Source organism: Mus musculus, chromosome 10 (assembly GCF_000001635.26).
Source record: "Mus musculus strain C57BL/6J chromosome 10, GRCm38.p6 C57BL/6J".
NCBI lineage: Eukaryota > Metazoa > Chordata > Mammalia > Rodentia > Muridae > Mus > Mus musculus.
This window is the reverse complement of record NC_000076.6, coordinates 67,680,576-67,752,664: the sequence shown is the minus strand read 5'-3', so window position 1 is coordinate 67,752,664 and position 72,089 is coordinate 67,680,576. Positions and strand designations below refer to the sequence as shown.

At 44.8% G+C, this 72,089-nt stretch overlaps 3 long non-coding RNA genes across 4 annotated transcripts in view; 1 reads left to right on the top strand and 2 right to left on the bottom strand.

Annotated features, from left to right (window-relative positions):
• The window catches only part of Gm40681, a 29,222-nt gene extending 25,709 nt beyond the window's left edge, over positions 1 to 3,513 (top strand). Inside the window, exons 2-3 of the long non-coding RNA XR_871797.3 lie at positions 2,535 to 2,651; positions 3,427 to 3,513. This is a non-coding gene — a long non-coding RNA (predicted gene, 40681). The remainder of the gene's footprint in view (positions 1 to 2,534; positions 2,652 to 3,426) is intronic.
• A 38,545-nt stretch (positions 3,514 to 42,058) lies between these two features.
• Gm40680 lies at positions 42,059 to 47,435 on the bottom strand. Its single transcript, XR_871796.2, has 3 exons — positions 47,095 to 47,435; positions 45,964 to 46,110; positions 42,059 to 42,467 (listed from the first exon to the last, which is right to left on the bottom strand). It is a non-coding gene; the product is annotated as a predicted gene, 40680 (long non-coding RNA).
• Positions 47,436 to 47,509: 74 nt separating this feature from the next.
• Positions 47,510 to 58,772, bottom strand: Gm32438. 2 transcript variants are annotated; one of them, XR_380529.4, is made up of 5 exons: positions 58,709 to 58,772; positions 54,560 to 55,101; positions 53,877 to 54,339; positions 52,695 to 52,826; positions 47,510 to 50,262 (listed from the first exon to the last, which is right to left on the bottom strand). It is a non-coding gene; the product is annotated as a predicted gene, 32438 (long non-coding RNA). The 2 variants fall into 2 exon arrangements; XR_003948898.1 differs by having other exon boundaries at positions 54,560 to 55,096; positions 58,709 to 58,770.
• Positions 58,773 to 72,089: the final 13,317 nt, after the last annotated feature.

The following is a 72,089-nucleotide window of genomic DNA, read 5'->3' as shown; positions in this document are numbered from 1 at the left end:
GCAAAACGAAGAAATCTCAGTCATAAAAACACCAATGGACAATGACTTCATGGCTTTGCCTCCAGCCTGTTCTGATAAGGTTACAATTGGAGAAGAGTGAACCTTGCCCTGAAAGGTGCCTGAAAAGGGTATATGAATGACCCCAAACTCTCTGCCTCTTAGTACCCTTCCTCCATGTCTTGGATCTTTTACTTACACCACAAGCATCACAAGTAGACTCTAGCTGGTTTTCAATCAAGCTATGCTTTAAATCTCACTCCACCTCCTCCAAAAGACAAGGTACAATTTGAGTGCAGTCTATGCACTGAAGACTTCGGTTCAGAGAATGGCTAATATTAACTGAGGAGTTGACAGTTGGGGCAATTATAAGACATGCCCCGTTGCTCCAACAGTGAGGGCACAGATGATAAGAACACATAAAAGGTAGAAGAAAAAGAACATTCTATTTTAGGAACTTAACTGCTATGGCACAGGAAAGAGTAAGCTCCAAGAGAAGGCTGGGGTGAGAAGAGAAAGACTGAATGAAACAAGGCTTGGGTAGGGGTTGGGGAGATGTCTCAGTTGGCAAAGTGCTTACCTTGCAAGCACGAGGGCCTTAGTTCAGTTCTTAGAACACTCAATTAAATTAAAAAACCAGAATGTAGTCATGCTTGCGTGTAAACTCAGTTTGGGAGAGGTGAAGACAGATAGATCGGGATCATTGGTTGTCCAGAATAATATAATCAATGAGTTACATGCACGCACTCATGCACGCATACATACTTGCACTCAAGCATGCATGCACACACCCATGCAAGCACACACACACTGATGTATGCACTGATGCTCGCATGCACAAGGAGAAGAGAGACTGAGACAGAGACAGAATGAGAGAACTGGGTGAGAAAAGGAGGAGGAGGAGGCAATGGGGACTTTGAGGTTGTAAGCAAGGTGAGGAGCAAGAAGGGCCTGGGTGGCCTGTGCTGTAGTGCTGTGAGGAGACTTCGAGACTGTCTGGGATGAACAGAGCTCTCAACAGTTTTCAGTTAACCACTCGAACGTCCCATCCAAGAACATTCCAGATCTTCTGGTTGCAGTCCGTGCACATCCGTGGCTCCAGGATGTCCTCCAGGAGCCCCCGTCTTTCACCTAGGAACTTGGTAGACTGGAAAATTCTCACGCATTTTCCTCAAGACCTATTATCAGAGCAGGAGTCTAGCATTCCTGCCATCTGTTTTAACAAGCCTTCCAGTGGATTCTGAGGTTTTCCAAGATTTCAAAATCAATAGACGAACACCCGATGATGGCAATTCCCCTACTGTGTCCAAAATTCGAGAGACAATTTTTTTCTCTTTCCAGCTTACATTAGTATTGGAGAAGGAAATATGCTTTTTACAACATGGCTAAGCAATTCTCTGCCTTTTGTTCAGATTTAAAATTATCCTATGGAACTTGTAATGAACTGTAGTCATCCATTTATCAGGAGTTACTTTAAATGTACATTGGGAGTTTCTTTTATAGGAATTTAAGTTATGAATGCAGACCTTAAGGAGACAGTACTATTGACAGTACTATTTAAAAATTAAAACAGCATAAGGACTGGAAACAAGGCTCAATTGTTGAGAGTACTTTATGTTCTTCTAGAAGACTGGTGTTCAATTCCCAGTGCCCATATCACATAGCTCAGAACTGCTGTAACTCCAGCTTCAGAGGGTCTAATGATCTCTTATGGCATGCTCTCTCTCTCCCTCTCCCTCTCCCTCTCCCTCTCCCTCTCTTCCCTCCCCCTCTCCCTCTCCCTCTCCCCTTCCCCCTCCCCTCTCCCTCTCTTTTTCTCTTTCTATCTCAAAGGAAGGATCATTTCTGATGACTCTCAAAGGCTCAATTAAATGATAGCAAAAGATTAACTCATAAGAGCACAAGGAAGGAGAAGAAAGCTAGGACCATTCCAATAACCATCTCTCTCCTAAAATCTATCATCAGTATAGGATAGGAACCTACTAGTCCCTCATATCCCTCCATGACTGACAGTGACAGGCCCAGGTTAATGTAAGCCTAGCCAGGAAGCTGCAGCTGCTGAGAGTTCCTGATTGCAATGGCCATACTGTTCCTGGACTATGGGATTTTGTAGCTCCTCTCCTTATCTTCCGGTACACTCTTTCTGAATTTCTCTCTGAGCCTTAGAGAGAAAGGTATACATCTCCTGTTTAGGGTTGAATATTCAGCTATCACTTACTCTCAGTCCCTTGAGCAGCCATGAATCTTTGCCTCCTCCACACATAGACACGTCTCTAATAAAGGCTCAGCAGAGCATGTGCTTATGGATACAAACATGGGAGACATTTTGATGTTGTATCAGTGTAGTTTAAAAAGACTAGTAAGCTTGTTGCTAGGGCCTAAGACTTCTTCAGTCAAGTATTTTTGACTGAGTCTACACTACCAGGCAGGACCTTCTTCCTCTTGTAGAACAAGCCTTAAACCCAAGCAGAGAACAGTTGGTTGTCGCCATAGCAATTGTATTACTATTATACAAGAGGTCATATCTTGCCTTGCAGGTTAGGATCCTTATTCTTAGGAGCCATAGCTGGGTAGGAGTGTTGAGCTGACGTCCCTTCTCCTCTAAGAAACCTGCTGAACACCTTCCTGTGGCCCTGTGAAAACCAGCCAGTGAGGTAACAGTTTCTAGTTCAATTCCAACCTAATTGTTCTATATCCTGCAACTAAGGTGAAGCACATACATTGTACACACATCTACAGGCATACATAATACACCTACGTACATGTACACACAATCATATTGAAGCAAGGATCAGTCTTATAAAAGTTTGATATTAGATCTGTCGGAATATCTAAAGTAATACTCGTTCTCTGTTTACTCAGCTAATCTCCCTCTCGTAACAAATTTTCATCTGCTACTTCAAGGGAGTTTTAATTTTCTGTCTTATTTATATTTAAATTTCCCGTACTTAATGTTCTTCTGAAAATGATTTATCCTTTAATTGAACATGGCTGGTAGGAGCCAATGCATTGTCCTGACATTATGATATATAGATTCTGCCTATTAGCATTACAGAAATCACTATAAACCTTACTGGCATTTTAATTAAAATAAAGCTTGCTGGTAGTTCAGGAACCATGTGAGAAAGAAGAGAAAGAGAATAAAGTAAAACTACCCATGTAGCGGATCACACATTAACATGTTGATAGACGAATGGTACCACTTTGAACATGGGCTGTGACGTGGGATTTTAGGACACACTGAGAAGATACATCCCCATAGAGAAGCCTGGAATGTGGTCATTTCTCCTTTCTGGAACTCAGGGCTGATGTGTCCCTATAGAACATGCTGCGATGGGCTCCTTTCTCTTGATATTTTCTTCTGTGACAGGGGACCTAAGGACCTAGAGACTGTTTTGTTGATTCTGATTGGCCTTTCTTGTTCTCCAGGTATGGTGGCATTTAGATACTGTCCTTGGGAATTACCCATGTTCCTCGTTTATTTGTACCTGCCTACTAAAACAGAAAAACAAAAGGTACCCTATGGTAATGTATGACCTGCTGTTATCAACAGAAATAAAGTATCCATTTGTCATGATTCCTCCCTCATTTATAAAATCAAGAGGAAGTTGATGATGGCCTATTATGTAAACACTCTGTGCTACAGCTATATTTGTATTAGATACTTTCTGTCCACGTATACTTATGTGACTTGTTAGGAGCTAATGATTTTCCTTAGACAGCCTCAACCTATTTTGATGAAGCAGCCTTGGATTTCTTTGGTTTAGTTTGCGATACTCCACTGAGGACATCCCAGGGCTTACAGGCCCCATGCTTCTTCCCCTTTCTAGCCTCATGTCAGAAGTTCCTCAGGAATCCAGTTCTGAAAATCACTAGAGGGTGTGCATTGTGCGAACCCATGAGAACATACACTGTTCCCCATTCTCTGACTTACTCTCTGGTTCTTTTCTGACCAGATTACACTGAGAGTGAGTCAAGTTATTTTTTTTTCTTTTATCCAAGTCCCTGGAAGTTGGTCCGTAGCCTGGACTCACCTCGTTCCTATATAGACACGGCTAAGAGACTCATTCGAAATCTGACTCATTAGCTCAGGAGACACAGCACCGAATCCATGTTCTTTACATAAAGTGGAAATGATACTTAGCCAGCAGTGCCACAGATGGAGATCCAGCTGCATAGTAATATAATAATAAGCAGATTGCTGATGTCAGCGACTAGGGTGCTGCAGCCTGCTCAAAGCTTTTGCTACTCTAGCATCTTCTTTCATTCAAAACCTGTTGTGCTTATGTGCCCTTTGAATGACAGGTCATCTTCAAATTTCACCAAGTGCTCCCAATCCAAGATGGCTGGGGGTACTTAGGAGCTCGTGCTGAAGCTTTGCCGGGCAAGAAGCAGCTGTCACCTGAAAAAAGAGGAATAGCATGAATCCACAGATTTCCTTAGAACCCATGTCTCCAGACAGTGCCCAGACACTGGAGGAAGTCTGAAGCTTTAGAACTCACCACAGTGTAAGTGAGAGAGGGGAATTCTTCACATGCAGCCGATGAAATAATGGGTAACTGGTCTCTAGCAAATGGCCAGACATTTCCAAGAAAAGACTCAAGCGACAGCTCTCCAGTCATTACATGGAGGTACACGGGTCTCGTCGGGGGGGGGGGGGGGCTCAAGATAAATAGCATGATGACTGCACTTTGTATTTCTCCAAGTGAGCCTGTAGGGGAATCAGCTAAATGACATGAAAATGGTCATCTGTTATGGATGAGAATAATAACCCCATAAAGTCATTTTTATCCCGAGTTCAGATCCGCCTGCTTCTCTCCCCTCTCTTTCCACATGCTGTAATGGGATAAGTGGTGTTTTCAATCAGGGAGGGATGGGGGAAATTAAGAAGCTTCAGGAAAACTGTATCCCGACTTTCCAAGCCCTGTCTAGGCCAGTCTACGGTCTAGGCAGAGGCTGCCTTCCTCCTGCCTGGAGATTTCCATGGCCAGCGGAAGCAAGGCAGGGACAGCTGAAAATAATTGCCCTTGTGACCCTTTCCCAAGGAGATCCTAAGGTTGAAGGCTTGGAGACTCAGCTTGTTGCCATCCTGCCTTCATTTCTCTGGGTAAGAAGTCATGCTGAATGAATTTGTGATTCACTTCATAAACACTTGAGGGAATGGTTTCTTGCCTCCTTGAGCCATGTTTTGAAATCTGGTCTGCACCACCCTTCAAAATATAAAAGAAAAAAAATAAAGGAAAGCTTTAATAAACCAAATGACTGCTTTGCTCAACAAAGGCAAAGAGTGTCTCTATTAGTGTTCATTATGGGAGAGTCTGCCCCAGTAGGGTGTGCATGACGTAGGTATCAGCCCTGACTGACTGGGGGGCGGGTAGTTTACAGAGAGAATGACTACATTTCAAATGGTTTGAAAACATATTTATAAAGTCTAGAAATGTAAGGTGACTTTATTTATTCTGCATCTATGTGGCAAATTTATCAGATCCAACTGCTTTCCTAAGAACACCCCCTACTCACTGAAGAAACCTTCTTCATTTGAAATATGCATTCTTTCTCTTTGGAAATTCATTACATTAAAGTATATGGGAGGGGTAGGGAGAAGACCTAGTTAGCAAAGTGTTTACATTGAAAGTACAGGGACCTGAGTTTGATCCTCAAACCCCACATTAATTAGAAGGAGGAGGAGGAGGAGAGGAAGAGGAAAAGGAAGAGGAAGAAAGAGGAGGGGGAGGAGGAGAAAGAGAAGGAGAAGGAGAAGAGGAGAAGAAGAAGAAGAAGAAGAAGAAGAAGAAGAAGAAGAAGAAGAAGAAGAAGAAGAAGAAGAAGAAGAAGAAGAAGAAGAAGAAGAAGAAGAAGAAGAAGAAGGCGGCAAGTATAGGGGTGCTTGTAATGCTAGCCCAGGGGATGCAAGAGGCAGGCAGGTCCCTGTATCTCACTTGCCAGACAGTCTAACCTAAGTGGTAAGCAGGGGGCCAGTCAGAGATCCCTGGCTTAAAAAAAAGGAACAACAACAAAAGTAAGAGTGTCCTCTGGGGAATGACACCAGACATGTTTCTCTGGTCTCCATAGCCGAGCACACACACACACACACACACACACACACACACATACACATTTGTATGCATACCCAGGTGTGTGCACATACCCACATGCTCACACACATGTAACTCTACACAAACTCTATGCTATACTCACGGTATATGATTTTAGAAGAGAAATAAAAAAAGACAGAGAGCATGTATACTCTGCTTACACTGAAACTGAGCAATTGGCTTGGCCCAATCAGCTCAGTTATGAGACTCACATGGACTTTGGCCAACAAGATCTGGATGCTCTTCAAGTAAAATACCAGATGGCTCAACTAACCAGCTCTATCCACCGATATCCAATTGTTTTGCACAGAGAGACTGAGCCTTGAGCAGAGCCTATAGTGTATCAGCTGTCATATTTCATTGACTCCTAAGTGAAGAATAAATCTCTGAGAACATTCTCATTTCCGTAGATGAACAAGTCTTCTATGCCAAGTCTTCCCAACACTCCGTATAGCATAGCAGATTATTCTATTGACAGAGCACATTGCATGTAAAATATAGGGTTCAAAGCCAGAGTAGCTGGTTTCATGACACCCTTGTCTTAGGGATTTACATACCTGTACACGTCATTGACCCTTGGGTAAGGCAGTTGTTTGAAGGCACAATGAATGACATTGCCAAGTGAACAGTGTCTCAAGGCAGGAGATGGCCCCCAACTTCCTCTTATGATATCCACATCATAGACTCTGTCAGCCTAGAACACAGGAAGAAAATAATTAGAATGTTATGAATTCATTAGGTAGAGGATGAACTTTTAGGGATGCTTACAGGAAGATGGCATTGTGAAAAGGATTTCTTATGGGGGAAATTTTGTTTGCTACAAGGACCCATGGTGAAAGATAGTTAGGTACAATAAGCCTACTACCTATGGCCTGTTAGTCTTTAACAATTATCTTGAGGTATGTGTAATTTAGCAACTAAAGCATCTTCCACATTGCTGTTTATGAAGGACTTAGCTCCAAAAGATGCACAGTCTCTCTTCTAAGACCTTCTGATTGGGGCTTTGCTCTCCTTCATCTTGACTTTGTTGCTAATTCCTCTTTATATATAATTAACTTCTATCCAGGGTGCCTTTCTTCCCGATTATTGCTTTCAATGATTTTTCCCACTCACCTCCCTGGCCACCTAGCTGTTTCCTAGAATATCCCACCATGGTTCTTATTTTGCTTTGGGCATATTGGGAATTGAATTCAGTATCCCATACACATTAAGTAGGCACTCTTCCCCTGAAGAGCCAACCTGTACTTGTTGTACAGCTTAGAGTGGAAGAGATGACAGAAGTATTGGTGACAGCCCGGGACAAATAGTAAATTGCCAGGTCAGTGGCTGCAATCGCCCCTGGAGCAGATACAGCTTGTCTAGAACTCTTCCCAGCCTCCATTCCTGTGTCTGATTACCATGACGTCATGTCTATCTGAAGCCTTTCCACTCCCTTACACTTCACTTACAATGGATATACAGCTCAGACCTGGCCAACTAGGGCATTGCTCTACTCCAGGGCCAGAGTGACTAATTTGAAGTTGGAAGTGTGACCCAGCCAGGCCAATGGAACACCATTCCAGGATTCTAGGAAAACTCTAGAGATGCCATTGCTAATCTAGGAGGTAGCCTTAGCACCTTGTCATGCTGCAAGGATTGTTCCAGAACAGTGGAACCCATCAGAGAAATACAGACCTGGACGATCTAGAGGGAACTGAAGTAAGGGTCATGGATCCACTCTAGATCCAGATATCTCAGATCTAAGCTGCCCAGCTAAGCAATGCTATCCTGGGCTTCGGTCATTTAACTAGTAGAGTCCACACTGCTACAGCTGTAGTTGTGTGTCTCTTAAGTGATGCTCATGTGCCAGGCATCAAGATGAAGGCATCTCACAAAGGCCATCTCCTTTGATCCACACGATCCTGTCTCTGTCCTCATTGTAGAGATGAGAACACAGAAAGAGGCTGCAAAAGCTGGCAGAGGGTGCCTGAACCTCAGAAATGCTACATTCATAATCTTAAATTTAGCAGAACGAACCTGGGTCATCACTCAGGGCTACAGTCCATCACCCTCCGTATCCCTGAGTTCTACAACCTTGAATTTGGTCAACCTCAGATCAAGAACGTATGGAACAAAACTGCATCTTAGAAGACCACTTTTGTTTGTCATTATCCCACGAACCGTAAGCGTAACAACTATCTACATATTATTTAGATATTATCAAGTACTAAAGTAATCTAGAAATGACTTAAGGGACAGGAAAGAATGTGTAGGTTCTGTGTAAATACTTTTCTGGAAAGGCTATGAGTATCTGTGGACTTTCTTATCTACTGGGGGAGATAGAAACAGCCTCCGCAGACATCAAGGGTGGCTCTCTTTAAGTGGGCTGGCATTCGAGTTAAACACTGAGAAGCTGAAGGCTTAGGGGGTCTTGGAGCTTTAGTACTTTATCAAGTTGGTCTTGGCAGTGGTGGTTACAGATAAAAATCTAAAACTCAAAGCTAGACAGAAGTTCACTGTCTATGCATGAAGCCTGTTAGATACTGAGGCTGTCCACAAGGGAACAAGAGTGGCCAACTCCAAAAGCTTCTTTGAAAAGACAGTAAGGATGTCAGACTGTGGATGGCACAGTCTCTCACGGGAAGAAGAAAGAAGGTGCCAGCTGAAAAAGGAGTTGAGACAGGCCCTGGTAGAGTTAAATAGCTATCCAAAACATGAGGCAGAGATTCACCCGGGAGTCCCCACCAGCCAGCTTTTGCGGCTTGCAATTGATTTGTCACGGTCTGGCCTCGGGTGAGGTGAGGTCATTGCGGTAAAGGTAGAAAATGATCCCAGCATGTTCGATGGGCCTGGCCTGTGTCTGCCTGTCCCCAGGTCAGTTTCTTACCCTTCTCCTGCCCTGCTCTCTCACTTGGGGAGGGGGTGGTGTCTCCTGCAGGCTGCCTTTCCAGGGTTCCTATGGGGCAGCATCTGCTTGGGCGCAGCCAATGGAAGGCAGCAGAGAGTGACCGGCTGGTGTGAAGGAGCAAAAGTATTTCTCCTTGGTTTTCCACATCAGAGTCAGCAACTGCTGAGGGTCCTGCCCCATAGACCCAACCAGGGCTCCCCTCTGCCTCCTGACCCCATGCCCTAAGACCTTCCCATGGTTCTAATCTTGGGAGTCTTGGCGTCTCAGACCTCTGCCACCCACACAGCCAATTCTGCTTCAATGTGGTACTGCTTGCTGGCTTCTGGAGCCAAAGGTCTAAAATGCAAGCTGGTCTCCAGGTCAGCAGTCCTTAATCCGAGTTCCCCTGGTTGAAAACAGTCTGGAAACTTTTGCCAGCCTAACCCATACATTTACATCTTGCTCCTCGCCGCCCCACCCCCCACCCCATTCATGACTCAGTGGAACCAAAGATCCATTTTCCTATCCTCATTTCCATAGGCTTAGAGTGACTCATTTGAAGGTTGGCGAAGCTGTGAAGCAGGAGTCATCTCTGAGCACCTTTCTGTCTTCTCAGCAATCATAGTAAATATTGGATTCTGTGTGGGCTAGCTCGAGAAAACATACTTCCCCTTTCTCCGGAAGACAGGCATCTCAACATGGCTTCCTGTCACAGTTGCTTTCTCTCATCTTTAATTTAGGAGGTCAGCCTGATTTACGCTGGAATTGGTGGCTGTGGTTAATGGACTCCGCATACTAATCTACCTTCTTACATCAAACATCAGGGGAGGGCTTTCATCGGAGTAGAGGTAGTTAGCAATGTTTTTATGCCACGGTGACGAAAGACATCTATCACCCTCAGTGTCTGTTTCATTGAAGCCACTAAAATCAACTCCAAAGCCATCTTTGTGCCAGACAGCCAAAGATTCCGTCTTCATCTTAAGCTCGCAAATCTGCAGTTGCTGCAGAACTTCACGTTTCCCACCGAAGTCCTTCTCCCTGGTCTGTTTTAACAACCCCTACCGGAATGGGTTCCTAACGGGCAAGGGAAGCTGTAGTCACAGCAACTGGGAGCTGGCAGAGCCAAAGGAGCTGCCTTGGGAAGAGTTCTGCTGTCTGCGAGTTTTGAGCAGTTGGAGCTGGCCAGAGTGGAAGGCCATGGGAGCATTCACAGGAAGTCGATGTTTCCTGACCATTCACAGGAAGTCGATGTTTCCTGACCAGCTCACCCCGTTCCCGACTCTTCCAGCAATTTCATGTCTACAACTAAAGCGTTTTGCCTTGTAAGTTCCTGCTGGAGGCCTCTTGAGACAGTGGGTGGTTTTTTATTTTGTTGGTTTTGTTGTTGTTTTGATTCTCAACTTCTGCCAAATGTGTGAGGAGCAAGGTCCACAGAGTATAGATGTCCCGATGTTTTAGAGATGTGACTTCCATTGTATTTTTTTTCTTTTCTTATTTTTACCTTCCTTTATTTTATATTCTCTAATTTGGATACAGCCACAGTAACCGGATGGGTCTGAAATCCCAACCATTTAAGACATCTTGGCTCTGACCCCCTATTGGAATGAGACTCTTGTCAAGACACTGAGGGGGTGAACTTGATAAATTCTCCTTTTCCTGTGTCTTAAGTAAATCTGAATGGGAGAAGGGGTGAGCGCTGGCTACTTTCCTTGTTCTTGTAACAAAGTATCCAGCACAAGCGGCTTAAGGGAGGAAGGGTCTGTTTCTGCAGCAGGTAAAAGTGCAGCCCATTAAGGCTGCAGAGGCAAAGCAGCAGGAGTGTGGGCTGGCTGGTCCCTCCCACATACACCCCCCCCCCCCCCCCCCCCGCCACATCCACCGTCAGGAGGGAGGGAGGGATGAACATTTATGCCTATGTTGATGCGTAGCTCAGTTTCACCAGATCAATCCTCAGACACTGCACATTCAGGGTAGGTAGGTGAAGTCTCTCTGAAACTCCTTCCACAAAATGATGACAAAGCAAGAAAGCCCTTGCCAGATGCAGATGCTCTTACCCCTCAAACCTGCTCCCCAGTCTCCAGCCCCAATAAACCTCCATTGTTCCCGACTTACACAACCTCTGTATTCTGATAAAGAGCAGAACATGAACCAGAACCAAGAGAAAGACCAAAGCAAGGGCCCTCTGTCTCTTCCTAACTTCCTAGCTCTGGCCTCTGCTTCCCTTCGGGATAGTCCTAGGCAGAGTCACATGGTCACGTCTTACCAAACAGGTTACTTATTGCTCCAGAAAGCAACATGCCCAAAAGATCTGAAATTATACACAGTTCAGTAGACCCAGGAAGTCTAGGTCTTTGCTGGTTTCACTTGCTACCCCCAGACTTAAGAAAAAGACCTCTTTCTGCTCTCCTGCACCTCCCCATACAAAGTTCAAATGTTTTTAAGAAAGATGGGGTGCAGTCTATTTCAGAAAGCTTTATGTGCAGCTAAATGAGCTGACAAGAAAGAGACTTATGTTACTTGGAGGGTGGGGTGGGGGAGAAGTCTTCCATAAAGACAATGTACTATTATTTTAAAGTTGGCACAAACAAAATTAGTCTCTGGAAATGATACATTTACCCGTGTGAACTAAAGTAACTTATTCCATCTGCCGGGGTAGCCATGGACATTAGTGAGAGCTAATGTGTTCTGGGGTCCCCAACAAATGAGGCTGGCCTCAAATAAACCATAGTTTGGAAAATTGTGGGTCATATGTAGCCTTCGAATGAGTGTGACTTCTCTGTAGTATACAGTTCAGGAGCTGAGGGCTGGACTGCATGTCACTCTTGGAGCACGAATCATCTGGAAAGGTCAGAAGCTCAGGTGGCGGGAATGGGGGTGGGGTGAGGGTGAGGTGGGGGTGGGGTAAAGGTGGTGATGCTGTAGGTTCCAGAATGTGGTCTTCAAGAACCAGATCAGTCCGGGGAGAAAGGAGAGAGGGGCAACTCAAAGCAAAAGGCACTCTTAGGGATGAGGAGGAGTCAGGTTTGCTTTTGTTTCTGTTTCTGTTTTTGATTTTTATAAAAAACTGTATTGGTCCCAAAGGGCAAGCTATGAGTGCTAAGCCCTAAGTTGAGAGAGGCATAAGAGAAAAAATTGGGGATGCTAAAGAGACAGTGAACACATGATGAGGGTGGAGAGGAAAAGAAGGAGAGTGGGTTGGTGCAGTGGGATCGAGGCAGACCACAGATGACTATGGGTACACCGCCTCAGACCCCTAGAATGTCAGCTTTCTGTGACAGTCAAGCGAGCATGTGAGGAATACGGAGAAGAAGCCGATCTCCCACACACACACACACACACACACACACACACACACACACACACACACACACCTCCCACCCCTGCCGCTGGGCATATCCTTAGAGGATCTGAAAATCATTTTTAATTCTTTCTTCCTGGTCTGGGACTTCTCTCAGTATACAATTTCCCACGTGGGACACGCTGCTTTGCCAAGTAAATAGCCTTTTCCTTAAAGCATGTCCAAATTGCACTTGGTTTTTGGGTTTTTTTTCCCAAGCTGTGTTTGTGACTCAGCGAAGAAAACAAACAGACCACCTAAAAGCTGGCATCTTTCAAGTTAGATGCCAAAGCAGGGTGCTGCCAGGTGCAGGGGTCATCACAGGAGATTCACATCAACACCAGAGTTTGTTTGTTTTTATTCGGGTGCTAATGGATCTGTAGTCACATTAAAGGGACAGTGTTGGCATCGAACCATAGCCTCAGCTGTCCAGAGTTACCAACATTATCATGGCCTGTCCACTCCCAAACAGGGTCAGTGAGCTGGACCCTTCCTTCTTACATGTAAGTTAGTGTTTGTCTCTCCATCTTCCACTCACGTTTCTCTTTGACTTCTAGGTGAGTAAATCTAATAATGGGTCTTCTTCAAAATGTTGAAGACGGTAAGATTTTCTGCAGCTTGTTAATCTGGAGAAGGAGGAGGGAGACCAAGTAAGAAGAAGAAATCCCTCTCACCCAGCTGGAGAGGTGTCCAGTGGGAAAACCCTGCAATTTAAGGTTGCAGTCTCCTCTGAGCTCCAGGCAAAATGGGGGGTGTCCTTTACTGTCTCTGACCTTGTCTGGGGAGCCACATCCTCCCCCACACCCTCTGCCTGGAGAAGATCTAGTAGTCCTTGGCAAACTTACAAGTTCAATTCCTCCCACACACCCCCACCCCACCCAAGAACCCACCCAGCAAGTACCTGGGATTCTAGAATGCCTCTCCATGCAAATGAGGTATTTCTGGTATTTTAAACTCCAGCCAATGAAACTTCACCCTAAGGAGAACTCCTTCTCACTCTCTAAGAGTCATGTATACCTCTGGTTCACCCGGATTAAAGGTATGTGCACAAGCTAGAATAGCCTAAGAGAGCTGTTTTGTTTCATTGAAGACAGTAAAGGCCTTCATCTAAAAGAGCTGTAACACTAAAGGTGTATCACAGTGTTCCAGTGGGAGAGACCTTTTTGGATTTGTGTAAAGCCCTGGCTTCTGTTTTCCATGATGGCCAAAAAAGAAAAAGAAGGAAAGAAGAAAGAAAGGAAAGAAGGAGAAAGGAGGAAGAGAGGAAGAAGGGAAGGAAGTAAAGCAGAGAAAAGAAAAGAAGAGGTAATGGAAGGAGAGGAGAGGGGAGGGGAGGGGAGCAGAGGGGAGGAGAGGAGAGGGGAGGGGAGGGGAGGTGGAGGGGAGGAGAGGAGAGGGGAAGGGAGGGGAGGGGAGCAGAAGGGAGGGCAGGGGAGGAGAGGGGAGGGGAAGGGAGGGGAGGGGAGCAGAAGGGAGGGCAGGGGAGGAGAGGGGAGGGGAAGGGAGGGGAGGGGAGCAGAAGGGAGGGCAGGGGAGGAGAGGGGAGGGGAGGGGAGGAGATGCTCCATAAGAGGTCCTGGGTAGAAGAGAGGGGGCAATCATTGAGGAAAAGGATAGGGAAGGTTGTTCAGGCAGGCAGGAGATGGGGAATGGTGTTCATAGTCTATTCCTATCTTGAAGTAGATGAAAATTCAGTTGTGTTCCTTGAATTACAGATTAACAGGAGAGTATGTATTCAAGAATATTATATTCCTGCCTCTATGAGACATCCAAACTTCAAAGGCAGACGAGTCTTGGAAGCCAGTAGATGTGGGGATGAAATGTGGACTTGAATCTAGGGTATGACAAGAAGCTAGACAGAGAGAGGCTCAAATACATATATACAGCAAATTCAGTTCCGCTAGCAGGAGCCATTTCCCAGCAGCCCTTGGGACTGCTTCCCACTGCGAGAAGAAGCCACTTTCCTCCCTTCCCTACCTTGCATCTCATACAGAACTCATCCTCTTCACTTTCCGGATGTCACCCTCATAGTCCCGGGGTGGGGGTCTTATATAACTGTCTGAAGTACCACAGAACATGAAACAATAAACAAGGTATGTAAACGGTGAGGCGTGAGTCATGGCTCCCTTTGTCCTTACCTTCGTCCTTACGTTTTAAAAATTGCATATTTTCCCCGCATGATAGAGATTTAAAGCCAAACAAAAACCCAGAAAAACTCCTCTAAGTGCCCTCTCATAAAGGAACATATTTATTACGTCAGGTTACGCCTAAGCAACTGCTACTGGAATGGCAGTCAACATTTTTTTTTATTTTTTGAGAATCTATTGTGTGCAGGGCACTCACATCCACCTACTTCCATCTCTATTTCAGAGACAATAAAACCAAAAATAGAGAGGTTAGATGATGTATCCATGGTCACCCGGGCACTAATTGTTTTGCTGGAGACTTCAACTGAATTCGCTAAATTTAAAGCCCAAACCTTTATTCATTAAACACAGCATCTCCTCCCTGTTCCAATGAGTCCTGTCCCACTCTCCCCTGAGAACAGAATTTTCAAGAGCTTACTAAGCCACACTTGGAGCTGGCCACCTATGTCACCAGTGGAAACTTTCTGCTAGAAGATTCTGGGTGTTAGCTGGATTCTTTCTTGTTTTCTCTATCCACATCCTAAACTTTGCAGAATAAACCTTCCCATCCTTGGATTAGATCATGCTACCGCCATCTCAATAAGCAGAGAAACGTATTAAAATGCAAACCAGCAACATGGTGGGGGAAGGCCGGAAACAATTATGTGTACTTTTAACTCCTGCAAAAGGAATGAATTACTGACTCAGTCCAAAATATTCCATACGAGATCAATCTGGAGGCAGAGGGAAGCCGGCTAAAGCTTTGATTGAGTTGTAGACAAATACGTGGGCTAAAGTTGATTTGTGAAATAAGCATTTCAGAATTGTGAGAGGGAAGGGTTCTTCCAAACCTTCTAGAACCCAGTGGAATATTTTGAGTGGCATCTTCTCTCCGAAGATAAAAGGGAGTTGAGACAAATACTGTATTTAAATCATATTTGAGATAGGCTGTGGGGACACAACAAAAAGACAAATCATGACACTTAGAGATTAGGATTCATATGATTCCAGTAGATGCTGGCAAATCAGTCAGTAAAAATGTCCATATTCACTTACATAAGAAGAAATAATTCCTGAGAAGAAGAATGTCAAGATACCGTCTTCATTTGATAAAAGGTTTCTCTTACAGACATATTAAAAGTCACATATAGTTTTAAAATTGCATTATGCATGGGGGGGAGGAGGAGGGTTCCCACAGTGGAGAACAAGTTAGCCTTGACTTCACCCTGTAGTCCAGGCTACACCTTGAGCTCTCGCCATCTGTCTGCTTCAGCCTCCTAGATCCTAGAATTACAAACGTGACCACCATGGAGCAGCTCACACCTCAAGCTGCTCTCAGAGGCTCAACTGTTGAAGGCTTCCTTATGCAGCCAACCGGAAGTGGTTTAGGTCGTTAAGAGGTGGGGTCTAAATGCAAGAGGAAGTAGGTCATTAGAGGCGTGTTCTTGAAGCGTGTATTTAGAGCGTGACCTTTCTCTGTTGTTCCCTTCCCAGCCGCCAGGTTTCTCACGGTTATGCTGTACCTCACCTCAGGCTCCAGAACTCAGCTCAGCATCCATAGACTGGAGCCTAACACCGCAGACCAAACTAAAACTCACCATCAGGTTCCTCAGGTAAAAAGCTGACTGGCCCTTTAGGAATGAAAAGAGAACGCGGATTTCGTAGGTCCCGTTCAGTGTTGGCTTGATAGTCTTAACCAACACAGGAAACTTGGAGTGAAACTTGAAAGGAAGGTTATTAAATGTCATAGTTGGTAGCCTCTTCGATTATTTATTTTTTTAAAAAAACTGAAAAAACAAACAAACAAAACAAACAAGCAAGCTCAGAGGTGCAAACTGATAATGCCAGCAACTCAGGAGGAAGAGGGATGGGGTAGAGTGAGGTCCAGGCTGGCCCACGTCTCCTCTAGCCCCACATGTAAGGGATTAAAATTCAGTAGTAGAGTACTTGCTTAATATAGTTCTCAAAATAGCTGAGCATGGCAATTGTAAGCAAACTTGGCATCGGACGTTTAATGACAATGCCACCAGCAACAGCCACTCTATTGCTGCCTTATATATTAACAACCAAGTCAGAGAAATTATACCCTACCCCCTTTGAACACAGGGTTATAACTAGCTTAGTGGCATCCAGACAAGTTAGTTCCTTCAATACATTTTGACAGAGTCATCATGCAAGAACTGCCACAGTCAAGATATGGCATAAGATTCTCCCCACAAAGGGGAGGGAATCTGTTGAATTGAGACTATATCAAGAGGTTAGACATGGCCCCTCGTTTTAGGGATGGGGCCACCCATCTCCAAAATTTTAACCCAGAATTGCTCCTGTCTAAATGAAATATAGGGACAAAGAGTGGAGCAGAAACTGGAGGAAAGGCCATGCAGAGACTGCCCCACCTGGGGATCCATCCCACATGCAGACACCAAATCTAGACACTGTTGCTGATGCCAAAAAGTACTTGCTGACAGGAGCCTGATACAGCTGTATCCTGAGAGGCTCTGCCAGATCCTGACCAATACAGATGCAGATATGTACAGCCAAACATTGGACTGAGTGTGGGGACCCCAGTGGAGAAGTTAGGGCAAGGACTGTAGGAGCTGAAGGGGTTTGCAACCTCATAGGAAGAACAACAATATCAACCAACCAGATCCCCCAAAGCTCCCAGGGACTAGACCACCAACCAAAGAGTACCCATGGCTCCAGCTGGATATGTAGCAGAGGATTCCCTTCTCTGGCATTACTGGGAGGGGAGCTCCTTGGTCCAGTGGAGTCTTGATGACCCAAATAAGGGGAACGCTAAGCTGCTGAGGCAGGAGTGAGTAGGCAGGTGGGGAAGCACCCTCATAAAGGCGGGGGAGAAAGGAGGAAATGGGGGCTTGTGGAGAAGAAACTGGGAAGGGCGATAACATTTGAAATGTAAATAAATAAAACAAACAAACAAAAAAGATTCTTCCTTCTCTGCTTCGTTATCCACTCAGATATGAGCAAGCAGCTGCATGTTCCTGAGGCCACAGCCACTGCCATGCCCCACAAGAAGGGAATGTATCCTTTCAAGCTGTCAGTCAAATTAAGCCGCTCTTCCCTTAAAGCAAAGAACAACGACAAAAGAGAAAGGATGGATGCCTACAACAAAAAAAGTATCTCAGACTGGAGAGATGGCTTAGTGATTAAAAGCGCTTGACCTGGCAGAGGACCTGGGCTCAGTTCCCAGCACTACATGGCAGCTCAGAACAATCTGTAACTCCAGCTCCATAGGTCCAACACCCTCTTCTGACCTTTGCAGGTTCCGGACATTCACATGGTGCGTATACATACATACATGCAGACAAAACACTCATACACTATAAAATAAAGTCTCTCTCTCTCTCTGTGTCCCTCTCTTTCTGTCTCTCTGTGTCTGTCTTTCTCTGTCTCTGTTTCTGTCTCTGTCTTTCTGTCTCGTGTGTATGTGTCTGTATGTCTCTGTTTCTCTCTGTCTCTGATTCTATGTGTATGTGTCCTGTGTTTCTGTCTGTCTCTATATTTCTGTGTCTGTCTATGTGTTTCTCTGTCTCTCTGTGTATGTATTTGTCTGTCTGTCTCTCTGTGTGTATATGTCTCTGTCTGTCTCTCTGTGTCTGTCTCTCTGTTTCTGTGTGTATGTGTCTCTCTCTGTTTCTCTCCATGTCTGTCTCTGTGTGTAAGTGTCTGGTTCTGTTTCTCTGTCACTCTGTTCCTCTCTGTCTCTCCCCCACCTCACTCCACCCATGCCTCAGTCTTATAATTCTGCCCTTTTACCTACTGATCTGAATGTTACTAATGTTAACAGCATATTACAGTGTATAGTCTTTGGCATCTGACTTTTTCTCTAGCATTGGTATATTTAATGCTCACTTACATGGAAGCAGGGAACAATCATTCCTCTACAACTGATCGGTTCATTCCTGTTCCGCTCTATACATGCCCCAGCATTTAACTATTCACCAACTGAAGGACATTTGTCTGATTCAAATTTTAATGGTTATGAGTAAAGCCACACGAATAAGTGTACAGCTTCTGAGGTCATACATATTTTCATTCTCTTGGGTAAGTAAATGTCTATAGGAAGTTGCTAGTTCATACTTGAGCACTTATCTCTCTCAAATTGGTCAGTTTAAGTTAACTGTACCATTTCTACCAGCAACATATGAGAGTTGGAGGGTGTGTCCTTAACACTACACTGTAAGTCTCCATGTGTTCTGGATCTAAGTCCTTTTTCACAAGCATGCTTGGCACATGTGTTTCAGTCTGCTCTCCAGTCTGGTGACAGTGTCATTTACAGCATGGAGTTTATTACCTTTGACAATGTCCAAGCTGTCTGTTGTTTGTTGTTTTTTTCTCTCGTGGATTGAGCTTTTCATGTGTTTTAAAGAATCACTGTCCAGAATGTTACGAATGTGTTCTGAGAACTTCTGTTGGCTAGTTCTTCATCAACTTTACACAAGCCAGAATCTTTGAGGAAGGAGGGGGACCTCACCTGAGAAAATACCTCCATTAGATTGGCCTATAGGTAAGTCTGTGGGGGATTTTTAAATTTTTATTATTAATGGTTGATATGGGAGGAACCAGTCCACTATGGGCCGCTCAAATCCTAGGCAGATGGTCCTGAGTAGTATAAGGAAGAAGGCTGAGAAAACCATGGTGGGCAAGCCAGTAAGCAGCAGTTCTCCATGTCCCCTTCAGTTCCTGCCTGCAGGTTTCTGCCCTATCATCATGATGGGATGTGACTGAGAAATGAAAGCCAAATAAGCCCGGTTCTCCTCAGCTTGGTTTTTGTCAATATTATAATCACAATGATAGAAAGCCACAAAGGCAGAGCTTATTCCTGCTACTGATTACACTCATCCTAAACCCCAGCTTCGTGAGTTTTATTATTCTGTCTCTGCACCTCATGACCTACTGTGTAAACTTCAAACGTTTAGTATAAGGGCAATTATGGTGTGGTCTCGGCAGTGCCATGCCTTTGAGAAGTTATTGTCCTTTTCTCTAGACTTCTACTTGTTGTTTTGGCCTCAACAGCCGGATTTCTGGAGAGCAAGGGTTCAACTTGTAAATCACTGCTGTGCCCAACAGTGTTGGACTAGTGTAGTTACTTGGTTGTTTTCAACATGCAGGGGATCTCATTCACTGACTGAAGGGAACATTTCTGACTCCTTTCCTTCTGCTAACCCAAAGATGAAATGACACCTCCTCCTGAAGAGACTCCTGTCCCATCTCCAATGGAGACTACCACCTGAGGAGCTGGGGAATCTCAGAGCCCCAGTGCTTTCAAATCAACTGATTCTTCACACCAACAATCACATAGGCATACAGAAGAAAATTTACAAAGAATTTAAGGAGTTTGAGACACTGAAAAGAAACAACTCAACCTGGGTGGAGTCTGAACAACAAAACAAAACAGGAGCAAGGGAGAGACTCTGTGTTATTTTTTTAGGGACAAACAGCCAGATTCAGAGGTCAAAAACTTGCCCTAGGAGCAACCCATGAGTCACTGTCATAACTGGGTTAGAACCCAAGACTTCTCATCCCTAGCCCAATGACAAGTCATCAGAGCTGTGGAGGCTTGCCCTCACTGGGTCTGACACATCCTTCCATGATGCCAGTTGTTAAGGCAATGACCTCCATCGGGACCCTGCTGTGGCATCGCTGGGCTGGCGTTATCGAAGAGAAGGTGAGTCAACATCTTCATTTTCACTTGGAGAGAGGAGACAGAAGACAAACACGATGATGTGTATGGAGGGAGGTGGCGTCTATATGAAGGCACAGCGTCCTCCTCTTCAGAATGGCTAACAAAACCCAGGAAGTAGAGAATTTGAAGAGAGCAGCCCCTCAAGCTGGCAAAGAAACCACAAAACAGGAGAACAACAAAACTGGAAGAAAGCTTATAAAAATGATTCTTCCATCTAAAACTGTCTTATCCATAGGAAATTATGGCTTCAAAAAGTCTTTGGAGTAGGGAGTCAATTTTCTTCAGGGACGTGGCCCCTAGAGGTTATCCATGCTCCGGTAGGTGCCCAACACCATATACATGCTACAACAGTAAGTGGACTTTGTAAGCTAAATAAAAACCGTATGAGAACGTAGGAAATTGGAAGGGAATCATAGTCGTGGGGGTGAGGAAGTAATCTGAGGAAAGGGAGTGGGTGTGCACTTGCTCAGAATACGTTATATACACATGTAAAAGGTCAATCAACAAAGGGGGAAAATGAAATCCTTTAGAGTATCATGAGCTACTAATACTGAGATGGGGGCTTCTAAACAGTGTAAAGACATTTAAATATATGTGTATCTTAGAAGGTGAGATTTGAGGTCTTTCCTAGTTGACATTCCCTGGTTCCTAAACCTGGGTTGCCACATGAGAGGAAAATTACTCAACAGTCAGAGCAGTGAAGTGAAGGAACACCTTCAGAAAGGAAAGCAGAGCTGTGTGCTCAGCTCTACCCGGGTTAAGATCACGATGAATCATGTGCTCAACCCGTTGAGCCGTTTAAAAATGTGCAGTCTCAAGTGGTTCGGTCTAATTCTGAGCCAGAGTTCAATGCAAAGTATCGTCTTTCTAGAAGTGATGTGCTTCTAGTTACCCACCCGCCCGCCAGAAATTCCAGTCCCATTCTGTCCCCTTGTCACAGTGTCTCCCCCTCCTCCGCCACAAGGAGTGATTTCCCCCCCCCCCCATCAAGTTCAGGAACGAGATGAGACTTGCTCAGCTCCAGTTTGTTCGGTGTGTTTATATTTTCTTCTTGTGGTGCCAAAGGCAGGGTCTTGTGCATGCTGGGCAAATGTTCCGAAGCCCCTGCTATACTGTGATGCTGTTTATCCCTTACAAACATTTGTTGGAAATGTAGTTCTCATTAGGAGATATTGTGAGGTCGGACTGTAAGGACCTGTTGGGAGGGAGCAGCGGTATCAGAAAAGAAGGCAAAACTGTTAGAACTTAGGGCTTTCCTAGAGGACTCGCATCCGGCAGCTGCAGACCATCTGTAACTCCAGCTCCAGGGTATCTGATGCCCTCTTCTGGCCCTGTACCATCACCCACACACACATGACATAGGCTTAGACGCATACATATGCACAAATAAAAAGGAAAAAAATCTTGGTGGTGTTTGTTTGTTTGTTTGTCTACTTTTTTGTATTCATGAACGGCCACTGACAGAGTAGCAATGGATTCATGAGTGATGTCAAGCTGCAGCTGAATCAGGCTTAAAGAACTGCTTTGGCTGGACCTCTCAAACAATCCCTGGAAGTCTGTGTGCCGCCTGGAAACATTCACAGTAAGGTCATTAGTAGATGTAGCCCCTTGCCCATGGACCAGCCTGGTAAGTCAAATTCAACTCTTTATAAATTATAGTATTGTGTTAGTAGCAATGGAAAATGCACTAGCGAGAACCCCAGCTCTCCTCATCGGTCATGATCATCATGGTTCTTGGGGTTAATTACACAAGTTAGTACAAGGGGTTTCTGAGACCTTTGAAAATGTCCAGCTGAAGGCTGAGGACCTAGCTCAGTTGGTAAAGTGCCTACCACACATACATGAGGTCATCAGTTGGAATCCTCCGAGATTATGCAAAGGTCAGGAGCAGGGGACATGTGTGCATGTAATCAAGGTGCTTGAAGACCCAGTGCTGGGTCCTCATGGCTTGCCAGCTTGACCTAAGCACAGGAGGAGACCCTGAAAATCAGGTGGAAAGTGATTGAGGGAGCCCCCATATGTGGATCTCTGGCCTCTAGATCTGTAGGCACGCATGTGTATACACACCTGTGTGCACTCACCGTGTGCATACACACAAATGCACATGTAGACACATGCATGCATGTGCACACACACACACATACACATATTGAAACAGGGTCTCTCAATGGAACTCAGCTCACTAATATCCTGCTTGCTCTGGGGATCGCTTGTCTTTGCCTTGAGAGGGCAGAGACTACGGGCCTCCATGTCCACTGGGCATTTGTGTGAGTTCTGGGTATTGAGACTCTAAACGCTGGTTTGGCAGATGCTTTAACCCCATATCCCTATAGCTCCATATCCCCATGTGAGCCATATCTCTGTATCCCCATATCCTTGTATCCCCATATGAGCCACATCCCTGTATCCCTGTATCACCATATCCCCATTTCACCATATTCCTATAAGAGCCATAACCCTGTATCCCCATATCCCCATATGAGCCATATCCCTATATCCCTGTATCTCCATATCCCCATATGAGCCATATCCCTAGACCCTGGGCAAGAGGAATGGGGCCTCCAATTTTCAAGTGAGTGATTACCAATTATAATGATGGCTGTAAGAGTGATTACAAGTGGGTATGGAGGAAGTTCATATGCCTTCAAGTTTATCATGATCAGGCTAAAGATATCATATGTTATTTTTTCCTTGAATAAGAACACTGGCATGAGATCTGTCCCCCTGGTACCTTTTAAGATCCGCCCTCTAGTATTGTTAGCCATATCCAATGCAATAGTCTGCTTAGAGCAGTATGGCATGACTACTCACCTAAAAGAGCCTTTATGGTATCTGTCTCTGTGTAAGCAGCCCGCCCTTGGGTCTTTCATTTATACTAAAGTTTAAATGTTCCAAAAATAAGTTAGTGTTTGGAGCAGGCGAGGGAGGACCAGAACTGCAAGGGATCCTTGCAGTCATCCAACTGCATTTGAATCCCTCCCTTTAGGAAATGTCTGTCTTCTCCTGTTCCTTTCAGACCAAGAGGCTAGTCCACAAATAAGTAATGCCTGTCTGAGCCACTGGGTGTCACTGGCTGGCCTGAGATCTCGGCAAGAGGAAGAAAGAAAAGAAAGGAAAGGAGCATGGGAGAGAGTTATGGAGGCAGGGGAACCAGGGACCTAAGAGGAAGAGGGATCCAGAAAGAGTGAGATGATAGAGACTAAGCCACCGGCAATGGCAACGGCTCCCTGTGAACGCTCTGTGCCGACATCTCATTAAAGAGTGGCTCAGATCTGAGCAATCCTCACCCATGTACATATTTCCAACACCCACTGTGGTTCCTGGTAGCCATATAATGCTCTGGGTCTGCTGATCGGAGAGATGAACCATCACCCCTCTCAGAGAGACACAGTCTTCAGGTAGGGATGTGAGTGTGTGTGTGTGTGTGTGTGTGTGTGTGTGTGTGTGTGTGTGCTCTGTTCTATCCTTTCAGGACTATCTGACAGAGAGTTGAGACCTTACCCAGTGGACTTTTCAAGCAGTGGTAAATCTTTGCATTGCAAAGAAGGGAGGCAGAAATATCAAGACCCCAACTGTCTGGGGCTCAGTAGATTCGTTTTATACTAGGGTAGGTAGTAAATATGTTAGTCTCAACAAGCCACTCTGTCTCTTTCATAGTTCCCCACCTCTGCCACTGTCATGTATAAAAGCAACTCATTACATGGTTGTGGACCACAAAAGCTTCACTTTCATAAAACAGGCAGCAGGTTAAGTCTTCCCATGACTTGTTCTGTTGGGTTCTTCCAAGGTGATCTTTCTAATTCCCCAACCCCCAACCTGTCCTAATAACTTCCTACTCCAAACTTAGTTCAGGACTACCTGTTGATTGATTCCTCTGAACCTGGGTTGACTCTAACCCCATAAACTTGTTAGGTAATCTCAAGGGTGGGGCCCATAAATGGCCTCCAGGGTAAATACTGCCATCTGACCATATATTCAAGGGCTGTCTCAGAGAGTGTTCCAAAGAGACTTGACCTCTGAAGGTCTCAGGACACACCGCTGCTGAAGATGGAGAAGCTATCTAATGTGAAGGAGCAGGGCGTGGAGGAGGTAGGAACAAGGTGTGGTGGGGGAGCAAGTAGAGCATGGAGTCTCAGGGATACTCCAGCGGCAGGGAGCCAGTTTCAAACCAGATGAGAACGGTCAGTCCCACCTCAGACCACGAGGGACTGCAGTTCATTTCTGGAACCTTCCGGCCACACCCTATATGTATCCTCTGCCATTCAGAGCCTTCCCTGATCTCTGCTCTCACTCCCAACCCTCACTTCCCTTCCTCTAATCCTAACATGGAAACCGCTAACCCTGATTAAGCTGCTTCCCACAGGGTGTTAGTGTTTCCTCAAGTCCAGGGAGCATTTTAAGACAAACATGCAAGAGCCTGGTGTTAATGCCCCTCTTTCCCTTTCACTCTCTGTCCCCTTAATCACAGTACACATAACCTGTGACAGAGCACTGACTTGAGGTCCCACTTTGTCGGAAACAGAGACAAAGGCATTGCCTGTCCACTCATGAAAACCCAAGACAAGCTATTGTGGTTTGCACAAAAGCACCTTACTATTTTTCTTTGCTTTTTGCAGTGATGGGGGGAGGGGGTCAAACTCAGGGCCTGTGAACATGCAAGGCAGATGCTTTATCATTGAGCTACACCCAAGCTGACATCATAACTAGTGGTCTTGAGTGGCTGGAGGATTGCTCAGTGGTTAAAGCAACACTGCATAAGTTTGTGGTCATGGGTTCAGATCCTCAGCGCCCACATTAAAGGCAGGCATAGTAGTATGCACCCACAACCCTAATGATGCGATATGAGCTCACCAGCCAGCAAATGTAGCCGAAATGGTGAACTCCAAACTCCGTGAGAGACCCTGTGTCCAAAACTGAAATAGAAAGTGATCAAGAAAGACATCCAGTGTTGAACCCTAACCTCTAGAGACATGACTACATGAATGAATGTATCTGCACACACAGACATACACACATCCCCCTACCCTGCAATACAGACACACACAAACACACACACACATACTAATTATATGTGAACCACAGGATCTTAATGACAAAGGTTACCCATAATTCCCTCACCTACTACTTCCTCTTCCTTGGGAAGTGGTGACCTTTCTTAGCCCTCCTCTTATCTCCCTATATGATATGAAGACTTCCAACTCTGCTCAGTCTCCTAGCTAAAGTCAGCCCACACACAGTCCACTACTAGGAAAAATGACTCAAGGCTGAGCTGGGCTAATCAGCCCGAAGTAACTTCCGGGCCAAAGATAGGACATATAGGTACATGCTGGTCCATCAGTGGCCAGGTGAGAAGGGCTTCACCTGTCTAGGCTAATATCATTGATGATATCAAAAGCCCACCAGCTCATGCCAAACTTGGACTTGGAAAGATGCTGGAGGCTACAGAGAGCATGGAACAATGCGCAGACAGAAACTGACTCACACCGACACTTCAGAGCATGAGGTATTCTCTAGGGCAACATCACACTATGAATTCCTAGCAACTGTTCCCAGAAGCTCCTCCTCCCCTATAGGATGAGCTAAAAAAGTGCCTCTGCTTTCTTGTAATCAGGAGCACCTAGCATGCCTGCCTTCTTCTCTCAAGACCCTGCTTAGCTCCCGGTCGGTAATAAATTGTGACAGGCAAAGACAGGTCACTCCAGAAGTAAAGGCTCGGAAGACAGTTCCTCACCTCGGAGGGGTGATACCAAGACACTGGAGCTGACCAGGAAGTGGAGGACTTGGAGACCGTAAGGATAGATTTGGTGACCCTCAGAAGACCCTCTTCATGGAAGCAGCTCCTTGGCCTACGAGCAGGTTCAGCCTTGTGATAGGAATTCAGACCTACGGAAGTGATGGAGATGCAGTCACATCTGGGAAGTCTTCCCTTTTGGAATGTGCATTCCACAGAGGCTGAGCTTGTGGCTTCTCAGCCGTCTCCTCGGTGACTAATGCCCCTGATACACGGAGTCTACTTTCTGAATTGCTTGGGATTGTCTCCATATCAAATGTGCCAACTCACTGGTGTGTTCCTGAAGCTCTGGCTATTTCATAAACAGCTTGAATGCAATTCACCCTAGTGGCCCTTACAGTAGGATGCACTTAGATTCAAAATATTCATGCCAGATTCTCGCTGGATGAAGAAATGTTAACTACTCATTAGGATGAAGACGCACTATGTCTAAAGATGTTTAAATGTAATTTTCAATTTTAAAAAATCATTGGAATACATTTGACAGCATCAAAAATCACTCTAGGATTTTGTCTTTCTATGAAGACATTTTGCAAGGAAAGAAGACATAGGTGTCCTAAAGGGATACTCAAGAGGACCATGCTCTACAAAGCGATTTGCAAAATGACGTTACTGGTAAGCTCTAGTTCACCAGTTATAAGATGAATATGTAAGCAGTAGACTCCTCTATCCCCAGAATTAGGGAGCCTCTCTGTCAGTTGGTTGTATTGTCTATTCTAGTCCAAAGCTTTTTCCTTCATAGTGATGCATATGTTGATAGTATATTTTTAGATTGATGGAATCTTAGATTCAACAATATATAGTAACGAAGAAGCACCATCCCACGGTAGAGACTTGATAATACATTTTCCCACACGTATGTGTATTTGCATTGGTGGAAGTACACACGTGTGCCCGTGTATGCATGGGGCTGTGTGTGGGAGCCCTGAAGTTGCAGTTGGGTGTCTTCCTCCATCACTCTCCACTGTCTTTACTGAGGCAAAGGCTCGCACTGAATCTCAGCTAGTCGGCTTGCCTCAGCAATCCCTTCTCTTTGCTTCCCAAGCAAAGAGAAGGGCAGCCACTGTGCCTACCTGGTTTCTATGTCCATTCTAGGGATGCAATCTCTAGGTCTCATGTGAGTACAGTCAGTATTTTATACAACAAGCCATCTTCCCAACCCAGGTAATATTTCATTTAGTGGATAAACACAAGTAGGTAGTCAACCCCATAGCTTGTTTTGTTAATTTGAAGGCATTATTTATTTGTTTATTTATCCTTTTTTGTTGAGGCAGGGTCTCTCTGCATAGTCATGGGTGGTCTGGAACTCACTCAACACATGGACCAGGCTGGCCCTGAACTGATGGAGCTCCACCTGCCTCTGCCTTCTGAGTGCTGGGATTAAAGGCGTGTTCAACCACACCCAGCTAAAGAAATTTATTTTTAATATGTTATTAAAGATAAAGTTTGCAGGAAATTATACATCCACTCTGTAAGACACAGTTTTTGTTAGCAATTTCTCTAGCCTCTGCTCAACAGTTACCTAGTAACAGCCTGTGTCTCTCGGCCCCAGGCAGGAGCCAGGAGTATAAGACTGCTCAGCTCCTTTCGCTTTCTCCTGACAAGACTTTTCTTTTGCCTATTATTGATGGTCGTGTGGATGGACATCTTCATCAAAAAGTAGTTCACCATGGTAGTACAGGTGTATTGATGACCTCTGATTTACCGTCCACATATGTGCCTGTTCTCCAGTCTTAGGAACCACAGTTTATGTTTAGTTTTGTGTGTATGTGTGTTGTATGCATGTGTATACACTGCTCATGCGTGTTGAGACCAGAGGTCAATATTGAGCATCATCCTAATTTCCTACCATACTTTTTTGAGACAGGGTCTTTCCCTGAAACCTGACTTCACAAATCAGTTAGCTAGCTAGCCATTCAGCCCTGAGAATCTTCCAGTCTCTCCTCTCAGTGTTGGGTTCCAGGGACCTGAAAAGGGACCCCATGCTCATACATGCCCTGGAAACCCAGACTTGGGTCCTCGTGTTCACACAGCGGGTAGTCTGCCCACTGAGTCATCGCCACAGTCCTTATGCCTGCTTTTGAGATTGGCAGGAAAAGCCTTCAAGCTTGCTGTCTTCGGAATGGTGTGAATGCTGCTCACTGCCCCATGAGCTACACTAACTTCCACAATGCTGTTCCCAAAACTGGAGAGGACAAGGCAGGCAGGATGGTGTTCAGACAAGTAGCAGGAGATTCTTATATCAGAGGACTTAAATGTGAGCACCTGAGTATGTTCCCTGACATTGGAATTGCGAATTAAGAAGCTAATTTTGGCTGTAGAAAATAAACATTCTCTGAGAAAATTATTTGCAAAATCACCCTAATAAGAAACCTTAGCTTTTCAAATAAATTATATAGAGATGGCTTTAATTACGGAGACATTGGGAATTCAAAACATGCTGTTATTCATTAATGGCTTTATTCCTGGGGGAGGGGGAGATCCTAAATTGGGTGATATGGAAGTAATTGCATTTTGTTTTCTTTTAAAACTTTTAGCTACTTTGTACAAAACTCTACATGCAAAAGATCCCAGGTCCTTAGTACAGTGTGAGCATCATAGACAAATTGTGCCAAGGCAAAGACATCGACAGGTCAGAATATTGATACTCCTAAGTTTGGGGGTGCTAGGCCAGCAGGTGTATAGGCTTAATCATCAGCTACTCGTAATCTTTGAAATGGGGAAGGGGGAGTCGCTTGTTTTTTCTAACGTCTCCTTGAAACTGTGCCACAGAAGGGAAGGGGGAGATGGCACCGAGCGAACTGTGAGACCAGACTACCCGGTAGGAACAAAGAAAGTGGGCTTTGGGATGAAACTGCTGTGGGTTACAAAAGCAGGCTTCTTGCTGGCTTGGTGAGCTTCAGAAGGACATTAGACATCCGGTGTCACTTTCTCCAGAAGTTGGTGAATAGATCACTCGGGATCAATCTGAAGGGTGTGTGACTAAGCCAGGCAGATGGATGCTCTGAAGAATGTCCTGAAAAGACGCCTGCCACTGATTGGGCTCAGGGTCAGCCTCGGGAGCTTTTCCCCAGTATGCATATGTGGGCTGATGTTCACAAAGCTCACACAAACGCCATGGTAACTAGATTATTATGATGTCCTTGATATTTCTTATATGGGTTCTTATTGTCTTTTTGACGACGAATAGCCACACAGCAAAGGAGTCATTAGGCTTGATGGTTATATTATCTGTCAGAAAAATTCCTGTTGCTAACCACCACTAACAAAAAAATAAATAAATAAATAAACCCATTTCATCAGCTCAACTGTCCTAATTTCTAGTAGTAGGAACCACGTGTCTCCAACCATGCAAGAAACTGTGCTCACCACGTATCAAGCTTCGGGTACTCATTTTGGGGACAAATGAAACAAATGTGAGCAGAAAATGATGCGTCCTTGTTGCCCATCTGAGGACAAGGATGTGGCCTCTTCGTGAGAAAGCAAGAGTAGGGTGGAAGGCTAAATGCTCTCGATTTAAAATGATAATTTGCTTTGCAGAAAGATATCCGAGTTTTGTTCCCCCTTGCTTTTCTGGATGCTCCAAGAGCACCTGGCACACACCGAGGGCTCCAGAAGTGCTTGCTGAATGAATGCACTCATGACTGACTCAGAGCAAGCACCTGGTCCAGAGCTTTTTAAAAACATTGTTGCCAGCTGTGACCCCTTTCTTCAGAGAATGCCTAACCGTGCACTAGTACAAGTGGTGCCTCTCCACTCCAGGTCAAGCCCCATCTCAGAGATGATGATCCGATGATCTGTAAGGTCCAGAGAGGAACAGGATTTGACCAATGATACACAGCATCAGGACTGACCTGTGGGGGTCCTTGTACCAACGGTGTCAATGGCACGTCCCCCGGAATGATTGCATTCCCAGGGGGGGGGTATGGACACCCTCGGGTCACCCTGATGCTTACTTGGTGTTAGAACGGGAAGCTGCATGATCGAATAAAGGGCTTCAAGAGATATCACTAGGTGACTCTCAAACTAGGTGTTTTGGAGGGACTGTCGTAGCTTCCTAGCTATCTGCGCAGGAAACGAGTTCCCAACTCAGATATACAAAAACAAACAAACAAACAAACAAACAAAAAACCAAATAGCAACAAACCAGTGGATATGGCTTCTCTCTGATCTGTTTGTCTCAGAGAAGTGGATGCAATTTGAGGAAGTAACTCTTGAGCCTGGTGACCCCAGAATCCTTCCATATGAGAGGGTTCCACGCGAGAGTGCTGAATCTGAAAGAGAGATCCAACTTGTGCACTTCCAAGACTCTCATACTTGCTTGGTTTCTGCCCTGCTGTTGTTCTTCTATCCCAGCCTTTCCCTGGCTCTCCCACCTGCTCCAGGACAGGTCACCCCTAGCCCCACCTGGAGGATCTCTCAGGTGGACAGACAAGCTTTACCTTTGTGGCGGGTGCTGATAAAATCCCTCTGCAACCCTTACGAGCATCAACGGCATCGCATCTTCTCTTTCCCTTTGTCCTGAGGGAGACAGCCTCTCACAGATGGGAATTAATGTAGAAGCCAGATAAATGTGTGAGTCCCCGACACCAAAAGCAGGTCTCAGTCACTACATAAAATAGCTCTTAGTGAACGCACAATGGTTGGAACATCCTAAGGCAAAAGGACCTGTTCACCAGCTGATACTGTGACCAAATTCCCCAAGTCTGCCTAAAGAGGGAGCTGTTTCCTTGGAGTGTGGGCATGAGGGGGCTGCTAGAACTCTGCTGGCAGGCCTGCTCTTGGGAGACCAAGACTAAGTTTGAAACAAACCTAAGTGGCGCTTTTCTGAGTTCCACGTATAGGAGATGGATGAGCACCAGGAGAGTCAGACTCCTGTTCCGCTCACCTAAGCTCCCAACAAGGTGTGCTTTAGACAGACTGTTAGCACTCAGGCTCAGTGTCTAGACCCATAAAGTGCGAGCCTGGGAGGAGTACCCTCCCCACCCCTCCTCGCTGCTCCAAACTAGGGCTGCTTGTGCTTGTAAGGTTATCAGGGAGTCCTGGAAAAGGTGAAAGATCAGTTCAGAGCCGTTTGCTTCCTGGCAGAAGGTTCCCAAGCTCTCCAAGTCTAGAGCTTTGTTTATGATCTGGGGGGAAAGAAGAGCGCCATGTTTGTAGCATTTTTGTCAAAAAGGAATGAGGGGAAATACATGCAGTGAGTTACAACTGTAAACTCTTATGAACTGGTGGAGTGTACATTCATGCATGCAGTGTGTTTCAGCGAGCATGCATAGACACACACACACAAACACACACACACACACACACACACACACACACAGAGGGAAACAAAAAATATTCTCAGCCGTGTCATCTTCTACCACAGTGAGACGCATTGTCTACTTCTTCTATTGATTCTCCACACATGAGCAAAGCAGCGTCCCAAAAGAAAAGCTGTGTTTGCAGTCCACACAATGTCCAGGTGCACCTCTATGTCGTCAGGAAAGGAAGGGACACAGGCCATGTGGGTATGAGACAGGACAGCTGATAGTCTAGTTTACACATTGGATGGAGTATAAATACACACACACACACCCTCACGTGAAATAACTTTCATTGCACTTCACAACTGGAAATTTGCAACTGCTATTGAAACCATAATGCAACTATCTACATTTTCCAATGGTCTTTGGTGACCCCCGTGAAAGGGTCCATTGACCCCCCCAAAGGGGTCACGACCCACAGGTTGAGAACCAATGCTCTACCAGGTTCAGCCCTTCCTCCAACCTCTGACTGACCGACCATCAGCTCTGTATGCACCACACAGCCATAGAGCATGACTCTAGTGCCACACAGTCTCAGTCTGTGGAGTGAAGGAGAGCCAATCCTGGTTCTCGTGGGAGTCTCAGTACAGGGGAAGACTGAGACAATTGAATCCACAGCTACACTGCAGAGATGTGGCAAGCATACTGGGTTCTGCAGATGCGCAGAAGGGACCTCTAGCCTGGGACATAAGGAATGAATGCCTCACAATTTTCCAGGGTTGGATCTTAACAGAAAATGTAAATTTGCCATTTGAAGTGGAGAGGGAGGATATACAAGGTGAGAGTTTCCCTGCAACTCCACATGAAAGGGTGATGTGACTGAAGTGGAGCTAGGGTCATTTTCTGAAGGTTGGGAATCATGGAGGGGGAGACAAAGAGCTCCTTGCATGGCCTCTTGTTCGTGGACCCTTTGCTTGCACGTGGGCATGAGAGAGTGTAGTGTATGGGGAACTACTGTGGTGCAGGAGTGGCTTTTGAATCAAGAGATGAAACTAGATTGGCATATGGCCATGGATATTTAGAAAAACTGTAACTGAACAGCATACGGGTTGGAGGTGTGGGTGCCCAGCAATAGACAGCAGGCAAAAAGGGCAGGGTCGTGTTAAGCACAGGATTGATACAGGGTCATAAAGATGCATTGGAAGAGGAGAGTTGAAAATGGAGCTTAGTGGTCCAGGTGCTTGCCTGGTGTCTTAGTTAGGGTCCACCACACCTAGTATTCATGAGGCTCCAGCTTAATCTTTATAGCTAACTACTTCACAAAGATTATGACAGTGCTTAGGACGGAGAACTACCAGAGCTTGGTACTTTGATGAACAACAGGGAAAAGTTAAACAAAGAAGTAAACAAATCTGTAGACACTAATGGGCCCATGGGACAGCCCCATAGCTCCAGCATCAAATATTTAATAAATATCATCTGCATATAGGCAGATTCTATGGCCCTCTGTCTTCCAGAGAGAAATTTATTCTCACATAACAGAATAAGAAATTGTTAGCATCCCACCTCCTCCATCTTGGCTTCTGGAGTGTGGTAGTTCTGCTGTGATCTGGGAAAGGAAGAAAGATGACCCTGGGAATGAGAATGTGACAACTGAAGCTTTCAGAAGGAAGGCCACTGATCTGCACAGCAGGGAAGAAGGGAAGGTCTGTTCCTGCTGAGGGGATATAACCCAGCAGTCCTGTAGAAACCATAAAGATGAATTCGCTCTTAACTCAAGATTTCTTCTCTTTTGAGTGTAGACTAAGAAATCAGTGAGATACAAGAAGGAATCCGAATGTTTTTCAAAGATACTCGTTGCAAGGTTGCTTATAACCTTGAAAATCTGAAAATGACTGTATCATACAGGAGTAGTCGATGGTCTTCAATAGACCAAGGGGAGTCTGCTCTGTGGCTGAGGGCCTTCCATAGAGTGAGGACTGAGAGAGAGAGAGAGAGAGAGAGAGAGAGAGAGAGAGAGAGAGAGAGATGTCCTGAGGACCTAGTGAGGCTCTAGACACCACTGCTTTACCAATGGAAATGAAGGGTTCATAGCAGCCATCTACACCAGGAAGATCACCTCCCCTTCGTGTGTATCCCGGGCATTGCTTTCTGAGTATCCCCAGGTGTACGGAGGAAGCATGTATGTGGTGTGCCACCAAGATGTTCTCCATCATTTTATTGTCCTGCATCCCTAAATATCCCCATGTCTGAGAATAGGAAGACATGCAGACTCACTGTGCAAATAGCACTGGGTTGGGCCCTTTATTTATTCTGCCATACTCTGTGCTAAGCCCCAAGGAGAACCTGACAAGGAGCCATAATCCCTGCACACAGTAGACACTGATGCTTGTGTGCCCAATACTACAGTTTCTCCTCTGTGTTGCTAAGCAAACCCTGGCTATCTTTGGCATCTCAGTATAATCCAGCTGAACAGTGTATCTCACCTCCTTTCTGTGTCTAGTGATAGCCAGATAATCCCATTCCCACCACTGAAAAGGAAGACGAGCCATTATTAGAGGGGCAGACTTGGTTACTGACACCTTATTGCATATTGGGTCAACTTTTTGCGTACCTCGAAACTAGATATGATAAAGAGCCAGCCATTTTAGACCACTGGGCGAGAGCCAGAAGGAAAACAGCCACAGGATAAAAATAGCTGGGCAGAAATATACAAGGAAACAGGGCACCTCGTGATATAAATTTGGGTGTGGTATGCTGGTACAAATCCTTAATCCTGTACTCAGGAGGCAGAGGCAGGTGAACCTCCATCAGTTTGAAGCCAGCCTTGTCTACATTGTAAATTTCAGGCCAACCAGTGCTATCAAGTGAATCCTGTCTTTAAAAACAAACAAACAAACAAACAAATACCCCAATTGTCCTAACGTTATCTATCAAAAAATGTATTTTTAAAAATAAATAATCCCCTAGTTTCCCCCACTCTTAATTGGTCATACTTTTCACTACTTGCAGCTGTATCTGTATGCCCTTTTAGCAACTTCTCAAGTCTGTGGCCCAGGAAGACATATTAATATCTAATTCATATCTAATAAGTTATGGGATCCAATGCAATAAGCAACTGTGCAGTCAAAACACAAATGGCATGGGGTGCAGAGGAGTCAGCTGTTTTTTGATGGGAGAAGGTTTTTCTGGGGAAGGTCACCTGTCTGACAAGGCTTTGTGGGAGGTAGGAATGCTTGAGTTGGGTCTAGTCGGAGTCTCTAGCCAACCACTCAGGAACAGCTATGGTATGGAGAGATGATGAAACACACACACACACACATACATACACGGATGGGAAGTGAAGTAGCATGCCAAACAGAAGAGCCTGTGATGATGTCATAGTAGCATGACAAATGGAAGAGGCTATGATGATGTCATAGTGGCATGTCAAGTGGAAGATGCTATGAAGATGTCATTTGACTGGAGGAGAGGATGCCTGTGAGACAAGGTGTAAGATCATATGAGGTGATATAGCCAAGTCATATAGAAGACTCCAGGGTCTTTGGACAACTCACTCGACTGGCTCTTCTTTCCTTAGCTATGAGGAAAAAGGGTTTGCTGAGAGGAGGAGAAGGTGACTGTGTATAAGCGACAGCCCCACAAGGATGCTGTGAGAGACTCTGCTGGAGGCTCCACTCCGGTGTGGGACATGGAAGTTTCCATGGGAAGTACCCATCTCGCCCCGCCCACTTGGTTTCACACTGTATACTGTGCTGAAGACAGTGCTGGCATTTCAGCTTGAACACTAAGCGGTGACTCAGAGCCAACAGAAGTGTGGACCGCTGTTTACTCAAAAGGAAGCCTTTGGTGTGACAAATTAGAGTGGGCTGCTACATTGTGCAGGACTCATGAGCCAAACAGCTTGAAAATAGCACATAGCACTGCGGCAGGTGATTCATTTCTTGTTCTGTCTTCTCAGGCAGGACATCAGATGCCAGTCCAGGCAGACCCAGAGCCTGTTAGGCTCACGCTTAGTGCCTCAATACTGTGGACATACTTTATTTCCTATGACACTACCATTGACTTTGACAGTTCTGTGGGAACGTATGTACTTTCAGTCTAATTAACCTTGTGGCATCAAACGCTCCCCTCTCCCCCAGAGTAAAACTTGTAAAGTTCAAAGGTCACAAGTGAATTTTCAGATCCCCAGAAGGTCCCATAATCAGTTTTTTTAAAGAATATTTTAAAAAGCAAATATATTGAAATCTATCAAGTACAAGGAAGCTTTATACCGCAGAGGATGAAGGTAATGAAGGCCTTGAGCCTAGCTTAACTTCAGAGACAGCCCAAATTCACTCTGTAGGCCAGAGGCGGCAGAGCCGTTCAGTATAAAGATCAGGATTTGAAGTATGTCCCTGGCACAGACAACAGGGTCAGCTCTGACTGGATCCAAATCTTTCCTAGTTAATGCTTCCACACCCACAAATAGAAACCATAGCACCGGTCCCCCACAGAAGCTGTGAAGCTCACAGCATAGGCATGAAACAGTGCTGCTGTGTACTGCACAGTAGGTATCCAACCAATGACGGCTGATTCTAGGATGGCCAAGAATCCAGCGATGCGGTTGGGCAAGGCACTCTGCACAGCTCCACTAGGGACATCTGAAGCTGTACTTTGAGATGCTGGGGACTTTTCCACCTCTGCATTGTTCCGTGGTTCTCAGACCCGTGAGGAACAGCCTTGTCTGCAGAGGAGAAAACTGATGGAATGAAGCTTAGGAACATTTAGATGAAGGTCTGCTTCCACACTCACCGAGGCTGCTTCCTGCCAGGTGTCAAAGGGCTTCCCCTCAGAAGAACCAGAGGTCCGTCTTTCATCTGGAACTGGCTAGGAAAGAGGCTGGCAAGTCACCAAATCCATCATCCTATCTACCAAGAGGTATTTAGCAGTTCCTAGTTGAATGGGTTCTTTCCTCCCTCTTCTTCCTCCCTCCCTTCTTTCTCAACTTTCTTCCCTTCCTCTTTCCCTTCCTGTTTGGGGAAGATGCACAGAACAAGAAAGCCCAAATGAACATATTCAGAAATCCCTATAAGAGGATAGAAAGTTTCCTAACCCGTCCTTCACAATTTCTGACTATTGTGTAACATGAGCTTTGTCTTAACGTCCCTCAAAGGACTATCAGTATATGCCACACTGTTGCTAATGTGTATGTGCAGGGGGACCCTGGAGAAGGCAGTGAAGAAGGTAGGATAACAGATAAACAGGCCCTGACCCAGGCACCTCACACACGCACACCCTCTGGGAACCACTAGTGACTCTTGACCGGCAGTCACAGGAGAGACTCAAGAGCCTGCCTTGTTCTCTATGTTTGTAAGGTTCTTGTCCAGTGGTATTGGACAAACGTGGTGCTGTCCTTGTTTTAAGGCTCTTGGTACTATCTGAAGCCATTAGATCTGGGCTGTTAATGCAGTTACTCTTGGGTTCTCAGTATTGCTCATACAGACTTGTTGAAATCTATAGAAAATGTTGAAATTAACTGGAGTTGAAACAATGGTTCTGTAAATACATCCCAAGACAGCCAGAGCTGTTAATTAACCTAGAAGCATTTGTTCCCTATAAGATGGCATGCTGTGCCTCCTTACTGGCTCTATTGCCTATCACTCTTCAAGAGTTTGTGAGGTTACAGCTTCCTCTTTTAGCAGAAAGTGTCCATTCCTAATTGAGGTCCAATCAGAACTTGGATTCCCCACTGTATAGCAATATAACATAATGTTCCCTTCTCGGTTCACTAAAATGCATGCACAGCCCCACAGGGAGTGCCCAGAAGAGGTGTCTTAACTCCCCCACGCTCACCGAACACAAGGAGCTTGGCAAGAGCATCCTCAAACACTTCTGTGTACACTAGGACAGAGCATTGAATGGTTACTGAATACACTTAGTCAAGTCAGGAGACTGGCTCGCTATACTTGATGATAGGAGAAGTAAATGTTGAATTAATAGTTTAGGCTTATATGGCTTATATGCACCCGCGCACGCACACACACACACACACACACACACACACACACACACTCATAAGTACCAGCAGTTTCCTTCTGTCCCGCCAGTGAGACCTCATATGATGCTACGGACTGGCTTTCTCAAAGCATGAGTCCCTGAATCTGAACCTCTGCCCAGGGCCAGCCACACCCAGCTTCCCTGGGAAGCCTTTTCAGCCTCAAGCTCCAAGTGCTTCACCATGACATAACCTTGCAATGGGGGAAACAAGCAGGCCTCAAGGGAAGTCCCTTGGCTTTCTGCATGAGACTAAATAAAGTCTGTTCTGGAAAAGATGAAGTTATCATGGCTAAAAGACAATGGGTGTCTCCCGGTGGTGAAACGCTTCCCTCTGCCTTCTTTTGGGGAAGTTGTTAAAATGTCCTTCAGTTTCCAAGGAGCCAGGAGCCAGTGGCCCCAGTTGTTGGACCAGATACTGCACTCCCAGGACTATGAGTTGCCGAGGGCAAAGGGTTAGCTTCGCCTTGCAGAGTTTTAGTAATGTGTTGGCAGCCAATGCAGATATTTTACACGCACTGGGAGCTCCGAGCATCCTCAGAAAGTGGATTCAGGCAGCAGGTTAGTTCTTACTCCCAAACCGTGGAGGCATTTCCAATCTCCCTGGCTGAGACATAAAGCCTGACATATCTGCGCTCCTCATTCCAGTTTATTGGCCCCTGAGCGCATGTGCCCAGGTTCAGAACCGACCTCAGCCCCATCAGCTTCTTGGGACGTTATTACCACTTATTTATATCAGACTGGTTCCAAGAGTTCTCCCAGGAGAAATGAATCGCACCGCCTCTTTCTCTTTCTGAAAGATACTTCTCCGTTTTACATCTCCTGTATCCAACCTTTTTCTTCTTTCCCATAATTTAAGCTCCATTTTTTTTTAAATTTTCCACCAACTTGAGAACCGCAATTCACAGTAACAGCGCCAAGACATCCCAAGGCAACCAAATGGTGTGGGCTCAGTGTCCCAGAGAACCCTGGGAACTCTTTCTCCATACCAACATTGACCAATAATACTATTTTTTTAAGATTTATTTACTTATTATATGTAAGTACACTGTAGCTATCCTCAGATACTCCAGTAGAGGGCATCAGATTTTGTTACGGATGGTTGTGAGCCACCATGTGGTTGCTGGGACTTGAACTTGGGACCTTTGGAAGAGCAGTCGGTGCTCTTAACCACTCAGCCATCTTGTCAGCCCATGACCAATAATACTTTTGCAGTGAATGTTTACCATGAGTCAGGTGTCAATGCTCTACAAACATATCGCATCCGAGTTTCAAAACTAAATTTTTATAAGGCACCTAAGTCAAGGTATTGCCTAAGACCAAGAAACATCATGTAGTTTGTCCACAGTCACAGCGCTAACAATCAACGAAACTGGGGCTGACACCTCACCCACTCCCACAGCTGGGAGTGGGGTAGCTCTCACTGTTACAGGTAAGGGAAATGAAGTTTATCAAAACAAAGGTCTTGGGTAATTTCTAAGCCTGGCTACTTGTTATAATCATCTGGAGAGGTGAAATTGAGAGCAGTCACACTGTTAGTGCGTCTGATATTGGCTCTGGGGCAGAGTCCCAAACATTGTTATTTTTAAGAAGCTTCCCATGGGGGATTCTACAATGCAGCCCTATTGGATGATGTGTGATATACGTGACAGCTCTAATCCAAAGCCTACCTGGCCTAAATGGTTCACACCCTGCAGCAGTCCAGGTAGCAAGTGTCAGGACCAGAAGTCATGCTTCCCTACGATGAGCCAAGGAGAGCTCAACTGTAAAATGGAGAGAATCAGAGAGGCTGTGGAGATGGCGAAGAGTGCTTGCCGCGCTGAGTTCAAATCTCCGAAATTCATGTAAAAAGCTTTACATAATTCCAAGTGTCTGTAATCCCAGGGCTGGGGTAGGGAGATCGGTCTTGGTAGTAGCTAGCCCAATGGCAGAGCCTCATATACTATGGGTAGATACTGTCAAAAATGTTACGCACAGGCACACACACACACACACACACACACACACACACACACACGTCTTCATATGCATATATGCATCCAGGAAGCAGCCCCTTCAGCCACATTCTGGGTAGATTGCCCACGATGGAAGGTAGCTGAGGCACGGTGGGACTTGAGAGTGCTGAGCGCAAGCCTTCACACTTTGCACTGTCAGTCTGAGTGCGCAGGATCAACCCCCAGCTCAGAGGAAACTCGGAGAGGAATCGCTTACAACTCACTTGCCCAATCATTTCCACTTAACATACGGTGAAAGCAGAACTCTGTGACATGTTTGCTCTGTCTGGTCAAAGGTTCTGCTTTTTTTTTCTGGAAGATCTTGGAAAAAGAAAAAAAGAAAAACTCGGAGGGAGAGAGAGAGCTTTGCAAACTTTCATCCATTCTGTGTGCATCTTTTTCAACATCTTCTTTGCCTGTTTGTTGTCATGCACTGTGCTAGGACAGAGAGCTAAGAACACGTTGGAGATTTTGCTGCTGGTCTAGAGCTGATACAGGTCTCTAGACCTGGAGTGAGAAAGCAGGCGCCCAGCCAACCTGGAGCCAGCAACTGGGATCCTTTGCCAGGGTCCCTCGAAGAACTTGGCATGCTGTCAACGTGCATCCTGTTTTATGACCCTGTTGGTAAAGTTGAGTCTTAGACTGCACACAGAGAGGTTGCTCAAAGAGTTGAGTAACTACCCTGCTTCCCCCTTGACTCCACTGTCCTCGATACCAATCAGAAAATACAACAGCTAAAGGTGAATCCCTGATACGAAGGCTCTCTTGGGGACAGTGGTGGTCTGACCCATGCCAGCTTCCTGATGGGTCAGGGACTGTGGTAAGCTAGATGTTAATTATTTTGACCTTTAACCCCTGTCTGACCAGTCACTAATATTAGAGTTCTTTTAGCAAGAGGTCTTGAGGTTATCATTCCTGGCAAAGTAGAGACTGGGGACTCATCTTGGATCCATGTACGCATAAGACGAACATGGGTTTTACTGACAATTAATTAGAATAACTTAGGTGGGGGGGTCAATGGCTATGTCAAGAGGCTTAAGTCCTTATCTAAGTGATTTCTTGGCAATGTGTCTGCCATAAACTCGAAAATTTAGGATGCCTACATCTCCAAGATGTAGCAATGGAGAAAAAGAAATGCACTTATTCAATGGAAATTCAAGCAATACTAGAGAAATACTTGCCCTTTAGAAAAGCTGATTCAGGGTTGCATTGTGTAGGAGCCTCTCCCCATTGGATAGGAGACTGATCAGGAATGCATTTGTTGACAAAATACAACATAGTTTGCCCATGAGAAAGCAGTCCCTGGGGTTGCCACCAAATGACGGCTATTTTCCAGGAAGAACCCTGGATAAAGGAACACCAGAGACACGATTGACTCACAGTGACCCTTACTTGATTTAGCTTGATTCCTTTCTGGGTCACATTCCCCCATGTTCTCCAGCGGTGTTTCCTGGCTTTCTACTGGGGTTGACCACTCAGGGTACTAAAGGTCCTAGGAGGGCCAGAATAAGGAAGAGGCCTGGGATTTCTCCTCTGTCCTGTCTGCCTCAGCAGCCTCCCAAGCTGTGGTCTGTGGCTTTTGTAGGATTAGTTCCACTGGAGTTTCACATGGTTCATGTGATTGAATATGAGGACCCCAGTTGGTGGAATTGTTTGGGAAGGATTAGGAGGTGTGGCCTTGCTGGAGGAGGAGCATGTCACTAGAGGCAGGCTTCCATCTTGGGCCAGGATTCCAGGAATCCTGCCTTCTCCTCCGTTTCCTCCACAGCCTGGAAACTTCATTGTACTTAACTGTTGGGTTATTTCCCTGACCCTAATTGGCTTCTTATATCCCTATCTCCTATATCCCCTGTTTCATGTGTTCAGACTTCTTGTTCTGTGGCTGTTTGTGTGAGAACAGACTCCCCCTATAGGCTCATGTGTTTGAATAGTAGGACCTCAGTTGGTGGACCTGTTTGGAAAGGATTAGGAGGTGTGACCTTGGTGGAAGAGGTGTGTCACTATAGGCAGGCTTTGAGGTTTCAAAGGACTCACACCATTTTGAGTTAGTTCTCTGCTTCTGATGTGGTTTGAGATGTGAGCTCTTAGTTGTTTCTGCCTCTGCACCCATGGTTTTGCTTCACTACCACAGACTCCAACTTTCTGGAGCTGTAAACCCAGTTAAATGATTTTTTTTAAAAAATATGTTGTCTTGGCTGTGGTGTTTTACCACAGCAATAGAAATTAACTAAGACATACTCCATGTTTGATTGATTTTTCGCAGTTGCACCCTAAATTGTTTAGACAGGGTCATCCCTATTAGTCATCCTTATTTCCTTGTCTTCAAATGAAGGAGGAACTGATTGTCAAGATGTCTCTCAGTTCCCTGGTTTGCAAGTCTCTGGTTACCAAGGGATAGTATGGTACCAACCTCCTCAATCCAAAATACAATTCACACTTCAAGATGTCCTTCAGGGGTCTCCTTTGTCTCCCAGAGTAATATTTACTCTGCCCTTCAACTGAAAGGCAGGTTCAGAGTCTAGATAAGTGTTTCCCAACTTGTGGGTCGTGACCCAATTGGGAGTCAAATGACCTTTTCACAGGCGTCAACTAAGACCATCAGAAAACACAGATATTTATATTATGATCCATAACTAGCAAAATTACAGTGATGAAGTAGCCACAAAAATAATCTTATGGTTGGGGAGTCACCATAACATGAGGGACTGTATTAAAAGGTCACAGCTTTAGGAAGGTTGAGAACCACTTGTCTGAATAATTAGGAATACAATCAATTTTATTTAAATAAAATAGATTTGGTTTTTCCTTCCTACCCATTTTCCCCTTCTGACATTGCCTTGTGCTTTTACTACATGCTGTAAGTTTAGACAGTTTACCACATCAGCACCAATTGTTAAGACTGCCTGTGGCTTGTAAGTCATGATTTTCAATAGTTAGTTTTATTGAGCAGTTGTTTGGTTATTTTTGCCCACACACAAATGGCGCTCTTTCTGATTGGGTGATTCCTATGCACCTAGATCATTTTTATCATTTAATCATCTACTTTGTATCCTTGGGAAACTCTTGGGCATCTTCCATGGCTTCTGTAGGTCGCTACTCAAAGTTGTAAATAGTCACATGGTTTAGTCTTCCAAACAAGGAATCCTATACAGCTCCAATCCCTTCCTGACTCCTTTGTCCAGGCAGAGTCCCAAAAGGGGTAGAAGTTGGCTCAGCTTTTCTGATTCCATCCTGCTGGCAAGGCGCAGGGACTTCCTCGGCTTCTTAGGGAGCTTGTGGGCAACCAGAGAACAAGAAGCAGGTGTTGTTGATAGCTGGATTTTGTCAGGAGTGACACACTAACTTCTAGAGCTGAACTCTGAGAGGAAAAGAGGAGTGTCCTCTCTGGGGCAGTGACAGTAGACTGGGGACCATTTTGTTTGTTTGTTTGTTTGTTTGTTTGTTTAGAACTAGGTATGGCTGCAATCCCTGCTCCCTTGGTATATTAAACTGAAAGCTTTGGTTAGCCTCACACTATGCTCTGCATAAGCTGGACTGTGTGGATTTCCCGAGAGTATCATTTTCTTTGGTCCACATGGGCCAAATAGGACACGTTTTAAAGATGAAGAAACAGCTTAGAGCATCAAGTAACTTGCCCAATAAGTGGGAAGTGATAGGGCCAGGAAATCCCCACCATCCCACCACCCACTTGATGACAGATTACATTCTTGCCTTTTGCTTGTAAACTAAAATGCCCAAGCTTCCATTACCTGCTCTGTTACATCAGGCTATTTCTGCCCATCTTCCTGTGTTGATTTTCTGTCCTTGTCTTTCTATACCATTTTCCCAATACATTGAGTTACACTCAGATAATAAGAGAAGACAAGTGTAATGACTCAGCCTTTAAGGACACTTGTCACATTGAAAGAAGGCTCATGACAGTCTGAAATCCTAGTTCCAGAGAATCCAGTACTCTCTCCTGACTTCTGTGAACACCTGGCACCCACAAGGAACACACACATACAAGCAGACAAAATATTTATACACATAAAGCAAAAAAAAAAAAACAATTATTTTAAAAAGACAGAAAATGTGTAACTTCAAATACGTAAGATTTTAGTAGCCTCTTGGGTAGTATACAGACGTGGGCCCCAGTGGGTCCTCAAAATGTCTGAGAATAAGGGGATGAATCTGAGACTCGTGGGTGACAGCCACTGTCAGATACAAGCATTCTCTTCTTTCTGTCTGTCTGCTTCTCTTTTATTAGTTTTCTTTTTTTTTATTTTGTTCTTTTGAGACAAGGTCTTGCTATGTAACCAAGACTGGCCTTGAACTTTAATCATCCTGCCTCCCATTCTTACGTTATAGATGTGTATCACCACACAGGGCTAGACAGAACAGATAAACACATACACTTCTGCACCCAAATCCTGGGGTGACACAGCTCGCTCATATTCCCAAGTGACAGCTGTGATACTCTCCAAGGGAAGTCAGATGGAGGGTCTGTGGATACCTTCAGGACAGCAGGGGCCTGGCTGGAGGTTATAGCTCTGATCTGAAGTTGTATTCCTGCAGAATACAACTAGGTTGTCAAAAAACACACCAAGTATCCCTCTTCCCTGAGTTCTGGCCTTCTAGGGTCTCTGGGGTTGAGAGTCATCTGACCGATGAGGGCTAATCAGTGGTGGTTTTACAGGAGACAGCAACAACACTTAGATATTCTGTTGACATTTTCTGTATCTTCACTTGCTTTATAAATAGCTCACAAAAGGAAGGAACTGGAAGGAGAAGGCTCAACAATAATAAAAGCTGAATGACCTTAAAGAAAGAACATTGGAAGACAGGCAGTAAAGAAGTGGAGACTAGGATTTTCTACAAAGCTACAAAATAAATTCATCTTTCCCCAAGAGAGAAAGAAGAGTTGTGGTGTGTGTGTGTGTGTGTGTATGTGTGTGTGTGTGTGTTTGTGTGTGTGTATGTATGCACATGTGTGTGAAGGTGTATATGTGTATATACATGTCTGTATGTATATATATGCATACACTTGTGTGTATATATCTGGGTGTGTACACACACTTGTATATGTGTGTACACATGTGTGTATGTATGTGTGTGTATGTGTGTATGGTGTGCACATGTGTGTATGTGTGTGTGCAAGTACATGTATATGTGCACATGTGTATATTGTGTACATGTATGCATGTGTGTGCATGTGTGTGTGCGTGTGTCAAGAGGCAGAAGAGGCAGAAGCACAAGAAAGCAATGGATATGCTATTTCATAAGATAATGCACCTACACTATCACTCTCTATATAACACTACACCCATGTATTAGGTTGAAATTCCCTACATACTCCCTTCACCAGGAAGATATCCTGTGTCTCCTGGGATCAGAGCTCCACCCTTTTCTAAAGGCCAACAGACTTCTCCCTACATTTGTGTCGTCTATCAATGCAAACAGTTTGCTTCAGCATTCAGCCTGAGTATTTCAAAACCAGGAGCACAGCTCTTCCCATCTTCCAATCTCTCATTCTTGCAGCAGTGCCCGGCCCAGGGCAAGGCTGGGTAGCTGACTGGTGAGTGTGCTGCTAGAATACACAGGACTCTCAGACTGTAACCTGTGTGTGTGTGGCTGGCAAGGCTGCCTGTCTAGAGAAGAATAGCCTCATCCAGTGGGTATCATATTCCCTCGGGGTTCTCATCCTTGTGACTTTAACTCTTACATTAACACATGCTGAAATTGTCTCACACCTTTTTATATTTTCAGGATTCATGAGAAGGGCACTAGAAAGCATGCTGGAAGAATGAAGGTTGCTGGGTGGGGAAGGTGGGGCATGGGTAATTCCGCTGCCTTGCAAGCATGAGGTCCTGAGTCCAGATCCCCGGATCCCACAGAAAGACAGGAGAGGTATCAGGTGTCTGTAACTCTGTAGGACTGTCTGTGGTTGGATAGGAGGCAGAGACAGAGTCTCAAGGAGATTTTATGTATGTCAGCTAGTCGGGTATACATGGTGGCAAGCAAGAGATTCTATCTCAAACAAGGGAGAAAGCAAAGGCCAGTGCCTGAGGACCTACACAGGCTTACTATAGCACTCTCTCTCTCTCTCTCTCTCTCTCTCTCTCTCTCTCTCTCTCTCTCTCTCTCACACACACACACACACACACACACACACACACACACACACACACACACTCACACACACACACACACACACACACACACACACACACACCCCAAAGATAAGATTTTCTTTTTAAGAATGAAGGTTGCTTAATCACCCCTCAGAGACTCTGGAATTGGCAACAGTAACGAATTCGGGTAGGGAGACTAAAAATGTATGTTTGCTCTTTAGAAACAAATGCCCTCCTAGTTAGATTTGCGCAAAGGTAAACGAACACATCTGAGAATAGATGCAGGAGAGACAGACAACACTGGGGACTGGGGTGGGGTGGGGAAATCATGCTTAAACCGCCAAAGCCCTCTTCCTGAGAAGGCAAGGAATGCACCTCTCTGGTGGAACAGAAAAGAGCAGCTTACTCAGAATAACATGGGGTCTGAGCATGAGAGAGTCTGAGGGGCAGTAGCCCATCCTCACGCACTCACTCACTCTGGGGAGGATGTAACAGTGGTTTAATTATGGTCTTCCAGCATCTTTTACTGTGTCCTGATCAAAAAACATCAATATAGTTCCAAGGAAAAAGCAAGTTGGCTTTTTTTTTTAAATTATTTTTCGTCTCTGGTTGATGACATGCACTGCGCGTTAGTCATTAGTCACCTCCCCTCTCTCACCATCTCCTCCTTCAGAACCAGCCAACCTCGCTGTGTCCCACGGCAGCCCCAGAAGTTAGGCAGGGGAGCAGCTGGATGTCAGTCAGCCTGGTTCCGGGTGTGAGTCTTCTTGAAGCTTAAGTGAACTCCAAGGAACTCCTCCGGTTGCTAAGAGACAAGATTATCTTTAAATGTCAATTACCATTCCCCCTCAAAATAGCTCAAATACCACCCAGCACTGGAGCTTTAAAAGTTTTATGAGATGCTAGATTTTAAAAGTGTGGATTAAAAATCCCGAGTTCATGATACATGTGTTTTGAAGCGACACAGATAGAAATCCCAACTTGAGCACTGCCTGGCTGGGTGACCGTAGCTACCATTAACTGTCTCTGGGACTCACTTTACCTCCTCTCTTAAAGGGAAATGGCGACAGAAGTCAATCTCACAATCTCCAAAGCACAATTCACTCAAAGTAGTCAATTAACAATACACACATGAGAACATGTGAGGGAGAGCCAGAGAAATAGAAAAAAGCCAAAATATAACTTATTTTCACTGGCACTTTTATCTCTCTTTGCTAGTAAATTATTTTTCTTCTGTGTGAGGTAAACATTAATATTTCTCGGGGTGGGGCGGGGGGACAGGAGATGATGTGAGATCTCAGAATAACGTTTAGGTGCTTAAAAAGGAACCAGGTGTGTGTTGGGGGGGGGGTGTCTCTCCTTATAATTCTTTACAATAACAATGGGTCAATCTGTTCTCATGTGGCATTCTATGTCATTAAATTGATGTTAGTAAGGAACCAGATAGCCCTCTTAAGTGTTGTTCAATTCACAAAATGTGATAGGCTTCCTTCGAGATGGGTCCCGTGGTGCAGGGCAGTGGACGTGCAATGATTTTCACAGGGAGTGATGAAGATCAGAGCTTTAGTAGCCAGGCGAGAGAGGACTGCAGTGAGCCATCTGGTCTACAAATGGGTGTTCATGGGCATGGCCCATACTCTGGGCAAAGGACAGGTCCCTTCAACTGTCCCTTCTGACACTGTGTGGCGTGATCCTTGTAACATTCTGCCTGTCCTTCCTCTCGGAACTACCGTTACTTTGAGAACAACAATTGCTTTGGTTTAGGTTTCCCTGGTGGCCAGTTACTTACCAAGGATCCTGGGCAAGGGTGCTTCAACTCTCTGAGCATTGATATTTGCTTAGCTGTAAGTGCGTATGATAACACAGGTCACAAATGGTTTATACTAGAAAAAGAAAGGCCATTTACCATGGTGTGTAAAGAGGGATGAAGCCATGAGTACCATTTTGTTACCTCTGAGGATGTTGCTCACAGTGGCCTTGGGTACAAGACCAACCTACTGGAGTTACACTCAAGGTAACTATCAGTTTGGTTCCAGTTCAATGACTCTGCAAGGGGAATTCATGATTAAAGGTTTGGCATGCTCCTATGTAAACATATAAAAATGCTTTCAAAGGCACACACGTGACTGGCTAGACTCATAAAAGCAGAAATCCAAGGTTTTTTGTTTTCTTTTGAGGTATGGTTTTGCTATTCTAGACCATGGTGGTTTTGAACTCATACCTACCTCAGCCTCCTGAGTAAATAACTTATTTTATTTTATTTTATTTTGGAACAGTCTGCATACTTTTTCATGTGTTTACTATAGATGGGCAAGTAGACAGACGAAATGAATTCATATTCCCTAAGCATGCATTACCCACCTTTGGGAAAGGAAGCAGACTCAAAATACTTGAGAAAGAGAAGGGGGACAGTTGCATATCGTCTGTACAGCTGGATGTTATTCATCCTTAGAGTGTCAGAGGCAGCTGAGAGGAGAGCGTGAGCAAACATCGGGGATGCTTAAAATAAAAGGGAAAGGGGAAGGAACTGAACTAGCTGAATGATCCAGAGCTTTCTGTGCCAAGGGAGAAAGTCCTGACTGTGTACAAGGATAGGAGAAGAGGTGTGGATGATCAGTTCAGTCTTTGAATGTTTGAAGACCTGTCAGGAAGAGGAAAGGCTTGTTTTCCCCCATCAAATATGCTCCTCGTTAAACTGTATAAGACATTTACAATTATGCTATGTAAATAATATTACCTTTGAATATTAAGATGCAGAAATATGAAGCAATCAAATGCATTCTAAATCCTCTGAAATAATTAACATCGGCTCCTGTAGGAGAGACGTCTCTAAAAATATCTTCCAGTGCTTTGGTTCTTTCTTAATTAGCTCTGTGTGTGTGTGTGTGTGTGTGTGTGTGTGTGTGTGTGTGCCTGTGTGTGTGTGTGCCTGTGTGTGTGCGTGTGTGTGTGTGCGTGTGTGTGTGTGCCTGTGTGTGTGTGTGTGTGCGTCTGTGCCTGTGTGTGTGAGTGTGCCTGTGTGTGTGTCTGTCTGTCTGTGTGTGTGTCTGTGCCTGTGTGTCTGTCTGTTCCTGTGTGTCTGTCTGTCTATGTGTGTGTCGGTGTCTGTGTATCTGTGTGTATGTCTTTGTGTGTCTGTGTGTCTCTGTGTGTATATGTATGTGTGTCTGTGTGTGTATATCTGTGTGTATGTCTGTGTGTGTGTCTCTGTATGTGTGTCTGTCTGTGTATATGTCTCTGTATCTGTTTGTATCTCTGTGTGTCTGTGTGTGTCTTTGTATGTGTGTCTGTCTGTGTGTGTGTATGTATGTCTCTGTGTCTGTTTGTATCTGTGTGTGTGTCTTTGTGTTTCTATTTCTGTGTGTTTCTCTCTATGTGTGTGTGTCTGTCTGTGTATGTCTTTGTGTTTCTCTGTGTGTATGTATCTCTGTATGTGTGTCTGTCTGGTTATACTTCTGAGTGTGTCTCTGTGCAGGCATGCATGTGCCGTGGCATGTGTGTGATGGCCAGAGAATAACACCCTTCAGGTTCAGGTCCTCATTTTTCACCATGTTGGAAGCAGGCCTTTTGGCTGCTTTTCTGTTCTTCACATCTCATGACCTTCCCACAATTCTCTTGTTTCTGCCTCTGATCTCCCTAAGGAAGTTCTGGGATCATATCATAGCTGCATGCTACCATGACTCTATCTACTGACCCATCATCTCCTCAGCCTTAGACTTGAGTTTTGCATTTTTGTTTTTTTTCATAACAAGGACCATCTCAAAGTCAGTATAGAATTATCCAAAATGGGTTAGATGAGCCAACACTTTCAGAAAACCTTGCTTTTTTATAAACTAAGTTATTAATATTGATACTATAAAAATCACGAGTCACTATATGCCCATCTAAGAGGCATTTTTAATCCTTCCATTACATAGAAGGAAAAAAACCCAAGCCTCAGAGAAATCAAGAAACTTGGTCAAGGCCAGCCAGGCCAACACAGAGCTGTCTGACAACCTGGTCCCCTGCTTGCCTCTGGGTCTCACTTCTTGGCCACTTCCTGTCTTGCCTAAACAATCGTGTTTCAAGCCAAATTCAGTAGCACTGGTGACCTGTGACGAGGCACTGTCACACCTTCCGGATGAACCCTGTAATTTCCAAGTCTGAGTTGCAAGACCTTTGGCTCTGTGTTCCTGTCTGGCCTGCCCCAGGAAGATGTTTCCTCTGAGATGAGCCTCTGTCAGGATGGCTGAGCATCTCCACTTAAGACGACAGTATCATTTGCATCACCTCACAACTGAGACTGGCCCTTGTCTCTGCTGCTCATCTGTGGGCTTGTTTCAAAGAGGGTGTCAAGGCTATAAGTAGGTCCATGGAGGTTATAAATAGAGCCCTGGGCTTAGGCCAGCTCAGCCTGTTTATGTTTTTGAGTTGCGCTGCAACCGTTGTTGTAATTATAGATGCGTGGGCAGGGATGGGTTCTGACTGACAGTTCCTCCCTCTGCTTCCTTCTTTGTTCGGGCCAGCACTTGGGGGTATCTGAACTCAAAATCCCCATCATAAAGTCCCTCGTGCCCAGTCACTGCTATTACTTCCTGGCTAAACTGAAGAAACCGAAGCAATGAAAAGACATCTCCAAATACCCTTGTATCATTTGGATTACTTCTTAGATAGTCTGTCTCTTCAAAAGGCAGTCTGAAGAAGCTCTGGTGGCACTTATGTGGCACTTAAAAGAAAATTGCTCTTTGCTGGAGAGATGGCTCAGTCAGTAAGGTGTTTGTCTTGCAAGCACTAGGACCAGGGTTTGATCCCCAGAACCCACTTTTAAAAAGCCAAGTGTGGCAGCATGTGCTTTTAAACTCCATACTGGGGAAACAAAGAAAGGCAGACCACTGAGGCTTGCTGGTCTGCCAGTCTGGATGACTTCGTGAGTTCCAGGCCAGTGAGAGACTCTGTCCCAGGAAAAGGTAGACAGCACCTGAGAAACAACATGAACACACACACACACACACACACACACACACAAAGAGAGACAGAGACACAGAGAGACGCAGAGAAAGAGAGAGAGAGACAGAGAGAGCCATTACTATTCCTCCTAGGTACAGAGAATAAGAAAGATTTTCTACCCTCATGACAAAGCACATGTCCCTTGATCTTTTTAAACAGGTTTAAACAGGATTCATGGATCTGACCACAGCAATGGCTCCCCCACACCCCAAGGTATGACATGCATATTGTCTGTACATGAGTTTAGTACATTGCTGTGCTCAGAGATAGTGTCCATAGCTTCCTAACAAGCTTAGGAAGGGCTATGATGGTCTACATCTGCAATCTTTCACCAGCAAGCAGGGCGGGGTCCCCTCTTCCTGCTATGCTCTTAAGTGGATAGGTGCAAAAAAGGCTGACCACAGCCTGAGAATATTTCCTGGCTAAGCAGATCCAGCTATCAGAGCAACCAGGTAGATGCAAGCCTCTACCAATGAAACGCCAGGGGAACAGATACAGTTGAAAGACATCAAGAGGAGTCTGCTGTCTGTCAGCTTAAAGGTACATCCTCCTGAGGGCAATCTCTCCACTCCAACCACACTCCACCCATGCCTCTGGACAGCAGTAAAGGTAAAATAGAGGGAACGAGAAACTGAAGGTGTCTGAGAGGGGCTAACCCATGCTACCTTCCTGTCTTGTTTTTGCCTTTGTTGTCTACTCCCAGGGCTCTGATGAAAGACTTAAGCCACTGGGTGTCCGGGCTGCTTAGAGGGTAGGAACAGTATAGTACAAACACTATAACCTTATCCCAGACTGTCTTACAAATAAATGAGACTCAGACTATGGTAATTTTACATGTCTTTGACAACTACTGGGGAACAACCCCTAATCTACTCTTTTAACTGCTGGCCTGGCTACCTTCCTTGCAGTGTACCCCAGGTACTTGATGTTTTTCCTGGTCACGTGCTAATGGACAGTCTATCTTCATGGTAGCTTCCCCCTGTCTCTCCTTTTTCCTCCTCCTCTTCTCCTTTCTCCCCTAACCAGGTCACTCCAAACCCACCCACCTCTAATCCCTCCAGTAATTGGCGGTAGCCAATTTTATTTCATCAATAACTTGAAATCAAGGAACAAGGTTTGCACAGCAAGAACTTGTAAGCAGGAGAAATCCGTTGTTAGCCTAGACCTTTTTTGGGTATAGAACTTAGCATTACAATACATAGCAGCAGACCCAACCTCGACAGAACAGCACAGTACAAGAAGTCAAAAAGAAAATGTCTGACATGACTCTGAGGCCACATAAGCGTGTGACAAACCATTAACAGAAGCAACCAGGATCTGAGTTAGGTCCAGCAGTTACAGTGCTTGTTGTAGAAGTAGGAAGACCTAATTTGGATGTTCAACGCTCATACAGAAAGTGAGGCACAGCGTTCATGTCCCTCTGACCTGGCCTGGGGATGTCAAGTGACTACTTCCTTCAGACCCATACCACTGTGACTTCCCTACAGTAACTGGCGATGATCTGGAACGGTAAGCTAAGAGCAACCCTTTCTCCCCAAATTGATTTTTTAAAAGAAAAACAAACAAACAAACAGGATACTCTTTCACAGTAGCAGAGATGAAAGGACATAGGATTTTCTATATTTCCATTTGATGAGGTTCCTGGTCAAAGGCACTGCTGTGTTGGCTAGTCACTGGTCAGCAGGAGAGCTTCCACTCTGTTAGAGTACCAACGGTGCCCTGTGTTTCTGCCATGGATAATGAGTGAGTCGGCAGGTCCAGATCCAGACGATGATTTTAGACCCCACGCAGCATTTCAGTGTGATATGGGTTCTCTGTTGTGTCCTACCCTAGGCTCTCAGCCTAGATCCCACATGTGGCCACATCCGAGCTCCTCTGCTGGGACCAAAGCATCCATTTCCCCTCACCACACGTAGCTAAGTCCTACTCTTCATTAGTCTGTTCATACGTTTTCTACGTGTTTTCAGGCCAGTCTGAGAACTCTTCCAGTGTTATTTAACCCTTTACTTATGCTCAGCTAATCCATTTACCACCCTGTATGGGATTTTCAAGTCTGTTGCCACCTATCTAGATGCTCCTTAGGGCTTGTCAGCGTGTCTCCCCACTCAGCCAGCACCCAGTAGCTAGCACCCGGCTCCTGATGCATTGTGAATAGAAGCGGGACGAAGCTCTTCGCTATGAAGAAAAGCAAAAAAAAATTGGTACTGATTATATTGACCCAAATACTATTCCAGTGACTTGGCTGGCCCACAAGGGACCAGGCAGTGTAGGGTTATTCTTGTTTTCCCCAAGGCTGAGCACATACTGGGTGTCCTTAAATGTTTGCTAGACTGACCGACTTGTAGTCCTCGACTTGCATATTTGTCTTACTGCCCAGACTTTCAATGCTGTATACATTCTTACCTTTAAGTTGTGTTTCTGTGCACGGAGCTCAGAAGTGGATTCATTAGCTGCCAAAGAACACCGGGAGCTTCGCATCAAGAAGACTTCCCCATGGCAGGGCAGTACTGTACTGTCTTGGGATCAGGGAGCTGTCTGAATATTTGATTGCATTTTAGTGAGGTATAGAAATTGAAAAAGGTGCCAGCATAGACAAAGTGCCACATCATGTTAGTAAAACTAACAAATTAGAGATCACTGGTTGTATGAAAATGGGTGAGTCTTTATGCCCAAACTGATACTCAGTGAGGAGTGACATGGTGTGTGTTCATTTACAAAAAACAAAAAACAAATTAAGAGATGTCGAGATATTCCAGGAGTGTATAGCCAATTATAGTATACAAAAGCCATGGTTTTTTGTTTTGTTTTGTTTTGTTTTGTTTTGTTTTGTTTTGTTTTGTTTTTAAATCTTAGCTTGAAACTGGAGAGATGACTCAGTGGTTAAGGGCACTGAGTGTTCTTCCAGAGGTCCTGAGTTCAATTCCCATCAACCACTTGGTGGCTCACAACCATCTGTAATGGGCTCCGATGCCCTCTTCTGGTATGTCTGAAGACAGCTACAATGTACTCAAATACATTAAAAAAAGAAGAAGAAAAAAACAAAAACAAAAGCATAGCTAACATTTTGCTATGTGTATGCATGCACATGTTTGCGCATGCGTGCATGTGCGTGCGTGCATGCGTGCGTGCGTGCGTGCGTGTGTGTGTGTGTGTGTGTGTGTGTGTGTGTGTGTGTATGCACACATGTGTATGGATGGATGCACATGCATGTGTGAGTCTCAGTATATGGAAGCTCAGGGCTAGCCCCAACTGTGCGATTTGGGATAGGGGGACAGTCACTGTAATGGAGTACAGAGCTTGCTGATTTGGCTAGAAGGGCTGTCCCGGCAAGCCCCAGGAATCCTCCGGGCTCTTCCCTCCCACTGTTGGGAATGCCTGTAGATATTTGCTTTCCCTGCCAGCTTTTAAGTGGGTTCTGAGAAATCAAACCAGGATCCTCAGATTTGCATATCCAACACTTTACCAAAGACCAAGCCCTATTCTTAGCCTCTGAGATTAGCATCTTTACAATTACTCCTAAAATTCTTGGAAGTCCTCTTGCCCCTCAAACAGAAAACCACTCAGTGTGTCGCTTGATGTTCCTACCTTTGTGTTTCATGTTTGCTGAGGATTCAGCTGGAATGTGCTCTTCTTGGTCTCTGGTGTGTTGATGGCGGGCCACTTAAGAGTGACAAAGCTAGGCTGGAAAGAGAGAGGAGAGGGGAAGAAAAGGGGATACCAGGATGTAATGGGGTGTGAATAAAAACCAGAATATGCTAAATATTTGTGTGAAACTTTCCAGTATACAGGAGAAAGAGTAAAACTATAAGGCCATGTCATTTGGTCACTGCTTGTTGCTGAGTGGCTCGTAACACACGAGTGATGTAGACACAGCTAGATAAACATTGTGATTTTCTGCCATTCCCTTGCGGTGCCTCTTGATGAAGGCATTCACCAACTTCACCTTCTTCTTTTGGGAAATGAAGGCCATAGCAAAATCCATCCCACAGGCTGGCCAAAGAGTGCAGGAGAGTGAGGATGCTTCTGTCTCATCCTTAGGGCTTTAACTCTGTAAAAGAAGTGGGGTTTTTAGGAATAAAGGACCCGGAAGAGCTCGGAGGGGTGAGGTAGTTCTGACTCCACCTGCTGTCTGTGATCCCACCAGATCCCGAGCGCTATTAAAAACTCAGTTCGGAAATACTTAGCACTTCTGCGACTTCGCTCCCTGACCTGCCCACCGGGTCATTCTGGCTGTCGCTGCAGTGAGTGGGTGGGTTCTCTTTGCTCACCTCATGACTCCTTCCAAGTTAGAGAAGTTGGAAACGCTGACTTACAGTTCCATCCGCCGCTACTTTCATGTCACCTCCTCTGTACTCAGGAAGGCGTGGCTCCCGTGAAGCTGTCACATCTGCGCGTGAGTCCTCAGTTGCCTGAGCCTCCTCGTCCTTTGAAGTCTGGGCTCATGACTTGGCAATCAGACAATCAGAAGAGGCTGCACTTGGAATATGCTGTTGCCAGTGGCACGGGGTCAGGCCACTGTGGCCACCAAAGTGCAGGCTGACCGAGGACCACTCCAAGCCTCTGCAGTTGACTTTGTTCCTCTTGATGTGGCTCTAATTCTATCCCATTTTCATGTGACAGTATTCTTGTATAAGTTTTTCAGAAGCTCTTGGGGGGTTTAATGCCATTGCTTGTTGCTGACTAACATTTATTTATGAGTGTCAGCTTTGAGTTTACAAGAACCTCAGGAGCCTCATATCTCTGTGATTGCAGGCAGACCTCAGACGACCTCTAGGTCTAAGTCCAGCTATGCAGGAGGCAATAATCTGTACTGGGAGGGGAAAGGGAAAGAGTGACACAACGGGGACTTGTCTGAGACTACCATGTTCAAATGCATGTTTTAAAGGTCTCAAGTTGAAAATTCTACTTTGGTTCTATCAAGCCACCCTCACCTTATCCTGTCTTTAAAAAGAAAACCAAGCCCAACCAAACAAATAAACAAAACAAAACAAACAAAAAAGACCAGAAAACAAAGAAAACAAACAAAAGGAACTCCACAAACCAAAAATCCATTCAGAAAAATTCAGAGTTCTACACATTTGTAGAGCAGACTTCTAAATGCTCCATCTCCACTCTGATCCCTGACATCTCTCACATCCTTGAATCTGAGCTTTATACCCAGTGTCCCACTATATTGTTTCTCCTTCAAGGTTCACCACTGTGAATTTCTGCCTCACTGGTCTCTCTCTCTCTCTCTCTCTCTCTCTCTCTCTCTCTCTCTCTTGCCCACTGTTTTAAGTCAGTGAGATAAGACATCTGTCTTTGGCTTTCTGTCCTCCCCGGCCATGGTTGCCTTCTGTCCTAGTGCTAGATATCATTATGCACATCTCCCTCCCTCTTTATAGATCTTTAAAGGCTCAGCCACATAGTTAGCCTCATATAACCCTCCCTCATCGATGACTATAATTTCCAGGCTATAATTTCAGTTTCTTATACCTGATACTGTCTGACAATAGAGTGGAAAAGACAAGAAATAAATTCTTGGTAAGAGCTTTAAGCACCTTAAACTGTACATGGTCAAAGCATGATGTAATCTTGTGTTGTCCTGCTTCCCTGCCCCCCCTCCACTGGGATGTCAATCGCTCTTGGTTAAACCTATCCACACTGAGCCACCCCACCCCCTGACCTAGGCAGACTGGCCTGCTCAGAACAGCTGCCCAAAGCCCATGCCAGGTCAGAAACCATCCAACCCACGCTACAGAACAACTGTCATTTGCTGCTTGAGAGTCAACTGAGATCCTGCTGATAGGGTAACCTTTGTCTTTCCCCTCATCCCCACCCCCTCCAGACTGTGCAACTTAAAGGTCGTGGTCATGGGCAGTCCTTATCAATCAAAGCATCAGGAAGAAAAAGAAGAAAAAAAAATCCCACTTTGGGATTTGGCTAGACGTGTGGGTTTCAAAACACTACAGATTGTTAAATGAGTAATGTTAATGTGATCTTGGCATGGTAAACACACCCCCGCAAGGATAATGATTCTAGTTGCGTTATCTAGAAAGCAAGCATGCAGGAAAGGTAACATTTGGCTGCAAGGACTTTTGGGGGGGGGGAGTCCAGGTTGTAACTCGTTCTGCTGGAGCGAGTAAACTAAGCTCCTCCTCCTCCCCCACCTCCCACCAGCATGCCACTCTTACTCTGGGGAAGGGTGTACAAGCTGGAGGAAGTAAAGAGAAAACAGGACCCTGAATATAGAGGAAGAAAACAAAGGCCTTTGTTTTCTAACCCAGTCACTGACTCTGGTTGGGCAAGAGTTTCTCAAGAAGAAGTGAGTGTTTCTCTCAGGAAGTAGACTTTATCTTGGGGAGGATACTCAGTTGCACGCTTGCCCCTGGATTGGTTTTTCCCTTCTGTGGTGAGGAGATAACTCTCTGGTCAGGCTTAGCACTTTTCCCAACAACCAGAGAACCATCTGGATGTATCCAGCACCCATCTAAGCAAACGCCTGCCTATGGTGCTTCTTGCATGGCGTAAAATTGAAGACATACTCTGGCAAGTGGAAAAGGTCTGCAGCTTCTAAGAGCGTACAGAGGCAAGTCAATGACGGCCACCTGAGACGGCATTAGGCCGAGCTGAAGCAGCCTTCATGGCCCTGAGTATTTGTCCCACTGAACACATCTTTTCCTTTTCACCCCTAGCTTACCTGACTTCGCCTCTTCTTTCTCTGAAGTCTAATGCTTTTAGCATCGTAAGGGCCTCTTATCCTTATTGAAAACAACCAGGCTGATGAATTCATTGTAGAGTATTGGGGTCTTTTTATCTTTATTGACATCAGCATATACATTTGGGAGAGAAGTAAACAACTTATCTGGAAGATGTGTTCTCTAACAGTAAAGTTTCTGGCTTGTTGAGACGAGATTGTTTTTTTCTTTCTTGTGCCTGTTTCTCCTACTTGGTGACCACGAATAATGCCTATGCCCAAGCACGACACATATACCCAGGTCACCACTGTTCAACCCTAGGAAGAAGAGGGCATCTTTCACCAGGCTTAACAGGTTGTTTTGGTTCAGTGCACACTTCACTGTTTAAAAGCATTACTCAATAAATTTAGTGCGGTGCTGTCTTTGCCCCTGGATCAAGATCTTTAGCATCTCCCAGCCCTACCCAGACCCAGTCTGAGAAGGAATAACATGGAAACTGGAGTAATATGGGGTAACTTTACAATTTATTAAGCTTTACAGATGCATCAAAGGACCAAATAGCCAAAGGCCCTGCAGAGATGGAGCTGGAAACTAGAAATGGTTTATGTTGCTTCTGTTTATCTTTAGAAAGCAGAACTGGGACCTGTGGGCAGCAGACCCAGGAAAGCATATTTCTGTTCCCATGTGACATACAACCAAATATGGAATGCTCGAGAGCACCCTTTCCCTGCAGGAACTGCATCCGGATCTGCATTTGTGCAATTGCGTGGATGCTTGCTGCAGAAGATACATGCATGGGACTGGACCCGATCTGTTGCTCTCTGTTACTCTTTATAGCAACAGGCACAGCCTTTCAAACCAAAGTAAAATCTCATGTGCTCTTCAATCTAGAAAGAAATGGAGTTTCTACAGCCAGAGGGGGAATTGTCTTACATCATCCCTCCAAACCCTGGATACCCACAACACCTGGATAAAGTTACCAAGAAGTTTCCTCCCATCCAAGTGTCATCCAGGTCTGTCACTAAGCAGGATAGCAAAGGCTATCCCCAGATTCGCCTCCTTCCTCTCCTCCTATCTTTTCCCATGACATAGTCTAGATAGTGGCTCTCAACTTTCCTAATGCTGCAACCCTATAATATAGTTCTTCATGTGATGACCCACTAAGCACAAAACGATTTTTGTTCCTACTTCACAGCTGTAATTTTGCTACTGCTATGAATTGTAAATATCTGATATGTGATCCCCGGGAAAGGGTTGTTTGACCCCTCCAAAAGGGACTTGACCTCTGTGCAAAGACACTTCAAGACTGTTAGGTGGTTATATCGGAACAAGTCAAAGACAGCATCACTTGGATGTACCTGGAAATTAGAAAGGATCCTTCAGCTCCAGGTGTTCCTTGCCAAAGATCCTAGACTGTATGAGAAAGCCAAGAGATCAAAAAGACCAAAAGGACCTCAGAGGAGGAAGACATAAGACCACAGAGAGAGGTGAGGATGCTCGCAGATCCCGACCAGTCAAGTACAAACATGCACCGATACCAGAAATTCCAAGAGCATGTAAGTGCTTTGTTGCTGATTTATTAGGTAGGTTGGACATTGTCGGTTTGTTAGTCCTGGGGATCTAATCCAGAGCCTCAGCCATACTGTTGAAATTTTTCCTTTACCGCTAGGCTGTACCAAACTTCACATTCAGGATCCTACACCAACAAATTTACTTTGTAACAGCAGACTCTCTCCTTACCCCTTTCTGAGATGTAACAGCAGTGATTATAGGATCACAGCTCTTCCTCCTGTCTGCAGCAGGGAACTGCAGAAGTGTTTTCCCTTGAGGCTCTGCACCACCTGAGTCCCACCCTCGCAGGGCACAGTGTACTTGGAAAGAGTACGAGGTTTCAACAGCCCAGAGTCCTCAGAGCTGGCAGCTGCTCACTAGCTTGGAACTGGTAAGAGGAAGGAAGACATGACTGTGAAGCCCAAGATCTCTCTAAGTAAGGAGAAGTCATACGGTTCTCCAAACTGCCTTCCATGACTTTGCAGCCATACCGACCTTCAGATTGCCTGCCATGACCTTGGTGTGTCCCCCCCCCCAACTGAAATGATGGGTTTTTTCTTCATTAATTAATTAATTTATTCCTTTTACATGCTGATCGCTAACTCCTCTCCCCCACCTCATTTCCCCCTCCCCCTCCCCCTCCCCCTCTCCTCTAAGAGGGTGAGGACCCTCCTTGGGACATCACATCTCTGCAGGGTTAGATGCACTCTTTCCCACTGCTGCCAGACAAGGCAACCCAGTAGGGGGATGGACAGGTAATAGCTTTAGGGACAGCTCCTGCTCCAGTTGTTGAGGGACCCACATGGAAACTGAGCTGCACATCTGCTACATATGTACTGGGTGCCTAGGTCCATCCCACGTATGCTCTTTGGTTGGTGACTCAGTCTCTGGGACCCCCAAAGGTCCAGATTAGTTGACTCTGTTGATCTTCCTGTGGAGTTTCTATCCCCTTCGGGGCTCTTAATTCTTCCCCCAACTCTTCCATAAGAGTCCCCAAGCTCCGCTTAACGTTTGGCTGTGGGTCTCTGTATCTGTTTCAGTCAGCTGCTAAGTCGAGCCTCTCAGAGGACAGTCAGGTTAGGCTCCTGTCTCTGCAAGCATAACAGAGTATCATTAGTAGTGTCAGGGATTGTTCGCTTGCTCTGAAACAATGTTTCCAAGGTTGCAGAGAAGTGACGAATGCCAGGCTCACACCTTCTAGTTGTGGTCTCTAGAGTTGTTCGCTGAAATGGAAGAGTAAGTTGGGTCTGCTGAAAGCCATGGTTTCTTATAGTATCTGATGAATGTGGAGCCGTGAGATTAAATGTTGGTAGAATTCTGATGGGCACAACTTTGAATAAGTCTGGTTTGAAATAAATTAAAATAATCTTCTGCAAGATTTTTCAGAGGCTTAAAAATACTCTGACCATCTGAAAAGGGTCTAAGGAATGGGATGTTTCTTAATTTTATCTGATCCTTTAATTAAAAAAAAACACACTTTGAACATGTTTTCTCAGTGGACAAAGCATACCCCCTTTTTCCTAACGATGCTGTTATAAGTCAAACATGACTTAAGGGACAGAAGAGATAGATAGTAAAATGCTTGCCTTGCAACCTAGAGGGCCTAAGTTTGGCCCCTGGGTAGAAGGTGGGGATACTGAAGACATATGTAATGTGTATGTGATGTGTATGCTAGTAACCCCAACACTGGAGGGATGAAGACAGGGGGATCTTACCAGATCACCAGAAAGCCAGTCTTTTCTAGGTGCTGTTTTCCAGACCAGTGAAAGGTCCTGTCTCAGAAAAAGCCAAAATGGACAGTTCCTGAGGAGCCATTTGAGATTGTCCCCAAACTCCACATGTGTATAAACACATACAAGCTTCATTAGGACATAGGCACACACCCACCAGAATGCTAATGCACACACACACACAAATACATGCAAAGGTGCACAAAAATAAATGACTAAGACGAGCATATAACCAACTTCTACGAATTGTGGGAATTTATCAGTGCCCACTCTAACGGGACAAAGTGTTTATGGAGGTGAGCTGTCACACTGTGGGGTTTTATTCACTGTTAAGACAATGAAGTCACTTTATGCCACACATCTTCTAGAAGAATATCACACGTTTACATTTTTTTATTCAAATATTCTATTCTAAATACTTACAATAGGAATGAAACAATAGTTTCATAGGGCTGGTGAGATGGCCTGGTAGATTAAGCTGCTGGCTACAAAGCTTGATAGCCTGAGTTATCGGTTTGACCCCTGGAGCCCATGGGAGTCAAGAAGCTGACTGCTTCAGATTGACCTTTGACCTCCCCATGCAAGCCGTGGCCCACATCCAACCCCTACCAGGTGTACAAAATAATGAAAAGGTGAAATAAGTAAGCAGACAAAATAATGTCCTCCTGGGTCTAAAAGTAAGTATGTGCTTACTATTCAAAGCTGGAAGATTTCTTGAGTTCACTTCAAGACGTCCGTTCAGGAGAAGATTTCAAAGAACCCTTAATCATTTAACTCAATAAGATAAAGCGCAGAAAGTTTCTGGACTCTTGATCTGTATTACAAAATTCCCTTCCAGAAGGTTTGTAGTTCACACAGTAATAACTTGTTTTAAAAAATTGTATCTGTGCTCATTTGATAATCACCATCTCCTATTTTTTTCTTCTTTTTTGCATGGCCTGGTGTTTTCCCTGCATGTATGTCTGTGTGAGGATGTTGGATCCCCTGGAACTGGAACTTCAGACAGTTGTGAGCTGTCATATGGATGCTGGGAATTGAACTCTGGTCTTTTGGAAGAGCAGTCAGTGCTCTTAACCACTGAGCCACCTTTCTTTCCAGCCTCAACACCTCATTTTTGCTTGCTAGTGAGTTTGAAATTTTATCTAGATAGTTATGCTAACAATAATTTTGTGTCTAATAATAGACTATATATTTATATACCGAGGGTCTCTGCTGAAACCTTAAGGTTATCCTCGATGGTTTGAGTACACTTTGATAAGGTTATTGAGTGTCTTATTATGTCAGTAAGTCCTAAAACTTAACCTTTACCAATGTATTTGTTTTACAATCTTCTGCATATCGCATCAGCTCTCCACGGAGTCAATGCCGCAACCCCTTTTCACTTTCAGTTTTGAGACAGTTTTGTGAAATTGTCCAAGCTGTCCTTGAACTTGGCTCTGTAGTCTAAACAAGGCCTTAACTAGAGACACCCTCCTTCCACAGTCTTCTGAGTAGCTGGGATTACAGTCTGGTGCTACCAGACCCAGTTTCAAGATAAACTATAGTATCTACTTATAAAAAAATAAATAAATAAAGAGTTTCTTTTGGAAATCGTCTAGCTCATTCAGATGTCAGGCCCACCAAATTTTCGCAAGATGGGTTTTAGTTTCATTTTTAAAACTCTTTTTTAAAAAATGGTGTGCTGTTGTATTTTTAACTGAATTAAATGAGTTGGTAATGAGTTGGGAGGGGTCACAGGTTTGAGCAGTGTTTAATGTCCTCTGCCGTGCCCAGGAGCTACTGAAGAAGGCAGGGGTAATTTTCCCATTCCGTACCCTCATTCTCCTGTGACTTGCCAAGCGCCCAGCTGGCCTTGATTTTTTTTTTTTTAAACGTTGAACCTCTGTTCTTTTTGAGGTTGAGCTCCCAGTTCTCATTTTCTATCTGGACAGTTGCCCGCCACCTAGGAATTCTTGCTTTCCCCAGTTCACACAGCACACAGGCAAATTCGTATTCCCAAAGGGCGTGGGCTGAGCCTGGGTGGGCAAGCCCACCAATGCATCCTCTCGAAGATGCTCCTGCCACAGACTCCTGGATCTCTAACACGGCAGGGAATAGAGAATTGAGGCAGTCATCAGCTGACCTTAAGATGTGGAGATGACTCGAGCTTATCCCATGAGTCCAATGTCATAACAAGGGTCCTTACCCGTGAAAGAGGAACCCAAGAGAATCAGTGTCACTGTGTTTTGATATGACAAGTCATTGAGGCTCTTGAGATGGGAGACCACAAACCAAGACACACAGAGGGCCTCCAGCTGAAGCTGGAAGTCAGGGCAGCTCCTATGTGGTATGCACTCTCTCCAGACTGTCAACCCTGGAAGAGCTTCTCCTTGCGGGCCGATATTACCCATGATTCAAGGCCACGGCACGCTGGTTAGTGACCATTCCAGACAGCTTGATGACTGCTATTTTGGCTGCACTGCCTTATTTCCTCCAACACTCAGGTATTTCCATAATTGCCAGAAACATAACCAGCATCTAGAGCCGAGTCTAAGTAAGACACAAGTTTACAGGAATCTTCCCCAGCAGATCAAGTGGCAAGGACTTGGGCAAAGGGCAAGCAGGAAGGAAGCTGGGGAGACATTCTACTGAAACTTGGTTTTTTTTTTTTTTCAAAGAAATCACAAGGCTGGACCTTCTGCCCAGTTTGAAAGAGGTCTAGAAGAAGGTCATGACCCCTGGGTTGGGTGAGACCACTTAACTACTGTCTGCACTATGGAAGATAACAATCATTGGCTCTTAGGTACCTGCCCCTCACCCCATCTCTAAAAGACTGGATAGCTCATGAGTATGAACTGCAACCACTCTTGGCTAGACTTTCTGAGGGTTAGGCTGGCAAACTAATCATTGATAAGATTTTGTGTTGCCTAAACCAGTCAAAGCTGCTTTAGTCCTTGTCTTAGTTAGGGTTCTACTTCTGTGAACAGACACCATGACCAAGTCAAGTCTTATAAAGGACAACATTTCATTGGGGCTGCCTTACAGGTCCATTATCATCAAGTTGGGAGCATGGCAGCATCCAGGCAGGCCTGGTGCAGGAGTAGCTGAGAGGTCTACATCTTCATCTGAAGGCTGCTAGCTGAATACTGACTTCCAGGGAGTTAGGATGAGGGTCTCAAAGCCCACGCCCACAATGACACACCAACTCCAACAAGGCCACGCCTCCAAATAGTGCCACTCCCCGGGCCAGGCATATTCAAACAATGACAGTCCTTGAGAACTGTGTTCAAGTAAGTTGTTCAAGTAAGACACTGTGAGGGTCAGGAAGAAGTTGTCAGTTCTGGGTAGAGGGAGTATGCCTCAGAAAGGCACCCATACCTTTCTTTGTCCATTGACTTGAGAGGGACCTGCTTTCTGCATGTCATAGCATGCATGCCGAGTCAGAGGGAACTCTGAAGAGAAGATTAGGTCTCAGTGTCTTTAATGCCATCACACCGCCTGGACTATACAGGAGGTGATCATTGCTCTGAGAATGAATACTCTAGGGTCAGCTATTATTGCTAAGGTCCACTAGGTACCTAGGAATATAAATGCAATATTAGTGAGGTTTTCTAGCTTTGACTGAGGTGATGAATTCCTTAGCTCTAGCTCAAGCTCATGAAAAAGATCAAAAAGAGTCTTCTTCAGCAAGAACTGGTTTCTTTTTTTCAATTTCTTTTTTCTGTATATGGGTGTTTTGCCTGCATGTATGTCCGCTACCATGTGCATGCCTGGCGCCCATAAAGGCCAGAAAGAGGGCATTGGATCCACCAGGACTGGAGTTTCAGAGAGTTGTAAAGCTGCCATATAAGCACTGAGAATTGAGCGCTGGTCCTCTGCAAGAGCAGCCTGTGCTCTGAATTGTTGAGCCATTTGTGCAGTGCTCCTATTCCCTGCCAGAAAGTTTTTGTTTGTGTTTTGCTTTGTTTTGTTTCGTTTTGAACCTTTTAAAAAATATTGGCAGGGTAGGGGGTTGAATCCAAGTCCTGAGGGTGTGTGTGTATGTGTGTGTGCATGCACACACCTGCATGCACATGTGGACATGTGCACATGTGTGTGGATGCCAGAGATGGACATCAGGTATATACCTCCATTACTTTACTCTCTCTCTCTCTCTCTCTCTCTCTCTCTCTCTCTCTCTCTCTCTCTCTCTCTCTCTCCCTCTCCCCACATTACCTGGTTTTAAACACAGCATCCACAGCTAGGCTTGCTGGCCAGTGACCCACCTGCCTGCACCTTTCTTCCGTAGGGCCACAGAAACATGTCACTACACTGTACTTTGTCGTGGATGCTAGAGATCCAAGTTTAGATCTGCACACTTGTGTAGCAGACACTCTGAATACTGAGCGGTCCTCCCAATGAGTATTTTACTAATGGATTAGCATTCTTTTTCCCCCTAAGAGAGAGAAAACACTGTCTTCTCTGAGTTATAAGATTTGAGGTGGGTATTTGAGGAAGAGAAGAAAAGTGATTAAAGGTAAACTAGGTTAAAAGTTATATCCTAAGGCCATAATTTAATGCATGGTTTTACTAAGAGTGTGCACAGGGCATTGAGAGAGTGATGATACCTTAGTATAAACACACTCAAGAGATACCCCCTCACCATTACTGTTACTCTGTATGGTTATGTGTTCTTCAGTGATTCAAATGCCATGCTTAGAAGAACTGGGGAGATGGTTCAACAGTGAAGAACATATACTGCTCTTCCCGAGAACCTACTTTAGGTGGCTTACAACCACTTCCATAACACCAGCTGCAGGGGGAGACCTGACATAGCTAGCCTCTGTGGACATGTGCAACCAGATGCATATCTCCATCCAACAGACACATAATTAAAAATAATACAAATAAAAATTTTAAAGCAGATAATATGGCCTGCAAAGACACTCACAAGAAATTATAAATTTTAACACAATAAAAGGATATTTGGTTTGATAACTAAGGACAAAAGAGAGTAGTGGATGAGCTAATTCTATAGAAAGAGCATCACAGTGTCACAGAGAAGAGACGTTTAAATAGAGTTCCTCCTAAGGAGCTATTCTGAGTGTTTAAAATTTGTTTTACTTATTTACATTCCAAATATTGCCCCCCTTCCTGGTCCCCACTCCAAGGGTTCTTCATCCCACCCTCCCCCCTTTGCCTCTGATAGGCTGCTCTCCGAACCATGTACCCCCCCATCCACCCACACCCACCTCTCCCTCTTTCCCCGATCCTGCTTCACTGGGACATCAAGTTTCTACAGGATTAAAAACATCCTCTCCCACTGGGCCAGATAAGGCAGTCCTTTGTTACATATATACAGAGGGCCATGGACCAGCCCATGAATGCCCTTTGGTTGGTGGCTTAGTCTCTGGGAGCTCCCAGAGTTCCAGATTAGTTGATATTGTTGATCTTCCTATGGAGTTGCCATCTTCTTGAGGGCCTTCAATCCTTCTCCTAACACTTCCAAAGTCCCTGACCTAAGTCCAATGGTTGGCTGAAAGTCTCTGCATTTGTCTCAGTCAGCTGCTGGTAGAGCCTCTCAGAGGACAGCCATGCTAGGCCCAAGGAGCTATTCTGAATCCCCCTACTAAAGCAAAGAAAAGGTTCCTCCGGGTGCTATTAATATTGTACTTCTGATTTGTAGCAGTGTCTATTTATCATGGCCATATAAATGAGATTGGATCAATAAGCTCAGTTAGGATGCTGCTTGCACAGGGCCTGGAAACATGAACATGATATGACAAGGTGGCAAAGAGGTCAGGTATGTTACACAGTATTAACTAGGCCGACTCCCAAGAGCATAGAGTGCACTCTCAAATGAACTGTACCTATAGAACATTACAGCTGATGGACAGACCTCCAAATACACAAGCGAGCAATAAACGAACCGATCGGAAGGGAACTTCTTAGCACATGACCTGGTCTAGCTCCTGTAAATTTGTGTGAAGCATGGTTGGGATAGAGCAGTACATTCATTACCACTAGGAAGTCTTCAAACTGTTGACTCTAGTAACCCTCTAAAGATGAGACTAGACTGTTCTTTGGATGTATTAGTGGTTTAACTGTTCTTCAAACACCTAGAACCATGCTAGAAAATGCAGACACTGGTCCACATGCAGAACGTACTCAACTGAGACTTCTAGTTTTTGTGCTAAAGGAAAAGTGCCCGAGTGATCAATAAATAACCATTCTTGCTTGACCTCCTCTAAGACAGATTTCTTAGAGGCTCTCCCAGGGTACCAGTGTTTCTTGCTTGGTTGCCTGGTATCTTTGTGAGCTTCAGATTAAGAGAAAATCCTTCACTGTCTACACTCTGGCTAGATCTAGCTTTGACCTCATTATAGGGGCAGAGTGAAGGATGAGAGGATCCCAGAGCCCCAAGAAAGAAAGCAGGGCTCCATTGTCAACTGGAATAAGATTCATTCATGCTTCATTCACCTGCTACCTAAAGAAGGGGGCTTATATACAGGAGGGTTCTCTGCCTCAATGTCCACATCTTAAGATGTGAGAATTGATTAAGATAGCTCATGTAAAGGGCTTACGTGGTACACAGGTGCTCTATCGATGCCAGATGTAACTAGTAACAATTTGCCAGCCAAATTACCCAGATAATGGTTTCAGGCCTATAGATAAACCATCTTCCATCAACCGCATACTGTATTTATTACTTTTGTGATATTGTGACAAAAAATAACCTGGGAACAACTTAAGGTTTTTTTCATCACAAGTAGAGGGCAGTCCATCTTGGTGGGACCGGCACAGATGCAGGAAGTCATCATTCTGCGGTGGGCAGGAACACGTGGTGGAGACTCCCTATATGAAGGCTCACAAGGAAGCAGAAAATACAATTGAGAGTCAGGAGTGGGTGTGGCCTATAAATGCTCCTCCCCCGGTTATCTACATCCACTCTCCTTAGGCCCCACCTCTCAAAGAATCTACAGCTTCCAAACTAGTGCCAGGGTCCAAATACATGAACCATCACAGGCACCGGGTCCCTCACTACTCTAATCTATTCTTTTCATCATCACCCAAACCTTCTCTTGCACACACGAGGCTCTGGAGGTTCCCCAAGTCTTCTAGCTGAAAGGGGAAAGATAAAAACAGGGCAGCGGCAAAACACTTGCACTAAGTATTCCCCACATGCCTTTTAAATGGTTAATATAAGGAGTAGAGAGAGGTTTGGCCTTTAAAAATAGTCTAAAGACAGACATTTTGAAACTGCGAGGGAGGGGGGAAAATAACACCACCCACATTCTCCATTACCTGAGCAATAAGCCATTAGCCAAAGGAAAAGCCCAACAAACACATCCATTGCTTGTCAGCCTCCCCTTGGGTGTGCACACAGCTCCCTGGCCACCTTACTTAAAGCTACATTGACACTATTATTTCTTTTTCCTTTTGCCACCTTCCTGTACCTTTAGAACTTCCTCACCTTCTACCAGTGTGGTTACTGGTTAAGCCCATTGTGGCTCTTCCTTCCTCCCCACAGTGCAAGCTCATCTTAGGAAGTGAAGCTTAAGTCTGATTACTTTTATACCCATCTATCTGAACAGCTCGGGACCTGTGGCAAGGACCAGTGAGTCCAGGAATAAAGTCTCTTAAAGCCTGGACAGGTGTCTGTGATAAATGTCAAAAGTGACTATTATTTACATAATAAATATATATCCTAAATTTTTATGTACATGCATGTGTTTGTATACCTGTGTATGTATCTGTCTGGAGTATGAAGACACCTGTGGAGGCTGGAAGAACACATCAGGACCCCTGGAGCTTGAGTTAGAAGCTGTTGTGAGTTGCCCAGCATGGGTGCTGAGGATCAAACGTGGGTCCTCTGAAATAGCAGCAAGGACCCTAACCATCTCTCCAGCCTCTTGTTCAGTTATGTGCATCATTTATACGATAGATTTTAAGGTGTAGCCTCTGGTGCCCGGGTATTAATGATCTGGAGCTGAAATGAAGACAAAGATAAGACAGCAGTCTCTTCTTGAAGGCAAGTGTGCTATATTTCTCCTGCTGGTCCCTTGAATGTGCTCAGTGCCCTGGGACCTGATCCTCTTGAACTATGTCATGACACCATTGACTTTTGAATCCGGTCAGGCAAAGGAGGAGGCTGGGCTGTTTCTCTCCCACTCTGAGCTCTCAGAGCTAGGTCACTGCAGTTGACTGTGCCTGCTTGACAGTGCCTCTCTGCCTCTTTCTCAGTACCTCTGCTCTTGCTGGTTTATTGTTATTGTTGTTGTTGTTGCTGTTGTCATCATTGTTAGTGATTTTTGGTTTTGTTTTAAGCTGCCTCTATGCTTGTTCCATGGAGTAGAGTGAGGGCTGACAGCTCCCCAGTTATTTTGCAGAATTCAGAGCTCTTCACTTCTTTCAACTCTCTTCCTTTCTCTGCCTACACCTTTAATAAATATTCCTCCGTGACTCGATTGAGCATGTGCTAGGCTCCTTTCCAGGTCTCTAATACAACGGAGAAATACGTGGAAAATCAGAAAAATCCTGAACTCTAATACCAGTCTCATCTATGACCTAGGCAAAGCCGGGCACCCACTGGGCTCCGTGTCTTCATCGGAAATGTAAGAAACTGAGCTGGGTGATCTCCATCGTCATGTGATTGGAAAAAGGCTTTTTCTGCTGAGGGAAGAAGTAAAACCTTTTGCCTACTTCCCCCATTAGCTAGAAAGTACCAACTTGATCCACATTCTCAAAAATCCTTGTCTTCCAGGAACTCACTGCCCCCCCACCCCCCTCCCAAGGCGCTGCTTGCAGGACTCACACTAAAGCTAAGGTTGGCAGTGACTGAATGGACAAACCCCAATTCCATCTCTGCCCTCATGCCAGTTTTCAGTCAGCAACTTCCTAGAAGGTTACATTTAAAAATGTATTATTATAAAGTGAATCCATTTTTATAGTAGAAAAACAAGAGCATATTGCTACTTATCCAAAGATGCTCATTAAACTCTAGAACCTCACAAATGATGCCCATTGACTATTTGATCTTTTGCTGAGCCATTTATCCCGTAGAAACTTATTGAGTAACGATGTGTACCAGGCTTTTCCAGGCATGCAGACACAGGAATAAACTTAGTGTCCCAAGATGTTCAGTCAGAACTCTGGATACCACCTTAGCTCTCTCCCCTTTGGCCAAGTATATTAAAATTCCCTAGAGAATTATGTACTTTCTGCTCTTCTGTGGGCAATTCAGAAATAGGATTCCTTGGGTCCTGGAGAAGTGAGCGTCTTTCAATCCGCTGAGAACAAACCAGACCCTGCCTCTGACTTAGCTTTTCTATCTCTGGGTAGGACATCCAGCTGCTGGTGGGGATGTGTGCGAACTGCCGACCCAAAACAACAACGGTGAAAGGAAGCATCCTGGGAAATGGGAAGTGTCTGACCAAATAGCATCATCGTTTGTAAAGTAGATGTGTGTAACCTACAATCTCAGCACTGGGGAACCAGAGAAAGGTGATCACTGGGGCTCCCTGGCTGCCAGCCTAAGCTAAGCGTTTAGCCTCGGGTCCCAGTGAGAGATCCTGTCTCAAAAATGAAGTTGGATGGTTTTACACACACACAAATTTATATATGCAGCATATGTATATACAATATATGCATATTTATGGGTGCATATATTACACATATATGCATATATTACATACACATATAATATACAAATACTCGCACACATACATGCATATATATATATATATATATATATATATATATATATATATATATGTGTGTGTGTGTGTGGTACTTTGAAAAAGAATTCCCTCCCCCACTCTGGTAGATTCATGTATTTGAATACTTAGTCATCAGTTGGTAGTGCTGTTTGGGACAGTTTAGGGGGAAATATGTCACTGGGGATGGGCTTTGAGAGTCCAAGGACTTACACCATTTCCAGTTTCTCTGCTTTCTGCTTGTTGTTCAGGAAGTGAGCACTCAGCTTCTTAATTGACCCAATTAGCTGTTGGGTCTGCTGTTTGTTGGTGGCCACACCTCCCTGTTGTGATGATTATGGACTCTTAGCACTGTGCAACTGTAAGCCAAAATAAACTTTTCCTTAAGTTGTCTTGGTCATGGGGTTGTATCACAACAATAGGAAAGACAGAGAGAAACAGAGACAGAGAGACAGAGAGAGACACAAAGAGACACAGAGAGACAGACACAGAGACAGAGAGACCAGCACTATGAGCCTCATATATTTGACACTAGGAGCCTCTAAGGCTGTGAATTTAACATTTCTACTTTGTTTAAAGCTGTAAACCACACCATTGTAAATATTTAGTCTATGATAACACCCATATAATCTATAGATAGATAGATGATAGATAGATATTTGATACATATAAATATTATATATACATATATATTTGATATTAATCTCATCTTAAAAGAAATTTTCCCTCTAATTGTAATGACTTTTTGTTTGCTTTGTGTTTTAATTTTCAGTAAGGGATTTTTTAAAGTTGTAAATTAAAAATAATTATAAACCTTGCTGTAAAAATGAAAAAATGCAAACAAAAAACATCCCCAGGAGAAATGAACCAGACCAAAAGTCTATACATCTCAAATAAGTTCTACAAGCTAGAGAAGCCATTCTGAAGACACAGGGCTTCACAATGGATTTTATACTTCACTATCAGGTGCATTTTTATATATTTATCCACCACCGCAAATGAAAAACTTTTAAAATTATATATGTGTGTGGACATGTATCTACAGTGGTAAGATGTGAGTGCATGTGAGTGTAGGTGCCTCTGAAGGCCGGAAGAGAGCGTGGGATCTCCCAGAACTGGTGTTACAGGCAGTCTTGAGTCCCCAATATGAGTGCTGAGAACTGCACTTTGGTTCTCTACAAGAGCAATACTTGTTCCTACCTATTGACACAGCTTCTGCACATCTGGTGAATTTAAAAAAGAAAAGATTTGTTTTTACTCTGTGTGTGTGTGTGTGTGTGTGTGTGTGTGTGTGTGTGTAGTTAAACACAGAAGATAATATGGGGCATGCACAAAAGGGAAGCTCTGTGGACCTGCAGTGACAGGAGAGACTCTTTTTTTTTTTTTTTTTTTTTTGACAAGTGCTCAAGCAAAGAGTGTGGTTCATCACTGAGCCTGCCCTATGGAACAAATTGCTGTAAGGCGATTACCTTGAACTCAGGAACCGGGGCTTTGTCCAGGGGGTTTTGTTCATGAGAAGTGTAATTCAAGCCTAGTTTGTCACACTTCCTGCCTTTACACAGATAATCCCCCAGTGCACACCACCCTGTCATTTCAAACATGCACAGTGACCGAGCCCTTAGCACCTGCTCCTTAACATTCTCACCCAGATCAAACTGTCCCCATCATAGGTAGCTTATTCTTCAACAACCCTGGGCTAAAAGGGACCTGGGGGGGGGGTGTCGGGGCGGCGGAGTCATCAGAAGACAGACCAGGAGCACAATGGGCCTGGTGTATTTGATACTGGAGATTTTTGAAGTTACCTTCTCTACTGTGCTTAAAGCTATAGAACACCACACTGCGAAGGTTTTAGACAACGACGAGAAGTCACTGGTTTTAACCAGTTCTATCAGAGCAAAACCCCAAGGTGACAAGGCTTCAGTTTAGTTACCATGCTGGCATCTGTATGAATGGCCTCGCTAGATGTCTACTGAGTGTGATCCACTCATGGCAACGAGGAGGTGTAGACTAAATGGGCAGCTGGGCCTTGGTAGCTACACTGGCCAAGGAAAAAGAAGTGTGAGTGTTAGGTGAAGCATATTGTAAAGGAATGATGACATTTGTTTCATGTCTGAGGGATGCCAGGTGAAGGAAGATGTAGATGCCCCTCTGGGTTGGACCTATGGT